General features: G+C 43.3%; 4 protein-coding genes and 2 long non-coding RNA genes across 7 annotated transcripts; 1 reads left to right on the plus strand and 5 right to left on the minus strand.

Moving 5' to 3' along the window:
* The first annotated feature begins 7,871 nt into the window (after positions 1-7,871).
* On the plus strand, positions 7,872-11,097 carry LOC121569321 (zinc-binding protein A33). The gene is made up of 6 exons (XM_041880179.2): positions 7,872-8,338; positions 8,713-8,808; positions 8,931-9,161; positions 9,254-9,276; positions 9,362-9,480; positions 9,695-11,097. The coding sequence occupies exons 1-6, from the start codon at positions 7,931-7,933 to the stop codon at positions 10,228-10,230; spliced, it is 1,413 nt and encodes a 470-aa protein (XP_041736113.1). The 5' UTR covers positions 7,872-7,930; the 3' UTR covers positions 10,231-11,097.
* Positions 11,098-17,172: 6,075 nt separating this feature from the next.
* Positions 17,173-30,321, minus strand: LOC121569320 (histone-lysine N-methyltransferase EZH2). Of its 2 annotated transcripts, none has more exons than XM_041880178.1 (20): positions 29,921-30,321; positions 27,727-27,850; positions 26,121-26,249; positions 25,841-25,960; positions 23,876-23,996; positions 23,605-23,781; positions 23,296-23,401; positions 23,028-23,191; positions 22,820-22,917; positions 22,521-22,743; positions 22,276-22,442; positions 22,008-22,105; positions 21,828-21,868; positions 21,521-21,646; positions 21,251-21,429; positions 21,043-21,138; positions 20,498-20,579; positions 20,336-20,416; positions 18,591-18,675; positions 17,173-17,515 (listed from the first exon to the last, which is right to left on the minus strand). In XM_041880178.1, the coding sequence occupies exons 2-20, from the start codon at positions 27,841-27,843 to the stop codon at positions 17,455-17,457; spliced, it is 2,271 nt and encodes a 756-aa protein (XP_041736112.1). In that variant the 5' UTR covers positions 27,844-27,850; positions 29,921-30,321; the 3' UTR covers positions 17,173-17,454. The 2 variants fall into 2 exon arrangements, with proteins under 2 accessions (XP_041736112.1, XP_041736111.1); XM_041880177.1 differs by having other exon boundaries at positions 23,022-23,191.
* Positions 30,322-33,995: 3,674 nt separating this feature from the next.
* LOC121569319 (protein disulfide-isomerase A4) lies at positions 33,996-43,210 on the minus strand. The gene is made up of 10 exons (XM_041880176.1): positions 42,915-43,210; positions 42,427-42,595; positions 42,000-42,205; positions 41,631-41,769; positions 39,352-39,557; positions 39,058-39,216; positions 38,719-38,870; positions 37,631-37,787; positions 35,055-35,288; positions 33,996-34,801 (listed from the first exon to the last, which is right to left on the minus strand). The coding sequence occupies exons 1-10, from the start codon at positions 42,991-42,993 to the stop codon at positions 34,386-34,388; spliced, it is 1,917 nt and encodes a 638-aa protein (XP_041736110.1). The 5' UTR covers positions 42,994-43,210; the 3' UTR covers positions 33,996-34,385.
* Positions 43,211-46,773: 3,563 nt separating this feature from the next.
* LOC121570482 lies at positions 46,774-47,502 on the minus strand. Its single transcript, XR_006001468.1, has 3 exons — positions 47,443-47,502; positions 47,243-47,312; positions 46,774-47,040 (listed from the first exon to the last, which is right to left on the minus strand). It is a non-coding gene; the product is annotated as an uncharacterized LOC121570482 (long non-coding RNA).
* Positions 47,503-48,040: 538 nt separating this feature from the next.
* LOC121570481 lies at positions 48,041-49,183 on the minus strand. Its single transcript, XR_006001467.2, has 3 exons — positions 49,089-49,183; positions 48,349-48,432; positions 48,041-48,214 (listed from the first exon to the last, which is right to left on the minus strand). It is a non-coding gene; the product is annotated as an uncharacterized LOC121570481 (long non-coding RNA).
* Positions 49,184-62,917: 13,734 nt separating this feature from the next.
* On the minus strand, positions 62,918-68,776 carry LOC121570480 (sperm-associated antigen 6-like). Its single transcript, XM_041881942.2, has 11 exons — positions 68,597-68,776; positions 68,349-68,444; positions 68,030-68,196; positions 67,169-67,352; positions 66,038-66,243; positions 65,693-65,866; positions 65,369-65,521; positions 63,999-64,190; positions 63,724-63,840; positions 63,253-63,398; positions 62,918-63,115 (listed from the first exon to the last, which is right to left on the minus strand). The coding sequence occupies exons 1-11, from the start codon at positions 68,619-68,621 to the stop codon at positions 63,052-63,054; spliced, it is 1,524 nt and encodes a 507-aa protein (XP_041737876.2). The 5' UTR covers positions 68,622-68,776; the 3' UTR covers positions 62,918-63,051.
* Positions 68,777-71,391: the final 2,615 nt, after the last annotated feature.

Genomic DNA, 71,391 nt, shown 5'->3' on the forward strand with positions numbered 1-71,391 from the left:
GTCGCTTTGGATAAAAGCGTCTGCTAAATGGCATATTATTATTATTATTATATATGGCTCTGCAGTTAGCTAGCTAGCTAGCCAACTTCCTATGCTAAATCGTCCAGCAGAATTAATGTATCCCCCCAAACAAACTCAACAAATTGCATGGAAAACGTTTTCTTTCTACTGTCTTGACGTTTTTATTTTGTCTATAACACTTATTCTTATTTTTCTTCGGGATTGGGCATCCAACTTTAAGGTGCACACACAGCCACCTACTGTACTGGAGTGTGAGACCAGTCACGGCCTACCTACATTAAATTATCTTCTAAAATCCCACTACCCCTCGAGGTGCCTTACTGTCAGCCAATCAGCATTCTGGGCTCGAACCACCCAGTTTATAATGAAGCACAAATCACTCGTTGCCCTATCCCTCTGAATTGTGTGTAGATTGATGAGATTATTTTTAGAATAAGGTTGTAACGTAACAAAATGTGGAAAAAGTCAATGGGTCTGAATACTTTCCGAATGCTCTGTATATATGTATATATATATATATATGTATATGTGTGTGTGTATATGTGTATATATATATATATATATATATATATATATATATATACACAGTACCAGTCAAAAGTTTGGACACACCTACTCATTTAAGGGTTTTTCTTTATTTTTACTATTTTTTACATTGTAGAATAATAGTGAAGACATCAAAACTATGAAATAACACACATGGAATCATGTAGTAACCAAAAAACTGTTAAACAAATAAAAATATATTTTATATTTGAGATTCTTCAAAGTAGCCACCCTTTGCCTTGATGACAGCTTTGCACACTGTTGGCATTCTCTCAACCAGCTTCACCTGGAATACTTTTCCAACAGTCTTGACGGAGTTCCCACATATGCTGAGCACTTGTTGGCTGCTTTTCCTTCACTCTGCCGTCCGACTCATCCCAAACCATCTCAATTGGGTTGAGGTCGGGGGATTGTGGAGGCCAGGTCATCTGATGCAGCACTCCATCACTCTCCTTCTTGGTAAAATAGCCCTTACACAGCCTGGAGGTGTGTTGGGTCATTGTCCTGTTGAAAAACAAATGATAGTCCCACTAAGCCCAAACCAGATGGGATGGCGTATCGCTGCAGAATGCTGTAGTAGCCATGCTGGTTAAGTGTGCCTTGAATTCTAAATAAATCACAGACAGTGTCACCAGCAAAGCACCCCCACACCATAACACCTCCTCCTCCATGCTTTACTGTGGGAACTATACATGCAGAGATCATCCATTCACCCACACCGCGTCTCACAAAGACACAGCGGTTTGAACCAAAAATCTCAAATTTGGACTCCAGACCAAAGGACACATTTCCACCGGTCTAATGTCCATTGTTCGTGTTTCTTGGCACAAGCAGGTCTCCTCTTCTTATTGGTGTGCTTTAGTAGTGGTTTCTTTGCAGAAATTCAACCATGAAGGCCTGATTCACATAGTCTCCTCTGAACAGTTGATGTTGAGATGTGTCTGTTACTTGAACTCTGTGAAGCATTTATTTGGGCTGCAATTTCTGAGGCTGGTAACTCTAATGAACTTATCCTCTGCAGCAGAGGTAACTCTGGGTCTTCCATTCCTATGGCGGTCCTCATGAGAGCCAGTTTCATCATAGCGCTTGATGGTTTTTGCGACTGCACTTGAAGAAACTTTCAAAGTTCTTGAAATTTTCCGGATTGACTGACCTTCATGTCTTAAAGTAATGCTGGACTGTTGTTTCTCTTTACTTATTTGAGCTGTTCTTGCCATAATATGGACTTGGTCTTTTACCAAATAGGGCTATCTTCTGTATACCCCCCCTACCTTGTCACAACACAACTGATTGGCTCAAACGCATTAATAAATAAATAAATTCCACAAATTAACAGAGCATCTGGTCAGAGGGGTGGTGGCACAGGAATCCTCATCTCTCCCAAGTGGACATTCTCAATTTTTCCCCTAACCCATCTGTCTATCTCCTCATTTGAATTCCATGCTGTCACAGTCACTAGCCCATTTAAGCTTAATATCCTTGTCATCTATCGCCCTCCAGGTTCCCTTGGAGAGTTCATCAATGAGCTTGACGCCTTGATAAGTTCCTTTCCTGAGGATGGCTCACCCCTCACAGTTTTGGGGGATTTCAACCTCCCTACGTCTACATTTGACTCATTTCTCTCTGCCTCCTTCTTTCCACTCCTCTCCTCTTTTGACCTCACCCTCTCACCGTCCCCCCTACTCACAAGGCAGGCAATACGCTTGACCTCATCTTTACTAGATGCTGCTCTTCTACTAATCTCACTGCAACTCCCCTCCATGTCTCCGACCACTACTTTGTATCCTTTTCTCTCTCGCTCTCCTCCAACACTACTCACTCTGCCCCTACACAGATGGTAATGCGCCGCCGCAACCTTCACTCTCTCTCTCCCACTACTCTCTCCTCTTCCACCCTATCATCTCTTCCCTCTGCTCAATCCTTCTCCCTCCAATCTCCTGATTCTGCCTCCTCAACCCTCCTCTCCTCCCTTTCTGCATCCTTTGACTCTCTGTGTCCCCTATCCTCCCGGCCGGCTCGGTCCTCCCCTCCAGCTCCGTGGCTTGATGACTCATTGCGAGCTCACAGAACAGAGCTCCGGGCAGCTGAGCGGAAATGGAAGAAAACTAGACTCCCTGTGGACCTGGCATCTTTTCACTCCCTCCTCTCTACATTTTCTTCATCTGTTTCTGCTGCTAAGGCCACTTTCTACCACTATAAATTCCAAGCATCTGCCTCTAACCCTAGGAAGCTCTTTGCCACATTCTCCTCCCTGCTGAATCCCCCCCCTCCTCCCTCTCTGTGGATGACTTCGTCAACCACTTTGAAAAGAAGGTTGACGACATCCGATCCTCGTTTGTTAAGTCTAATGACACTGCTGGTCCTGCTCACACTGCCCTACCATATGCTTTGACTTCTTTCTCCCTCTCTCTCCAGACAAAATCTTGCGACTTGTGACTACAGGCCGCCCAACAACCTGCCCGCTTGACCCCATCCCCTCCTCTCTTCTCCAGACCATCTCCGGTGACCTTCTCCCCTACCTCACCTCGCTGATCAACTCATCCTTGACCGCTGGCTATGTCCCTTCCGTCTTCAAGAGAGCGAGAGTTGCACCCCTTTTTAAAAAAACCAACACTTGATCCCTCTGATGTCAACAACTACAGACCAGTATCCCTTCTTTCTTTTCTTTCCAAAACTATTGAGCGTGCCGTCTTTAGCCAACTCTCTTGCTATCTCTCTCAGAATGACCTTCTTGATCCAAACCAGTCAGGTTTCAGGACTGGTCATTCAACTGAGACTGCTCTTTTCTGTGTCACGGAGGCTCTCCGCACTGCTAAAGCTAACTCTCTCTCCTCTGCTCTTGTCCTTCTAGACCTGTCTGCTGCCTTTGATACTGTGAACCATCAGATCCTCCTCTCCACCCTCTCCGAGCTGGGCATCTCCGGCGCGGCTCACTCTTGGATTGCGTCCTACCTGACCGGTCGCTCCTACCAAGTGGCGTGGCGAGAAGCTGTCTCCGCTCCACGTGCTCTCACCACTGGTGTCCCCCAGGGCTCAGTTCTAGGCCCTCTCCTATTCTCGCTATACACCAAGTCACTTGGCTCTGTCATATCCTCACATGGCCTCTCCTATCATTGCTACGCTGACGACACACAACTAATCTTCTCCTTTCCCCCTTCTGATAACCAGGTGGCGAATCGCATCTCTGCATGTCTGGCAGACATATCAGTATGGATGACGGATCACCACCTCAAGCTGAACCTTGGCAAGACGGAGCTGCTCTTCCTCCCGGGGAAGGACTGCCCGTTCCATGATCTCGCCATCACGGTTGACAACTCCGTTGTGTCCTCCTCCCAGAGTGCGAAGAGCCTTGGCGTGACCCTGGACAACACCCTGTCGTTCTCCGCTAACATCAAGGCGGTGACCCGATCCTGCAGGTTCATGCTCTACAACATTCGGAGAGTACGACCCTGCCTTACACAGGAAGCGGCACAGGTCCTAATCCAGGCACTTGTCATCTCCCGTCTGGATTACTGCAACTCTCTGTTGGCTGGGCTCCCTGCCTGTGCCATTAAACCCCTACAACTCATCCAGAATGCCGCAGCCCGTCTGGTGTTCAACCTTCCCAAGTTCTCTCCACGTCACCCCGCTCCTCCGCACACTCCACTGGCTTCCAGTTGAAGCTCGCATCTGTTACAAGTCCATGGTGCTTGCCTATGGAGCTGTGAGGGGAACGGCACCTCCGTACCTTCAGGCTCTGATCAGTCCCTACACCCAAACGAGGGCATTGCGTTCATCCACCTCTGGCCTGCTGGCTCCCCTTCCTCTGCGGAAGCATAGTTCCCGCTCAGCCCAGTCAAAACTGTTCGCTGCTCTGGCACCCCAATGGTGGAACAAGCTCCCTCACGACGCCAGGACAGCGGAGTCACTCACCACCTTCCGGAGACATCTGAAACCCCACCTCTTTAAGGAATACCTGGGATAGGATAAACTAATCCTTCCCCCCCCCCCTAAAAATTTTAAAAAATAAAAATAAAAATAAATAAATAAATTGTAAAGTGGTTATCCCACTGGCTATAGGGTGAATGCACCAATTTGTAAGTCGCTCTGGATAAGAGCGTCTGCTAAATGACGTAAATGTAATGTAAATGTAAGAAGGCACACCTGTTAATTGAAATGCATTCCAGGTGATTACCTCATGAAGCTGGTTGAGAGAATGACAAGAGTGTGCAAAGCTGTCATCAAGGCTATTTGAAAAATCTCAAATATATTTTGATTTATTTAACACTCTTTTGGTTACTACATGATTTCATATGTGTTTTTTCATAGTTTTGATGTCTTCACTATTATTCTACAATGTAAAATATTGTCAAAATAAAGAAAAACCCTTGAATGTGTAGGTGTTTCCAAACTTTTGACTGGTAGTGTATATACTTCTACTTTTCATACTTAAGTATATTTAAAACCAAATACTTTGACTTTTACTTAAGAATAATTTTACTGGGTGACTTTTACTTCCATCATTTTCTATTAAGGTATGTTTACTTTCAAGTATGACAATTGGGTACCTTTTCCATCACTGGCTATCAGTACACTATAACTACAAGTCAGTACCCCTCAAGATACACTTCATTTTAACTAGATAAATCCTGTGTAACAGCTAGTAATTACATTGTACTTATGTGAACATTACATGTACTCTATGGTGTACTAGTGTGTTTATTCTCCCACTTGGATGGCGCTTCCAGAAGCTTTAAAATGAGGGCCAGCTTGTCAAGATGGGTAATGTACTGTATAAGTACCCTTTCGTTACAAATAAGTACTCCTCAAGATACACTTCATTTTAACTAGCTAAATCTTGTATAACAACTAGGAATTACATTGTACTTAGGCAAATAATACGTGCTTTAAAATAGTGTCTTATTCCTCATCTGGGATGACACTCGTATTAGATCTGTTTTCGTAAGCTTAACCCAGATGGTACGCTTTATTTTGGGAGCAAGTGCTAGCAACAACATTGACTGGAGATATATTTTGAACAGTGCACATTCATGGTTAAGTAATTAGAGCCTATTGAGCGTAGGCTATAATCTCTGACACCCAGCGCATCCACAAGGGATCCCAACCTTTGTCACAGTTGTTAATCAATCAGATGCAGCTGAGGAGAAGTGAAACACTAAGTTGGTGAATTTAGTGGAAACCTGCCCATTTGTAGCAAGCATGGTAACAAGCATTCCTTCTTACACTTCTGTAATTACAGACCGCAATGTTATTACATTGTAACTGTGAGTCGTTACAGTTAACTACAATACTTGTTACAGTATATTTACACATGTAATTACACAGTAATAAGGACACCTTGAAAGGAAGCGTTACCCTCGGTTTTTATTGATTGACAGATTGTTATTGATTGTTTGATTGTTAAATACATTTAATCTGGCCTTTTGTTCCTCTGCAGAACTTTAATAGCCTCACGAGCCGCCTGATCCCCGAGCTTACATGAACGGTTCACTGCAGCTGGAATCAGTCTGGTAATTACTTTAAGGCCTTGAGGGAAAGTTAAGTGACCTGCCTCCTCTCTCTCTTTTCTTTCACTCTGAACCTAACCTAATGTAGCAGGCGTAGGAGAAGATAAAAAAAAACTGTTGGGGGAGGTTCTCTTCTGCACTGTTGAACCAATCTAGTAAATGTGGAGGAGTTAAGATGGACTGTCGCCTTGTTAACGTCCAAAAGCGGAAGTGGTGTCACAGGCTCTCTTTCCATTTCCCCTGAAAACCGGATGCATCCGATTGTTTTCCGACCCTGCAGAGGGTGGTCTGAACCCAACCACATAGTAGCACTGACTCCTGAATGTTATTCCAATACCCAGTGCGCACTGACGGATCCACAGCTGATCTCAGAAGCACTGCTAGACTACTTAAGTAGTTTTTGGGGTATCTGTACTTTACTTTACAATTTATATTGTTGACAACTTTTACTTTAACTCCACTACATTCCTAAATCAAATAATGTACTGTTTACTCCATACATTTGCCCTGGCACCCAAAAGTACTTGTTACATTTCGAATGCTTAGCAGGACAAGAAAAAGTCAAATTCACACACTTATCAAGAGAACATCCCTGGTCATCCCTACTGCCTCTGATCTGGTGGACTCACTAAACACAAATGCTTTGTTTATAAATTAATGTCTGATTGTTGGAGTGTGCCCCTGGGTATCTGTAAATAAAATAAACAAGAAAATGGTGCCGTCTGGTTTGCTTATTATAATGATTTATACTTTTACTTTTACTTTTGATACTGAAGTATATTTTAGCAATTACATTTACTTTCGATACTTAAGTATATTTAAAGCAAATACTTTCAGACTTTTACCCAAGTCAACACAGAGAGGTTTGATAGATATGTATGGCTCCTGGACTCAGAGGGTTTTAACTCAGGGACACACAGCTATCATTCAAGGCCTCTGTAACAGTGGAAAAGTACATCTCCACTGCCTGCTGCAGCTATGGGGAGATGCGTGTTACTATGGTTTGGGTTGCATACTCATTACTGATTAGTCCCTACCCAAAATCACTAACCATAACCATGATTGTTAGGCCTACAGATCATTGTTTTGTATAGGCCTGCATATCATTATTTTGTAAAAGACTACGGATTATTATTTTGTATTGGCCTACAGATAAGTGGTTTATAAAGGCCTTGATTGACAATAGTTTGTAAATCTGTAATAAATAGTGATAAACATTGATTGAAATTGTGAGCTTGTCCTTTAGCTGCTTGCGAAATTACTTCCTTGTTCCTCATGTTCAGCTGTTGGCAAAAAAAGGGACAGTGTGGTGGGGTTTGTTCCTGGTTGACTGTAGCTCTATCTCTCAGACAGTCTAGCCACTCCCCCTCGCCCCTAAATGCTTCCTGAAGCTCCCTCATCATTCCTGATTTCTCTATGTGCACTCACTGAGGTATAATAAGAACGGGTGCACTGCCGTGCCAAATAAGTTTCCTGGTCTCAGAAAGCTCCACCCCTTTGGAATACAGGGAACAAGCTCAGTTACTCCCAGTGACTAGAGACTGCCTTTACACAGCAAGGATTACAAGCCAAACACTGACCTCAAGCTGCTGCTGGCTGAATCACAGTTACATTTCTACAGCCTTGAAAGTTAACTTCCGTACTAGGCAGAATCTCAATTTCATACTCCTTGCGTCCTCTCTCCTCGCCTCCTTCTCAAAACCCATTGGATGAGAAATCCAGAGGTCCCGCCCCTCTGACTTTCTCCTCCAATAGGTTTTGAGAAGGAGGCGAGGACAGAGGAGAGAGGATACAAGGAGTATGCAATTGAGATTCTCTCTGAGTCATTCCAGAGGAGGGAGTGTCTCAAGAACAGAATGGCTTCCAGATCATTTTCTCCGAAGGAGGATCTCTCCTGTCCTATTTGCCGTGAGATCTTCAAGGATCCTGTGGTCCTGTCGTGTAGCCACAGCGTCTGTAAAGCCTGTCTGCAGGAATACTGGAAACAGAGGCGATCTCGGGAATGTCCAGTGTGCAGGAAGAGAAGCAATTCAAAAGGCAATCCTCCCTGTAACCTGGTCTTAAAGAACCTGTGTGAGGCATTCTTACAGGAGAGGAGTCGGAGAGATTCAGGGGAGTCTGAGGAGCGCTGCAATCTGCACAACGAGAAACTCAAGCTCTTCTGTCTGGATGATAAACAGCCCATCTGTGTGGTGTGCCAGGCCTCCAGAAAACACAAAAACCACAACTGCTGCCCTATAGATGAAACTGCACAGTGTCAAAAGGTACAGTAGCATGAACATGTGAATTTAAAATGCAGTACATATCAATCATATCTAAAATATAATGTACAGTTAATGTCCATTTGTTGTTGTATTTATGGAGGTACTTCTGTGTGTGATTTTGTAAAAGTGTGAAACCAGTGTTAAATACATATTTTCCAAGTATTTTTCTCATTGGAGAATATTGATGCAAATAATTTCCTCATTCCTGTAAAAACAGATCTATCCGGATTGAAGAGTACCTAAGTACAACCGCCTAACCACACACATATGATGTGACACCTAACTACTATACTCACATAACCTGACTTGTACACAGAGGTGTAATGAAAAAACAAAGTACCAATTCTCTTCAATAAAATAACCCCTCATTGCAGGAGGAACTCCAGACTTTCCTGAAGCCCTTACAGGAGAAGCTGGATGTCTTTAATAAAGTTAAACAAACCTGTGACCAAACAGTAAAACACATTAAGGTGAGGATGCTGAGTGGGTAGAGAACATAGAATTGTATGGATTCTACTCAAAGTATTTTGTGGGTAAACTGTGAAAATTAACATTTAAATAATGTAATACCTTTCTTCTCTCTTGTCTACAGAACCAGGCCCAGCACACAGAGATGATGATTAAAAAAGATTTTCAGAAGCTCCACCAGTTTCTACGAGAGGAAGAGGAGGTGAGGATAGCTGTTCTGAGGGAGGAAGAGGAGCAGAAGGGTCAGATGATGAAGGAGAAAATTGAGGAGATGACCAGAGAGATATCATCACTTTCAGACACAGTCAGAACCATAGAGGAGGAGCTGAAAGCTGAAGACATCTCGTTTCTGCAGGTCAGGACTGCTCTCTCTAAATTTTAGGGTACGATTATCGGTTGACTAGTTAATATCGATTGACGGACTCAATCTGTTCTTTTGTTCTGTAGAACTACGAGGCCATAGTGAAAAGGTAAGTCATCTGTCTGCTGTCTCTCTCTGTTCTTTGGTTCTGAACCCAACCCTACAGCAACACTGACTCCCTAATGTTCTTCCAGAACCCAGTGCACACTGCCGGATCCACAGCTGGTCTCAGGAGCGCTGATAGACGTGGCCAAACACCTGGGAAACCTGCAGTTCAGAGTCTGGGAGAAGATGCAGGGGATTGTGAAATACAGTAAATAAATATCAATTTATGATGATACTAAAATGCATTTATCTGCCTGACCGTCAACTGTGCAGTACAAGTAACCAGTATCATTGACAGTGGTCCACAACTATTATACATTTGACTTGTTCTTCCAGGCATCCAAAAATATATATATTTTTAAACAGCATCAACTTGAAATCACCCACATTTCTAATCTAGTAAATCTGCTCTTTGCACTCAGGTCCTGTCACTCTGGACCCTAACACTGCCCACCCAGGTCTCATCCTATCTGAGAATCTGACCAGTGTGAAATGCAGCAATGAGAAACAGAAGCTTCCTGATAACCCAGAGAGGTTTGATTACTATGTATGGATCTTGGGTTCTGAGGGCTTTAACTCAGGGACACACAGCTGGGACATTGAGGTTGGGAACAATACATTCTGGTCACTGGGTGTGATACAAAAGTCTGTCCAGAGGAAGGCAGCAGTTAAGACTGGACACTGGCGATTCTGGCACTTCAAAGATAAATATGGTGCATTTTCCCCGCCAGAATCAACCAGTGTACTCCCAGTGGCACAGAAACCACAGAGGATCAGAGTGCAGCTGGACTGGGATAAAGGAAAACTGTCATTCTCTGACCCTGATAATAACACATGTTTATACACTATTACACATACTTTCACTGAGAGAGTCTTTCCATTCTTGGGTAGTTACTGCAAGCTCTCCCCTCTGAGAATCGTACCAGTGAAGGCCTCTGTAAAAGTACAGCATAGTTAGAATCTCTGTCTAGTGCAACAGCACTTCTGATGACATTTATTGATTATGATACGTGTGTCACTATAGGTTTATAGGTCAAAATTCATCTTACAAATCAACTCAATTATATTTTATAATGAACATAAATTGTTGTTTGACAGTGAAATGAATTGAATGTTAAAGGTAATTGAGCTGTATGAGTGTAAACCCCTTTTTCTTGATCAACCATGTCACAGTACACTACCATCGCCCTTCCCCTCCATGTTTCTGCTCATCTTTAAAGTCTACTTGACAGTCAGTCACACTTAACCGTATATTCATTTTAACATTATTTGGGAAGTTTAACCATTAGACGCTTTTGTTCTGGAGGATGCCAGATGGGCTGGAAAACTGATGGCTGCTGGGAAGGATAATGATTCCTATCTGGCTCAAAGAACCATGAAAAAGAGTGCAATCTAGTGGTGTGTTGTCTCAGAGAGAGGTGTTGATTTATTTTAGAACAACCAACCCAGGTCCTTGGTGCTGCTGCCTGCCTATTGGTGAGTGGGACGAGTACAGAGAGTGTTCATACTGTAGGGATGTGAGCTGACCGATGCCTGGTCAGTGAGGACTAGGTATATATGAAGTGTCTTGGCAGTTGCATCCCTATGGTTGGCGCGGCTCCAGGTGGTTTGACCTGTTTGGAGACAACGGGAGCCCACACCCACCCTGACCAGCGCTGTAGGGTTTGAACCTCAGCAGAGCAGGCCGACTCTGGCTGAGAGAGAAGGAGCTGTTAAACTAAACGTGAGGTATTCTACCCACCCTGTGTATTGTAAATTATTTGTAAGGCCTATTGTATGTATTTTTATTACCAGTAATTCTCTATAATAAAATTTGACAAAAACATGTTTTCTCAGTGTGAGGTTTTAGAACAGCCTAAGTGCCAGGCTGTTTGTGTACTATCATGCCAATGGCTTGACAATGAGCAATGGAGTTGGCAAGAGCACACACAGATCTGGGACCAGGCTAGGTTCAGAACAGGGCTGTTCAATGTTATTCCTGGAGGGTCCAAACACTTCTGGTTTTCATCCTCTCCTTCTAATAAGGGACTAATTTAGACCTGGGACACCAGGTGAGCGCTATTCTACCAGGTAGAAACCAAAAACACAAGTGTTTTGGCCCTCCAGGACCAGAATTGAATAGCCCTGGTTTAGAACACTGAGGAGAACAGTAACAGAATGTACAGAGTTCCAGTTGACTCAAAGTTCAACCCCTCATTCATATTCTCATCCAGACATGCACCTGCACAAGCTAATATACTGCACAACCCTGTAAAACTCAGCTCTCTCAGGTACAGGTGATCATTTACCTGTTCCGTCGGAAAAGTATTTAAAAACAGGACTTAAACTCACTAAAAACAGACAGATTCAGAGTTCAAACAGAACAAAATAATATTCCACCTAAACTGTGACTTTCAGAAACTGCTAACCAAACAAGGGTGAGTCTTGGAAGTGACCTGTTGCCTCCAGAAGCCATTCTGGAGGAGGGAGTGTGACCGTGAGAGATAATGGCTTCCAGATCATGTCTCCCAGAGGGAGGATCTCTCCTGTCCTGTGTGCTATGACATCTTCAGGGATCATGTCATCCTGTTGTGTAGCCACAGCATCTGTAAAGACGGTCTGCAGACATGCTGGTGGGAGAAGGAAGGAAAGTAATGTCCAGTTAGTGAGTCTTTCTGGGTAAATCGCTAAGAGCTTTGCACACATGGATTGTACAATATTTGCCCATTACTCTTGAAAGAATTCTGCAAGCTCTGTCAAGTTGGTTGTTGATCATTGGTAGACAGCCATAGATTTTCAAGCCTATTTATGTCAAAACTTTAACTAGGCTACTCAGAAACATTCACTGTATTCTTGGTAAGCAACTCCAGTGTAGATTTGGCCTTGCGTTTTAGGTTATTGTCCTGCTGAAAGGTGAATTCATTTCCCAGTGTCTGGTGGAAAGCAGACTGAACCAGGTCTTCCTCTAGGATGTTTAGCTCAATTCCGTTTCTTTTTTATCCTGAAAAGAATTCCCAGTCCTTAACGATTATAAGCATAACCATAACATGATGCAGCCACCACCATGCTTGAAAGTATGAAGAGTGGTACTCAGTGATGCGTTGTGTTGGATTTGCCCCAAACATAACGTTTTGTATTCAGGACAAAAAGTGAATTTCTTAGCCAAATTTTTTGCTGTATTTAGTGCCTTGTTGAAAACAGGATGCATGTTTTGGAATATTTGTATTACGTACAGACTTCCTTCTTTTCACTCTATCAATTAGGTTAGTATTGTGGAATAACTACAATGTTGTTGATCCATCCTCAGCTTTCTCCTATCACAACCAATAAACTCTGAAACAGTTTTAAAGTCACCATTGACCTCATGGTGAAATCCCTGAGCGGTTTCCTTCCTCTCCGGAAACTGAGTTAGGAAGATGCCTGTATCTTTGTAGTGACTGGGTTTATTGATACACCATCCAAAGTGTAATTAATAACTTCATCATGCTCAAAGGGATATTCAATGTCTGCTTTATTTTATTTTTACCCATCTACCAATAGGTGCCCTTCTTTGCAAGGCATTGGAAAACCTCCCTGGTCTTTGTGGTTGAATCTGTGTTTGAAATTCACTGCTCGACTGAGGGACCTTACAGATGTGTATGTGTGGGGACAGATATGAGGTATTCATTCAAAAATCATGTTAAAACATTATTATTGCACACAGAGTGAGTCCATGCAACTTATGTGACTTATTAAGCAAATCTTTACGCCTGAATGTATTTAGGCTTTCAGCTTTTCATTTTTTATTTATTTGTAAACATTTCTAAAAACATAATTCCACTTTGACATTATGGGGTATTGTGTGTAGGCCAGTGACACAAAATCTCAATTTAATCCATTTTAAATTCAGGCTGTAACACAACAAAATGTTGAAAAAGTCAAGGGGTGTGAATAGTTTCTGAAGGCACTGTATATGGGGCAATTAGGATTTGTTATCTGTAATGATTATGATAAATTAGGCAATGTTGCCCACTGTTGGTATATAGAAAAATGCGCACATCATGCGAGTACTGGAACAGTAAAAAAATAAGTCAAAAACCCATCCCTAGTTGCAGTTGTGGTGACGTAGTAGTCACTAGATGGCTATGCTGGAGAGGACAACAACTCATGAACACCTACAGTACATGAGTTTTATGTTCAGTTCAGCTTTTTGTTCTTTATTGAGGGTTAGGTTAGTAACCACTGTTTTCGTCTCGCTTATTCATCAAGGTCTCGTGGATAGATGCTGCCACATGAGGCTGTAAGGAGGAATAACAGCAGACAGCGCCACCTAGGCCTGTGGAGTGGGACTGCAGACTGAGCCAAACTTACTCACACACACACACACACACCAGCCTCCTATGGACGACACACCTGAGAGGAGAGAAAGGACAGGACAGGAGAGAGAACAGCTCCGAGCGAGAAGAGAACTTGACAATGTCTTCCAACAGGAACCAGAGCCCTCATGGGCTGAAGCAGATCAGGCTGGAGCAGTTGTACGCAAGACAGAGCATGTCCCAAGTATGGCTACATGGAGCTCTACACGTATCCCACACTCTAAGGGGGAGGGGAGCAAATGAAAGGGTTAAATTGGGAATAAGGCCTTCACTTGCCTGTTAGGGATGGGCACAGTTATTCGAATATCCAAATGGACTTTAGTATTCGATTAGGGCCTACTTGTGAGAGTATTCTTTTTTTTTGTGTGAAGAAAAACAAATATTAGTCTATTTTAACAATGAAAAGGCTTTGTCTAAAATTACATAAAATAATGTATGTATTCCTGGGATACAAGAAGTCCTCCACTGTCTGTCTCCTTCTGTCTTCATCTCGCTGTCTATCAAAGCATGGATGTAATCCTAAAACTATTTGTTGTTCATAACTCCAGTAAGAAGCTGCGTGTGAACATTAACGTTCCTATGGAGACTGAACAGGAGCAGGAGACCACACACAAGAACATCAAGGAGGACCACAAACTCCTTACAGGTGTGGTCATACATATTCCATACTGCAAAATGACATGTTTTACTGAATGTGTCTGTACATGCTGAAACACTGTGTGTGCAGGCTGCCATAGGGAGAATAATGAATATCAGGAAGGTTCTGAAACACCAGCAGCTACTGGCTGAAGTCCTCAACTAGCTCTCCTCTCACTTCAAACCCAGAGTCCCCGTCATCAAGGTAACACACACATACACACTCTTACCTGTCACAGTACATTCTCATTGCACTCACACACATTGCACAAACTGTAATATTTCAACAAATGTAATAGTTCTTTAAGACATACAGCTACCTGGCCTAAACACCTTCTCCCCTCTCCATCCCTTCTTTTATTTATTTTATTTTATTTTTTATCTGAGTAATAAAGTGTAGGGCCTCTGACTGGCAGACATGTTGTGAGGAGTACTCTGTAGGGGACACACTCTTATTTTGATATGTAAATATGAACACAGACCCCTAAACCCTCTCCCCGTGGCGTAGCTCAGTCACACCAGAGAGCTGTGTCCACGGTTCACATCCGGAGGTAGTCAGGGACCCATTGGATATTTTACAAGTGTAAACAGATCTGGATGGTCAAACCATTTAAATCATTATACCACCCTGTAAAATGATTGACAGATAATGACAAAATACAAATAATTTGCATACAGGGAGCCACCAGGAAATCTGGTCACAATGTGGACGGATAAGAAACATTTTAATACCATGTGTAGATGCGACAAACCTTGATCAGATAGTGATTGAATCATAATTGATAATATCACAAAACCCACATTAAAGCACAAGGCGTGAACAAACTTCTGACTGCAGGTTCTATAGCAGCTAATTCTATCCATCATGCCAGACATGTTAAATACCGTACATATAGTTTGGTGTAACACTTGAACTCAGAAGAGTTGGCTGAAGCACACAGAACTGGACCAGCCGGCTACCTCCCTACAGCCAGGCAAGAGGAGGAGTGGCGATAGAGACTACATGGAGGACTGTTCTTACCACCAGAGTAAGGAAATCAGCTGTCTGGCTACTTGGAGACACCCAACAGTCAGAGAGAGGAGCCATTGGGAGGAGAGGAATGGAGATGCCCTTGTAATTTGTCTGAGACTGACCCAGCACTTCTGAAGTGTGTTGGACCAACTGGACTGATGCCATTGGTGCATAGTTGACTGCATTTACATAGGCAGCCCAAATCCTATATTTTTTCCACTAATTGGTCTTTTGACCAATCACATCAGATATTTTTCAGAGCTGATCTGATTGGTCAAAAGATCAATTAAATATATATATGAATTGGGCTGCCTGTGTAAACGCAGCCTATAAGAACAATACTTTGGTGGCTCAAAGAACAATTGACACCTTTATTTGCTCGTATTTTATTATGCATCACTTTGAACAATATTCCCTGTAAACACAGTAAAAATCAGCACCTTGGTAATCAGAGAGGAGTGGTCACGGATAGACAACTGGAGGAAACCAGGGCTACGTTCAGGAGGGAACGTTAGACATTTCTTGTATAGAGCAGTTTCACTATTCTATGACAGAGAAGCATAGCTGTTCTATACAGTAGGCCTGAATTTCTATCTGAACATTCTATGTTGAATCCCACTGGACACCAGCCCGCTCTACAACTCAGGAAATATACATCCTAACAGATCGGTGGGATACTAGCTAAGATCGTGGATAAATTAAGATGTCTTACTCAGGCTGTTTACCATTGAAGAAATTGGTCACAGTTCTGGTCTATTTAAGGGGTGGCTCTCCCATAGACACCAAAGGGATAGCAACTGGGTCTGGTCTACTTAGTTCATTGACTGTATATGAACCAGAAAAATACAAGGGAGTGGGATGTCTCTTTTCCTCCTCCATCTCTGATACTAATCTTCAGGAGCTGCTGTGTCTGCTGGTTTTCCAGTCAGACTGATTTAGACCGGGGCAACCAGGTGTGTGTCTAAGCAATCTGTGACATCATTGGATGAATGATTTCCCCACCCCTATCCTAACGTGAGCAACATAAACTACTTAAGACAAAGGAGAGCCTCCTGACTTCACCCATCCACTAAACACAACCGTCAGTCATCTATATCTGTCCATAGGCCTGGACAGAGCCCTCCCAGTTGACACAATAAGTTAGTAGTACAAATAGGAGCAGTCCGTCTCACTAAACATGATTCAAGCCTGGTCGTATTGCTTCAAACCTGCAGCACCAGGCGTCGCTAGATTACAGTAGCAGCGAGTTCTTCCCCAGACTACAAACATGGAACCTTCATCATGCATTAATCAGATTGAGGATACATCTTTATCAATAATCAGCACTTAAGGACTCTAATCAAGTGGCTATTCAGTGTTCTAACAAGATTCAAGGCACAGCATAAGTGGATACCTGGGGGCGTTTACAAAACGTCAATCAAGGTTCAATATGTGAGAAAACGTCACATTGTCTTAGCAGTAGCACCATCTAGAACAGAGATCGCATCAAAGCATGCCTCAGGTGGACATCCAAACATTCAAAGTGAAACAGACAGATGATTTTTGGAATAAACCATGTAGTCACTGAGAAGAAAACACAGGCAGTACTGATGGTCAACATGCAGCATACATCCTTTCACCTCAGATATCAGGCTATAGTCTCAAAACAGTGTTCTACGCACTCCAGTGTGTCTGTGGGGTCTGAGACCAAGGTTTGGACACTGGCTAAGGGAGTGGGGAAATCACCAGTCACTGAGATATTTTTAACCCACATTTAGTCTAGCTGGTGGTCAGGGGCTAATGCCAAGCCCTAAAAAAAAAAAAAAACACAGAGTTTTGGTCCCAGTAAAATATTTTTCAACAACCAGTTGTGATTTCACAGAGTCAATAATGTGTCCATGAATTTGGATCACCCTCAAGTATAAAAAGTATCACAGAGCTAAAGAGAACCAGTCAGTGGATTTATTAACACCGGTTTATGTGTGTTTGTTTGTTAGCTGTAAACAGAGGAAGGACGTTCTGGTGACCATAGTTACCAAGTCCTACATATCCCAGAGAACTGGAAGATTTGTTGGTAGAAAAACAATTCAAAGTGAGAAAAATAAGACTTTCCAGAATTTTTGAAGCGTCCCAGGATTCCGACAGTCGTTTGGGTTTCCTGAAGAGAGAGTGTGTGTGTGTGTGTGTGTGTATGTTGATCCAGAGGAGGTAGAAGAGGGGATCATGGCATCTCTGACTCCCGCTCGATGCCGACGTACTTCAGAGCATCAGCCTGACTGTACCTGAGAGAAAAACATGAGCAGTTAGCTAGAGATGTCAAACCAACCACAAAGTGTATGAGTGTATGCGTACGTATAAAAGCCAGTTTACACTTAGTCTAACGACATGTCTGTAGACAATTAGAATGTGACAAGTGTTGCTGGTGAAAACACTTCATTTATAATCCGGTGGAATGCCTGTAGACCGTCGCTGCGACTGTCGGTTTCCTTGTCTCACAGGCATGAAAAAAGTGAATGTCTCTGCGACTGTCGCAACCCCCGTTTTTGTGGTTACTGGGCTGCTACAGCAACAAGACCAAATCCATCTGTACCGAGACTGTGCTGGAGTTCTAAAATGATCCAGTAGAACGACCTACTAGAGTCACACAACCGTAAGCCGTTTTCTGGAAGCTCGCCAATACCTTGTAAATAATGTTGTTGTGGGTTTATGTTCCTCTTGAATAAAAAGTTGCTAAAGTTAAGACCCTGTCAACTATACTCTGGTCATTAACTAGCTAACGACGAACCAAAACATTGTTTAGAAAGTTGCTTTTATTTGCCTGGCTTGCTAGGTTGACATTTAACTAATTGAATTTTTAAACAGATGGGTTTATTGGCGTTCAAATAGAGCCTTCAAACTCAACTCTGGACCTCTAATCCGGGACTGATTTAGACCTGGGACACAAGGTGTGTGCAATTAATTATCAGGTAGAACAGAAAGCCAGCAGGCTCCGGACCTCGTAGGGTAAGAGTTGAATACCCCTGAAATAGAGCAAAGTATGCCATTTGGAACACCAGGCTGCTGATGCCATGCAGAGACTGCGGTTTTGCGTTTGTACTTCTTCATAACGACAAGTTTGATGTCCGACGACAATAGAATGTTCATGATGTCGCTGCGACAAAATGTCTACAGTCATGTCGATAGACCAACTGGAAACCTACTGTACCTTAAGTAGGGGTGTCAGAGAAACCAAACGGGGAGGGAGTTCTAGACGCCCTCCTCACAGAGTATTCAGACGGAGATGCGCTGATTAATACGATCCTAGTTGACCGGCTGCCAGGCTGCAGGCTGGCTGGTTAGTAAACCTGATATACTGACCTGTAGTCAAAGAAGAGCTCCTCTCCAGTCTGAATGGTTCTCTTTGCAAAGATCCCTATCCTGTGGTCACCATTCACCATCATCACTGCAGAGAGAGGAGGAGAGAGACTGTTAACACAACAGATGTCTTATCAGTGAAACGCTACGTCAGAGTGTTACGTCTGTTGGTCCCATCTGCTGCTGTATTAGGTTATACACCAGACTGGTTGGATCAGCTGACATACATCTGGTGGTTTAAACACTGCTGCTGTATTAGGTTATACACCAGACTGGTTGGATCAGCTGACATACATCTGGTGGTTTAAACACTGCTGCTGTATTAGGTTATACACCAGACTGGTTGGATCAGCTGACATACATCTGGTGGTTTAAACACTGCTGCTGTATTAGGTTATACACCAGACTGGTTGGATCAGCTGACATACATCTGGTGGTTTAAACACTGCTGCTGTATTAGGTTATACACCAGACTGGTTGGATCAGCTGACATACATCTGGTGGTTTAAACACTGCTGCTGTATTAGGTTATACACCAGACTGGTTGGATCAGCTGACATACATCTGGTGGTTTAAGCACTGCTGCTGTATTAGGTTATACACCAGACTGGTTGGATCAGCTGACATACATCTGGTGGTTTAAACACTGCTGCTGTATTAGGTTATACACCAGACTGGTTGGATCAGCTGACATACATCTGGTGGTTTAAACACTGCTGCTGTATTAGGTTATACACCAGACTGGTTGGATCAGCTGACATACATCTGGTGGTTTAAACACTGCTGCTGTATTAGGTTATACACCAGACTGGTTGGATCAGCTGACATACATCTGGTGGTTTAAACACTGCTGCTGTATTAGGTTATACACCAGACTGGTTGGATCAGCTGACATACATCTGGTGGTTTAAACACTGCTGCTGTATTAGGTTATACACCAGACTGGTTGGATCAGCTGACATACATCTGGTGGTTTAAACACTGCTGCTGTATTAGGTTATACACCAGACTGGTTGGATCAGCTGACATACATCTGGTGGTTTAAACACTGCTGCTGTATTAGGTTATACACCAGACTGGTTGGATCAGCTGACATACATCTGGTGGTTTAAACACTGCTGCTGTATTAGGTTATACACCAGACTGGTTGGATCAGCTGACATACATCTGGTGGTTTAAACACTGCTGCTGTATTAGGTTATACACCAGACTGGTTGGATCAGCTGACATACATCTGGTGGTTTAAACACTGCTGCTGTATTAGGTTATACACCAGACTGGTTGGATCAGCTGACATACATCTGGTGGTTTAAACACTGCTGCTGTATTAGGTTATACACCAGACTGGTTGGATCAGCTGACATACATCTGGTGGTTTAAGCACTGCTGCTGTATTAGGTTATACACCAGACTGGTTGGATCAGCTGACATACATCTGGTGGTTTAAACACTGCTGCTGTATTAGGTTATACACCAGACTGGTTGGATCAGCTGACATACATCTGGTGGTTTAAACACTGCTGCTGTATTAGGTTATACACCAGACTGGTTGGATCAGCTGACATACATCTGGTGGTTTAAACACTGCTGCTGTATTAGGTTATACACCAGACTGGTTGGATCAGCTGACATACATCTGGTGGTTTAAACACTGCTGAAGCACAGTTTCTAGTCTTGACCCCTGGGGGAAACATTCACCCCAAATCAACTGATCAACTAATGAAATAGTGTTTTAGGGGTTGTCTGACCTTTTGCATAGCAGTTGGGGTGGACGGAATGGTTGGCGAAACGAATCTTGTTTCCTTTCCTAGTGGCATCCACTACAAAGTCTGGGGGAGGGAGAGAGAGTTAGCTTTCCCTCCCACTTAACAAAAACATGATTTCAATCCTTTTGTATGCGTGTGTGTTACCGTTGTTGAGGTTGAAGAGGAAGCTACACATGTATTTGTCATAGACCTTCCCTCTGCGATCAGCCTCATCTTGGGAGATTATCTACAAGGAGGGGAGAGAAACACACAGAGGATCAACACACACACACAGAGGATCAAACACACACACACACAGAGGATCAACACACACACACACACACACACACACACAGAGGATCAAACACACACACACACACACAGAGGATCAACACACACACACACAGAGGATCAACACACACACACACAGAGGATCAACACACACACACAGAGGATCAACACACACACACACAGAGGATCAACACACACACACACAGAGGATCAACACACACACACACACAGAGGATCAACACACACACACACACACACACACACAGAGGATCAACACACACACACACACACAGAGGATCAACACACACACACACACACACACACACACAGAGGATCAACACACAATTATTTTCCACAGGCTTGTACATTACACACAAGCAGACAAAACCATCACCCAGACAGACAGAGTTGAGCCTCACCTCTCCACAGTACTCAGAGATGAACTCATTCTTCTGAACTGGCTCTTTGATGAAGATGCCCCAGCCTGCGACATCAGACGGAGCTAGGAGCAGGTGCTGAGAGGGAGGGAGGGAGGGAGGGGGGGGGCTAAATAGTGAGCTACAGATACCAAACAAAGGAAAAACCCTGTACAGCTGCACAATGTGATCAATACTGTGTGTGTTTTACCTTCTTGGCTCCCCTCTGTATGGAGCAGTTTTTACAGGAGACATTCTTGCTGTCCCAGTGTTCAGCGGCTCCGCAGGTTAGACAGAGGTCAGGGTCACACTCTCTGACCGCCAGGTAACACGGACACTGCTTGGTGTTACACTGGGCCTTACACCTGCAGCCTGGGAAACGGTTCTGACCTACAGACAGACAGAGAGAAGGTTAGAGTGAGTGTAACACTGGTCATCTGTAATGTAATAATGAAAATAAAGTATTTAAAAATGTCCTCACACTCTGAGCTGCACTGGCAGAATTTCTCACAGAAATTCTGAGCGGTGACGCAGGGACAGGAGGAGTCACAGGGCTGGCGGGGGTGGTCACATGGCTGGTAGTTATACACATGGTTGGACGAGCCATCTGCAGGGGGAGGGGTCAAGCACATGTCAGCACCGTCACACAACAAAGATTTGCATTGGTCATAAATTCGTCACATTGATCACAACAACACTTTCAATCACATTCGAAGATTGCGTGGGGCCGCAAGCTAACTGAGTATTCTGAAGGATCCAATGAGGAGAGATGTAGAGACAATAGTCACCTTTCTTCAGTTGGATCTTCCTGCAGTAAGTGGCCCACAACCTGAAACGACACCACCCTTAAGTTAGTATGTCTTTTCAATGAAAGTTGACAACCAGATCCTCCGACTGTACCCTGCTCAGTCACCCCATTAGTGCAGCCTCAAGCAGTCGGTATATATATATATTTGGGCGTGGCGTACCTGTGGTGTTTCCGCTTCTTCTTGCGAGGGGGCGTGTCTTCGTTCTCGGCTGGAGCGCGAGCGATGATACTAGACTCCTTTACTCTGAACTCGTACACCTAGAGACACACACATATTACCAGACAATATACTACACGTCTTTCCATAAAACCTGACTAGTTAGCCCACAACGTTATGAGTCCAAAACTGGGAGAGAAAAAAATTGCAATGTGAGTGAAATACAGAAACTGATTTTCAGCGTAGGTGTTGTTGCAACAGAAACACACACCTGTCTGCAGGTCTTTGTTCCTATGAGCCTTGCTATAGCGCAGTAGTTGTCATAGTAGGTTCCGATGAGAACCCTAAAGAGTGAAGCCTCGGCTCCTCTCCAATCAACAACTTCAGGATCACACCTCAGCTTCAACTTCACTGGAGTCTGGCACCGTGAGTTACCCTCTAGAATACACACAAGGTAATGGTTAGTGTGTGTGTGTGTTGGTATATGTGTGTGTGTGTGTGTGTGTGTGTGTGTACCTGAGCTGCTGGTGGTCTCCTCCTTCTTATCATCATTATCATCATCATCGTCGTCTTTCCCCTCCCGCTCGCTGTCCGTGTCTTTGGTATCCGTGGAGACTGTCGGTGTGCTGGGCCGGCTGTTGCCGCTGGGTCGTCCCCGGCGACGGCCCATGGGGCGTTTTGAAGGAGTCTTGGACCTCTCGGTTGCCATGCCATCAGGGTACTCCCTCACCAAACCATCCTAGATAACCACCACAGAACAGTCAGACCTGTAGGTGCCTCTCTCTCTCTCTGTGTCTGTGTCTTTACACACTTGCCTGCACCAGGTACATGTAGCACTCGTCGCCACAGGGTTTACTGTCCACCAGATTCTCCATGTTCTTACGTTTATAGGTGTTAGGAGTCGCATGGAAGGCTGGAGAGAGAGATACAAAGAGGAGAGAGATGAGTGGTCATAGTGAAGTCAGAGAGGGGTAGTGTAGAACAGTCCAAATGTGGTGAGAGAGAGTGTGTCCGTACACTCACGGTGCAGGAAGCAGTCGTATTTGAAGCAGCGTCGGCAGAAGAGTGTGTGGAAGGAGTGTAGACTCTGTTCTCTCTGAACGGAGCGAGCGTTGGGACCGTCCATGTTAGGAGTACACTCTGGAGGCAATGCACCGGGCAACTGTGGCTCTGTCAGCTCCTTGTACCTGATAACACACACACACACACACACACAACCTCATTATAGTAGAGACAAAACAGAAATATGCACTACTGACACACAAAAACACACACTCAAAGGAGTACTTACTTCTCTTTGAGTTCCTCTGTGGAGCCCTTATCAGGGAACATGGAGGAAATGGCCTCAAAGATCTTATCAGACGGAAAGTTCTTAGAGCTGTCACTGCTGCCTTGGCCTGCAAGCAGAGGACACACAGGGGTTACACACACACACACACACACAACGTCTTACCACAGTCACTGCGTCAGCCCAGGAGAGATCAAGAGCTGAGAGGACCTAGGGAAGGGAACTAGGTGAGATAAAGGGTTGAGGGAATGGTTTTGGGATAAGGCTCATTTCTATTCTTTGTTGGATAATAGCAGTGGCCGTCTGCCTTACTTTCAGTGTTGATCAGGGGTTCCTCGACCAGGTGGTCCTTCCCCTCACACAGCTCCATCTTCTCCAGCTTAAACTCCTGCTCTTCTTCATCAAAATCATCATCATCATCGTTGTCACTGTACTGGGTCAGTGCACCCACCAGCTCCACAAAGATCTCATCATTAATGAAGCCGCACTCTGGAAACACACACAGTCATTTAACATGACACAGACAGACACACCACATCAAATCAAAACAAGATGTGATAATATAAAATAGCGTGTGTCGTACCCCTGTCTCCGTGAACTTTGCCGTCGTAGTTCTTGATGAGTTCCTCTATGAAGGTTCCGTCTTGGTCCAGAATCTCATCTCCCATGTAGGGGATGTTGTGGAGAACCGTCTCATCTTCTACCTACAAGGCAGGCCAGGTGTGTCAGTAGGCCAGGTGTATCCGATGGCCAGGTGTGTCAGTAGGCCAGGTTTGGTAGGCCAGGTGTGTCAGTAGGCCAGGTGTATCAATAGAGTGTCAGTAGGCCAGGTGTATCAATAGAGTGTCAGTAGGCCAGGTGTATCAGTAGAGTGTATGTAGGCCAGGTGCATCAGTAGAGTGTATGTAGGCCAGGTGTTTCAGTAGAGTGTCAGTAGGCCAGGTGTATCAGTAGAATGTCAGTAGGCCAGGTGCATCAGTAGAGTGTCAGTAGGCCAGGTGCATCAGTAGAGTGTATGTAGGCCAGGTGTATCAGTAGAGTGTCAGTAGGCCAGGTGCATCAGTAGAGTGTCAGTAGGCCAGGTGCATCAGTAGAGTGTCAGTAGGCCAGGTGTATCAGTAGAGTGTCAGTAGGCCAGGTGCATCAGTAGAGTGTATGTAGGCCAGGTGTTTCAGTAGGCCAGGTGTATCAGTAGAGTGTCAGTAGGCCAGGTGTATCAGTAGAGTGTCAGTAGGCCAGGTGCATCAGTAGAGTGTATGTAGGCCAGGTGTTTCAGTAGGCCAGGTGTATCAGTAGAGTGTCAGTAGGCCAGGTGCATCAGTAGAGTGTCAGTAGGCCAGGTGTATCAGTAGAGTGTCAGTAGGCCAGGTGCATCAGTAGAGTGTATGTAGGCCAGGTGTTTCAGTAGGCCAGGTGTATCAGTAGAGTGTCAGTAGGCCAGGTGTATCAGTAGAGTGTCAGTAGGCCAGGTGCATCAGTAGAGTGTCAGTAGGCCAGGTGTATCAGTAGAGTGTCAGTAGGCCAGGTGAATCAGTAGAGTGTCAGTAGGCCAGGTGTATCAGTAGAGTGTCAGTAGGCCAGGTGCATCAGTAGAGTGTATGTAGGCCAGGTGTTTCAGTAGGCCAGGTGTATCAGTAGAGTGTATGTAGGCCAGGTGCATCAGTAGAGTGTCAGTAGGCCAGGTGCATCAGTAGAGTGTATGTAGGCCAGGTGCATCAGTAGAGTGTATGTAGGCCAGGTGCATCAGTAGAGTGTATGTAGGCCAGGTGCATCAGTAGAGTGTATGTAGGCCAGGTGTATCAGTAGAGTGTATGTAGGCCAGGTGTGTCAGAAGAATGTCAGTAGGCCAGGTGTTTTAGTAGAATGTCAGTAGGCCATGTGTATCAATAGAGTGTATGTAGGCCAGGTGTATTAGTAGAATGTCAGTAGGCCAGGTGTATCAGTAGGCCAGGTGTATCAGTAGAGTGTCAGTAGGCCAGGTGTGTCAGAAGAATGTCAGTAGGCCAGGTGTTTTAGTAGAATGTCAGTAGGCCATGTGTATCAATAGAGTGTATGTAGGCCAGGTGTATTAGTAGAATGTCAGTAGGCCAGGTGTATCAGTAGGCAAGGTGTATCAGCAAAATGTCAGTAGGCCAGGTGTATCAGTAGGCCAGGTGTATCAGTAGTGTCAGTAGGCCAGGTGCATCAGTAGAGTGTCAGTAGGCCAGGTGCATCAGTAGGCCAGGTGTGTCAGAAGAATATCAGTAGGCCAGGTGTATCAATAGAGTGTCAGTAGGCCAGGTGTATCAGTAGAGTGTCAGTAGGCCAGGTGTATCAGTAGGCCAGGTGTGTCAGAAGAATATCAGTAGGCCAGGTGTATCAATAGAGTGTCAGTAGGCCAGGTGTATCAGTAGAGTGTCAGTAGGCCAGGTGTATCAGGACAATTCCATTAAAGTTTAAGACATCACTATCATCAAGTTGGGACTAGACTACTGCATCGGATAACTACAGTTCCAGTGCACATGTCAGAACAAGCTTAGTATCGCTCAGTTTGTGTGTGTGTGTTTACCATGAAGTTCTGCTGTAGCGGGGACCAGGAGTACATGACAGGTACAGAGGCTACAGCGTTGAGCGTCTTCAGCGGGATCACCTGTTTGGAGAACTCTGAGAAACCACTGGCCACCGTACACTGGAGGAGACAATATACACATTAGAGAACTCAGACTCACTTGTGAAGAACTGTAAAAGGTCAAACATGGTGAAAAACAGTAAACTGATGTTATTGTAAATCCATATTTATTTATTTTAATCTCTGGATAGGTGTGCGTGTGTGTGTAGTGCGCGTTAACCTCTCTGGTCCCTCGTAAGGAGCTAACAGATGTCATGATGTGAACGGGCTGGATCCTCCTGGTCTTCCACTCAGCATTCAGGATGTCTGTCCGCTCCAAGATCTTCTGACGGTTAGAGTTAAACATACTCTAGGGAGGAGAAAACACACTGTCAGAAACCTCTCTATGTATGTATGCATGTATGTATGTGTGTGTGTGTGTCTGTGTGTGTGTGTGTGTGAACAGAGTGTGGGAACATGCAAATGTGCTGAAATGAAAGGACCTCTCCAGTGTTCTGTTAAAGCCCTTATTGGATACATACAGTGGGCTCCAACATTACTGGCACCCCTGACACAAACAATAAATATATACAATATAATTATAGAGATAAACTCAAAATACTAACATGTGAGAAATACTGTACTATATTAATGTTCCAATGGAACCCACCAAAATCATTTATTGATTTAATAAAAAATAAGTCCTCCAAATCAAGGTTTCACAATTAATGGCACCCTTAAAGATTATTGTAAATAAAATCTACCTATATTAAACCAGGAATTGAATTCCACTTATTTAAGTGCATCTAAGTCTTAAGGAACTATATTGAGCCACTACATCACTTCCTGTTTCACTAGGGTATAAAAATGAGGTAAAACGCATGCAATATCCCTTTGTCATCTAACACCATGAAGAAAACAAAAGAACTGGCAGTTCAAAAGAGACAGATGGTTGTAGACCTTCATAAATCTGGTAATGGCTACAAGAAGATCCTCAAACGATTGAATATACCACTGAGCACTGTCAGGGCAATTATTTAAAAATGTAAACAATATGGAACAGTTGAAAACCTCACGGGTAGAGGACGCAAACGCATTTTGCCCCCCCAGGATAGGGAGGAGGATGGTGAAAGAAGCAAGAAAATCACTGTGAAAGAATTGCAGGTCTTGGTGGCGTCTTGGGGTCACCAGGTTTCAAAAAGCACCAACCACAGGCTCTTTGGAAGGGTTGCCAGAAGAAAGCCCTTTCTGACCCCAAGACACAGACGCAAGCGCTTGGAGTTTGCCGTCATTAAATTATGACTGGAAGAAGGTGCTCTGGTCAGATGAGACCAAAATTGAACGTTTTGGTCAGATATAGCATCGGCATGTTTGGCGTCGAAACAGAGATGCATACAAGGAGAGGCACCTCATACACACGGTGGAATATGGTGGTGGGTTGAAGAGGGCAGTTGATAAGCGCAAACCCAAGAATGTGAAGGATCTTGAAAGGATCTGCATAGAGGAATGGTCCAAAATCCCTCCAAATGTGTTCCTTAACCTTGTCAAACATTACAGGAAAAGACTCCATGCTGTTATCCCTGCCAGAGGTGGTTGCACTAAGTACTAAACGAGGAGTGCCAATAATTATGAAACCTTGATTTTGGTGACATTTATTTTGTATTAAATAATTGTATGATTTTGGTTGGTTCCATTGAAACATTAATAAAGTCCATTATCTCTCACATGTTGGTATTTTGAGTTTCTTTATAATTATATTGTTTCTATTTTTTAAAAGTATTGATTGTGCATTGCCAGTCAGGGGTGGCAGTAATTTTGGAGCCCAGTGTACATATGTGTGTGTGTACCTTGACCTCGTCGGCCCGTCTGAAGCGTTTGAGTTGGCGTAGCCTCATGTACTCAGACTTCACCCTCCTCCTCCAACCCACTGGTCCCTTCACAGACCGCTTCCCTGTCAGCACCATGGTCAACCTGGAACACACGGTTTTAGAATCATGCACAGTTAAAGAGAAAAGGCAAAGAGCTATGCTTTCGCACAAAGGGCTGAGATTTGACATTAAAACACACAACGGAGCGTTGGACACCATTGCATTTACATTTACGTCATTTAGCAGACGCTCTTATCCAGAGCGACTTACAAATTGGTGCATTCACCTTATAGCCAGTGGGATAACCACTTACTGTACATTGTACATGTTGATAAGGTCATACAGTCTCTTTCCAGAGTCATGAATGGTTGTTCTAGTTTACATTCCCATCTCTACTCCCTTTCTACTGATGCACTGAGACATTCATGCCAGGCCAGTTCAAAGACATGCAAATAAGGGGATTCACCCTAAACTAACTTCTTGTCTCTAATTCAATTCAAAAGCTTTATTGTCCATTTACATGGGGTAAAACAGAAACCACAAAATCATTATTTGGCTTCCATCACAGGCTCAGTCCCAAACACAGTACTGCTGCCTCCATAATAGCATCTGCTGTAGTAGAGAAGTACTGGAGAAACAGATGTTGGAGATGGCCCGAGTTCACAAGCAGCAGAAATCAAATCAGAGTTGTGTCTGTTTTTTTGACTGCCTCCTAGAAAGAATACTGCCTATAGCTCTGGGTAGAGTAACCAGTCTCCTTTTGTTCATCTGCACTGACATTATTGTATTTGACCAGCCTGGATGGGTCTAATCCAATCAGATCCCCTTCCTTGAGGACACACACTATCCGGGCTGCCATGGAAACCTGTCATCACACACTACCAGGCACTACACTGGATACTGATGTCTAGGGTTTCTCCAAGCAGATTATGACTTACAGTAGGTTTACACAATACAACTTTACTTTGTCCATAGTTACAGGGAACACAAAAAAACGTGTCTTCTGCTGTCATTTCTCAACCCAGACAGCACACCTCATACAGACATGCAGTTGAGAGGAACACTGGGTCAAGCTGCAGTGCAGAACCCCTGGATGGAGAGCAACGGTTGGGGATTGTTCTGAGGAGGATGTGAACCAAGCAGCCCTCCAGTTGCCAGATCAATTTCCCAACACCCGGCCCGGATTCGAACAGGCGACCTTTAGGCTATAGGTACAACTCTTTAGCCGCTGGGCTCCCTACTGTCTACGGCGCTACACATCACTAACATGTTTTTCAAATCTTTCTGTGTTTAACAGTTCAATACAAACATGTTCACATGTTCGATGAGGGGCCCAATATTAAGACGAAGACGGAGGGTTCAATTAACAATCTTATAAGTAAAGGTAATACTGTACTACACTAGTACAAAATTACTCACTCTTACTAATTTAGTAACCTGCTGCGTAAATTCTCCTAACCTGCTACGAAAAAGTAACTTCCGGTCGTAGTTGTATAACCTAGTCAAAGCCCTCTTGTTTTTAATCAATCCGCTTTGATGTCATTGCCGTCGCCAAATCAATCGCTGTCATGTCACGTGACAATTTGACAGAATTGTTGCTAACAGTGGTTTTCAACTTAGCTAGTACATTTTACATTTTAGTCATTTAGCAGACGCTCTTATCCAGAGCGACTATCAAGCAAACTTCCCAATTCATATGAAGTTAGCTAAATGTCTCCATTTCAATCCATCCTACCAAATAATTATCTGATTCTTGTGAATGTATGCCTTGACATGACGGAAACTGAGTAAGGCTTGAAAGTTCAATAAAGTTCAACAAAGTTAAACGTTGCCAGGCTTGAGTCAATGCGGAAACATTGATGAAGAAAGGAAATCCCGTCCACAGCAGACAAAAACACTCGAGTTCACGTTAATTGGCACAACTAAGGTCAATTCACAACTGTCATCTTTCCATATTGGCTGGCTAACCGTTTTGTTTTGTGTCTGATAGATAACTGCCAGATCATGCATGTCCAGAGCGGTGTCTACGAACAGTATCCTTCCACATCTAGCTGGTTAGCCAGCAAGCTAACTAGCGACCAAGACAGAGGAAACTAATGTTAGCTATGTGGTTGGCTATTATTTGTTTTTCACCGAGGAAAGAACAATTTTATATTTTGACAGCGTTTCCTACCTGCAGAGAGGGGTCGGTCCTCATTCAATGAAGTGACTCGGGATCGACTGTACACACACCGAGAAAGAATATTTCGTTGATCGGGATTACTACTGTTTTGTTGGCTAGCTCGTTAGCAGCGAGAGAGAAGGGGTGGTGATCAATTGAACTCGCGCATCCGCGGAGTCGACTACCAGCTAGCTAGCTAGCGAACAACACCGGCTCGCTACACAAAACCGGGCACTTCTCTCTGGTCTGCACTTCCCAATGGAAATAACATGGATAGTTTGAGGCTGTTAAATGAATTATTGTAAATATACTGTTTTACTGGAGAAAAAAAATCTCAATTTCAATGTTTTCCGCCTAAGTACCTGGCTCGCTATTCAAACATCTCTCTATCACTCAACATTCGCCGCCCACTCCGACAACCGTAGCTTCAACGCGCGCCAAACATATGGACCAATCACCGCAGCCAATATTCAAGCTTCTCACTGCGATGCATCGCGATAGGTCTGATTGAATCAGGGAGCTGGCCAATAATAGGCAGCGCTACGTCGGGGGCCCCGGAATGGGGGACATGTGGACAAGTTCCTTTTGTTCTCACGGTTTTCTTTTATAGCTCAATGTTTTCAATGATACAAATCCCCAGCAAATATGTATATTATGCGAGGTGTTTACACTATTCCCTGATACCAAGTTAATGTGCAACTATTTACAGTTACGACTCCCCATTACATCATGGTAATAATACCATATTTAATAATCAATGAGAAAATTAGCCATGTACAATTTCAGTAGATATGAATAGCCTAAATATTGGTAGCTAAACCGTTATATACAAATCAAAGCAATTTACTAAACGGTGGATCCAATTTGTAAGTCGCTGTGGATAAGAACGTCTGCTAAATGATATAAATGTAAATGTAAATGTGATGTTTTATATTGTAGACAACCGTTTATATAGTAAATACCCGCTTTGCAGTCACGTTGCGCTTTTGACAAGATATATATCATAAGGATGTGGTACTGGTGATGTTAAACACATCTCCAATCGTTGTTTAGATCTGATATTCTACGCAGCAGCACAAGGCGAGACGTAGGCCAGTGTAATATCGTCAACCAATCACGTTTGTCAAATCCTTTCGGTCGAAATGTACATTTCATATTCTAACTATATGGACATATTATAAAGTATGAAAAGGCTTATTCATTCACAATAGAAAAAATGTATCATACCATCATATTTCTATATGTTTTATTATACTTTTGTGTACTAGATCATATGGGTTGAAAATTGTTTTTTTCTCAGACAAATTAACAATTCCAGGTGAAAGCCGAATGTCATAGCTTTCTAGGGGGGGAAACACTACAACATTAATAAAATATTGCCCTCTTGCTAGATTGATGACTAAAACCATAGTGAAACAGTGCAAAACGGCTGTCAGCTCAACTTTATACAACGACCTTTTTTGCCAAAGCAGAGATACTGAATATTTGTTTTGCCCGAGCTACAGAAGTCTATATAGGTCCGCTAATACTAGTAAAGGCCCAGTGCACTACTTTTGGGAAACAATATCTACACTACCAGTCAAAAATTTGGACACACCTACTCATTCCAAGGTTTTTCTTTATTTTTTAACAATTTTCTACATTGTAGAATAATAGTGAATACATCAAAACTATGAATGAACACATATGGAATCTTGTAGTAACCAAAAAAAGTGTTAAACAAATCAAAATATATTTTATATTTGAGATTCTTCAAATAGCCACCCTTTGCCTTGATGACAGCTTTGCACACTCTTGGCATTCTCTCAACCAGCTTCACCTGGAATGCTTTTCCAACAGTCTTGAAGGACTTCCCACATTTGCTGAGCACTTGTTGGCTGCTTTTCCTTCACTCTGCGGGTCCGACTCATCCCAAACCATATCAATTTGGTTGAGGTCGGGGGATTATGGAGGCCAGGTCATCTGATGCAGCACTCCATCACTCTCCTTCGTGGTAAAATAGCCCTTACACAGCCTGGAGATGTGTTGGGTCATTGTCCTGTTGAAAAACAAATGATAGTCCCACTAAGCCCAAACCAGATTTGATGGTGTATCGCTGCAGAATGCTGTGGTAGCTATGCTGGTTAAGTGTGCCTTGAATTCTAAATAAATCACAGACAGTATCACCAGCAAAGCACCACCACACCATAACACCTCCTCCATTCTTTACGGTGGGAAATACACATGCAGAGATCATCCGTTCACCCACACCGCGGTTGGAACCAGACCAAAGGACACATTTCCACCGGTCTAATGTCCATTGCTCGTGTTTCTTGGCCCAAGCAAGTCTCTTCTTCTTATTGGTGTCCATTAGTAGTGGTTTCTTTGCAGCAATTCGACCATGAATGCCTGATTCACACAGTCTCCTCTGAACAGTTGATGTTGATATGTGTCTGTTACTTGAACTCTGTGAAGCATTTATTTGGGCTGCAATTTCTGAGGCTGGTAACTCTAATGAACTTATCCTCTGCAGCAGAGGTAACTCTGGGTCTTCCTTTCCTGTGGCGGTCCTCATGAGAGCCAGTTTCATCATAGTGCTTGATGGTTTTTGCAACTGCACTTGAAGAAACTTTCAAAGTTCTTGAAATTCATGGACTGTCGTTTCTCTTTGCTTATTTGAGCTGTTCTTGCCATAATATGGACTTGGTCTTTTAGGGCTATCTTCTGTATACCACCCCTACCTTGTCACAACACAACTGATTGCCTCAAACGCATTAAGGAAAGAATATCCACAAATTAACTTTTAAGGCACACCTGTTAATTGAAATGCATTCCTGGTGACTACCTCATAAAGCTGGTTGAGAGAATGCCATGAGTGTGCAAAGCTGTCATCAAGGCAAAGTGTGGCTAAATGTAAATGTAATGTACTTTGAAGAATCTCAAATATAAAATTGTTTAACACTTATGGTTATTACTACATGATTCCATGTGTTATGTCATTGTTTTGATGTCTTCACTATTATTCTACAATGTAGAAAATAGTTTTAAAAAATAAAGAAAAACTCTGGAATTAGTAGGTGTGTCCAAACGTTTGACTGGTACTGTATATATATATATATATATATATATATATATATATATTATATTCTAGAAGACAGTCGCACCAGTCGAGTCTTCAGTTCCACATTACAACAGTAGAGGTCACTCAACTGACAGCAAAAACATGCTTTTGGACAAATTGCAGTACCATGGGTTAGTTATAAAAACTATTTGGTAGTAGTGTTGATAGTTGACTTGGCTTTACCACTAATCAATATAGCATTTATTTGCAGTTCTGCCATTTACTTTCTATTAAATATTTGCTCCAGCAGAGGCGCTACCATTGGTAGTTATAAGCTAGCTAGTTGTGGACACAAGCTAGTTGTGCTAGCTAGCTAGTGTATCACGTGATGCACGGAATGGCAGATAGCTAGCGCAGCACATTTGGTTATCAAAATAACATTTAAACAATGTCAAAGTAACTAGTGGAGATGTGAAACTGTTTTTTGAACTTTGGCTAAAACCTAGCTTTTATATTCGTTTGTTTAGCTATACAAACAAGCTAAGACGTCACACATCTGAGAACAAGCCATCTCGACCAGCTGACAGCCAATTATGCTAGCTAGCTAAATCAAGGGTGTGGGAAGGTGTGCTACATCCACACGAACTCAGCCATCCACATAAAGAGACACACGTGCAATTATTGAACTGGGAACATTTTCACACAGAGAAATTTTACAACATGACATCACAACACAATCAGAAGGATTGGAACTATTTCACACTGGGAAGAGTTGTACATGACCCTTACAAAAAAAGATTGCAGTTTTGAAACTGCAGTAAAAGTGCAGTAACTGTAGTTGACTGTTGTATTTTGGAAGCAGTAATTGCAATGTTACTGTAGTTAAAAAAGTTTTATTTTGGACACAGTATTCGCAGCATACTGCAGTTATACTGCATTGTACTGCAATCTTTTTCTTAAGGGGACAGCTGAGGTGCTGGGAAGAGGAATTATGCAGCCCACCACTCAGTACATAACAGTATACACAACTACCACCACAAAACCACATCCGTTTTCACAACATTTTATTTAAAAAGACTTAGAAATCTGGAACACAGTGCTTACATGCTTTTAGACATGGAAAACAAAAGCTGAATCTGTGGATCACAGCAACTCACTAAGAGCCCTCTTTGGGGAAACAAATTCCTAGCCCCTAACCACTAGGCCCTAACCACTAGGCCCTAGTGGAGATCTGAGAGGGTTGAATACATCTAAACAATACGGTGGTAGCTCCATCTTGCTCTCTGATCCAACCCTCTAAGGTCTATGCATAAGTGGCTAGGGTGTAGGGGCTAGGAGGGGTTGATTTGAGATTGACAGCCTCTGCCCTCGGCTCCCCCAGGGCACCTGGGACTGCAGAGGCATAGTTGGAGTTTAGGTACTCAGAGCGAGATATTCTCAAAGTTCATCTCTGCTCTGTGATAACTTTGTGGCGTGCTGTTCCAAGAACTTACTTAATCCTTCTATGGTTCTGTCCCCGCCCTCGAATTTGATTGGGCTCTGCTTGCTGTTGCTAGGCGCAAAGTAGATGGTGGGGAAGCCCTCCGTTTTGTAGCTGTCGTGAGGCACATCGTTGGCTGTGGCGTCCATTTTGGCGATGACCAGGTTCTTCTCGCTCTTGTATTTCTTCCCCAGGGCTGTGTAGTCGGGTTCCAGCTTCTTACAGTGGCCACACCACGGGGCGTAGAACTCTATCAGAACGTCTTTTTTGGTATCCATGACGATGTCGTCAAAAGTTTTCCCAACCACTACCTTCACGGGGCCTTGGTTGTTCTTGGGCACTGGCTGGGATTTGATGATGGGCTTCAGTTTGCCTGTAGAGGGGAACAGACAAAACCAGACATGCTGACCACTAATAGTCTATTACACAATCTTGGCAATTCTGACAGTTTCAATGGTCAACCCTGTAAACTCAATAGGACCATCAAGACCTGTCACATACTGATAATATTTTGCTGGCAGCAGACAAGGCACTCAACTCAGAATAACCTGTAACTCAATACAACATGCTGTGGTGTGAAGTCCTCTGACATACTTTCAATTGACAACAATTGCTGTAAAACTCACCTTTCTTGAAGGCCATGATGAAGTCCCTCAGCACCTCAGAGTCTAACTCCTCAGGCTCCATGGCAAACTTCTTGCCTCCATCTCCCAGGATCCCCACGTTGACTTCCTCCCCGCTGTCACTGAGCCCCAGGCTCTTCAACTCATCTGAGTAGTCCTCCTCATCAGCGATGGCAAAGGTGTATTCTGGGAAATCCTTGGCCACCTCCAAAACCTTGCTCCTCCAGAACTGGGTCGCTGGAACAGAGATAGAGGGGGTAATCAGACATGAGCTGCAGGCTCCAATTAACAGCCAAGGTTCTCCAAACCTCGGTCAGGGAGGAGATCTACTTGAAGTGCAGCACTGAGCTAAAGGGTAGAGCTGCCGCTTTCAAGGAACGGGACTCTAACCCGGACGCTTATAAGAAATCCCGCTATGACCTCCGACGAACCATCAAACAGGCAAAGAGTCAATACAGGTCTAAGATTGAATCATACTACACTGGCTCTGACGCTCGTCGGATGTGGCAGGGCTTGAAAACTATTACAGACTACAAAGGGAAGCACAGCCGCGAGCTGCCCAGTGACACAAGCCTACCAGACGAGCTAAACCACTTCTATGCTCGCTTCGAGGCAAGCAACACTGAAGCATGCATGAGAGCACCAGCTGTTCCGGATGACTATGTGATCACGCTCTCCGTAGCCGATGTGAGTAAGACTTTTAAGCAGGTCAACATTCACAAGGCCGCAGGGCCAGACGGATTACCAGGACGTGTACTCCGAGCATGTGCTGACCAACTGGCAAGTGTCTTCACTGACATTTTCAACATGTCCCTGACTGAGTCTGTAATACCAACATGTTTCAAGCAGACCACCATAGTCCCCGTGCCCAAGAACTCTAAGATAACCTGCCTAAATGACTACCGACCCGTAGCACTGACGTCTGTAGCCATGAAGTGCTTTGAAAGACTGGTCATGGCTCATATCAACAGCATAATCCCAGAAACCCTAGACCCACTCCAATTTGCATACCGCCCCAACAGATCCACAGATGATGCAATCTCTATCGCACTCCACACTGCCCTTTCCCACCTGGACAAGAGGAACACCTACATGAGAATGCTATTCATTGACTACAGCTCAGCATTCAACACCATAGTGCCCTCTAAGCTCATCACTAAGCTAAGGATCCTGGGACTAAACACCTCCCTCTGCAACTGGATCCTGGACTTCCTGACGGGCCGCCCCCAGGTGGTAAGGGTAAGTAACAACACATCTGCCACACTGATCCTCAACACGGGGGGCCCCTCAGGGGTGCGTGCTCAGTCCCCCTCCTGTACTCTCTGTTCACCCATGACTGCATGGCCAGGCACGACTCCAACACCATCATTAAGTTTGCCGACGACACAACAGTGGTAGGCCTGATCACCGACAACGATGAGACAGCCTATAGGGAGGAGGTCAGAGATCTGGCCGTGTGGTGCCAGGACAACAACCTCTCCCTCAACGTGACCAAGACAAAGGAGATGATTGTGGACTACAGGAAAAAAAAGAGGACTGAGCACGCCCCCATTCTCATCAACGGGGCTGTAGTGGAACAGGTTGAGAGCTTCAAGTTCCTTGGTGTCCACATCACCAACGAACTATCATGGTCCAAACACACCAAGACAGTCGTGAAGAGGGCACGACAAAGCCTATTCCCCCTCAGGAGACTAAAAAGATTTGGCATGGGTCCTCAGATCCTCAAAAATTCTACAGCTGCACCATCGAGAGCATCCTGACTGGTTGCATCACCGCCTGGTATGGCAACTGCTTGGCCTCTGACCGCAAGGCACTACAGAGGGTAGTGCGTACGGCCCAGTACATCACTGGGGCAAAGCTCCCTGCCATTCAGGACCTCTATACCAGGCGGTGTCAGAGGAAGGCCCTCAAAATTGTCAAAGACTCCAGCCACCCTAGTCATAGACTGTTCTCTCTGCTACCGCACGGCAAGCGGTACCGGAGTGCCAAGTCTAGGTCCAAAAGACTTCTCAACAGCTTCTACCCCCAAGCCATAAGACTCCTGAACAGCTAATCATGGCTACCCGGACTATTTGCACTGTCCCCCACCCCATCCTTTTACGCTGCTGCTACTCTGTTAAGTATTTATGCATAGTCACTTTAACTCTACCCACATGTACATATTACCTCAACTACCTCAACTAGCCGGTGCCCCCGCACATTGACTCTGCAACGGTACCCCCCTGTATATATAGCCTCCCTACTGTCACTTTATTTTACTGTATATATAGCCTCCCTACTGTCACTTTATTTTACTTCTGCTCTTTTTTTCTCAACACTTTTTTTGTTGTTGTTTTATTCTTACTTTTTTTGTTTAAAATAAATGCACTGTTGGTTAAGGGCTGTAAGTAAGCATTTCACTGTAATGTCTGCACCTGTTGTATTCGGCGCATGTGACCAATAAAATTTGATTTGATTTGATTTGATATATTGTTCCAGCCCTTCAGCCTGACAAAAAAGGTATTATGGAAGCTATGCTGCTTAAGACTTTCACCTTAAGATATTCACCTAATATAGGAAATAAGGGGTTGAGGACACACCTTTCCTGTAGTCAAAGCTGAAGTCCACTCCGTAGTAAACGACGACCAGTGGTCTCTTGGTGTAACGTTTAGCATCATTGCTTTGTTTCCTGTGACCCACCAGCGGCAGGATGTGTTTCTTAAAGAAGTCCTGCACCTCCGACACCTCTGTGGAGTCCTGGGGGGAGAGGAGGCAGGACATTATACATACATGAATCATTTCAGTATTCTATTTAAGTTAGGAAAGCATGCTTCATTGAAGTCTGCTAGTTTCAGATATCCCTGCATATTGCAGTGAGATGGATAAATGGCATCCATCCAGTGAATCAGGCTGGGAATTGCCAGGGACCTCACGATACGATATTATCAAGATACATAGGTGCCGATACGATATGTTTTGCAATTCCCACGATTCTATATGTATTGCGATTCGATACTGCGATTTTATTGTGATTTGATGTTCCAAACATATTGCTCACCATATGTCTGCTGCAGACAGACAAAAGAACATGAGGAAACAAGTTTTGATCAGTCATGGAAATAAGTGCTGAAAACATGTTGGCTCACTATTAAAAAAAGAAGATGGAGCACATGCTTTAGGATGAAAAATGCAGGAGTTTTGCCGCAGGTACAGCCGACTAGCGCTAGCTAACGCTACCTAGCAAAACATTTATAATAACAATAATGTAAAAAAAATTTACAAATCGATACTTGGAAGTCAAAGTATTGATTTAATATTGCCCAAAATAATATTGTGATATGTAACTGTTTAGATTTTTTCCCTCCATCACAAGGCTTACTGTCACATACATATTACCTCAACTAACCGGTGCCCCTGCACATTGACTCTGTACCGGTACCCCCTGTATATAGCCTCCCTACTGTTATTTTATTTTACTGCTGCTCTTTAATTATTAGCTATTTTTTAACTTATCTACTTTTTATTTAACACTTTTCTTAAAACTGCATTGTTGGTCAAGGGCTTGTAAGTAAGTAAGCATTTCACTGTAAGGTCTACACCGGTTGTATTCGGTGCATGTGGCATTGATTTGAGTGTGTAAGAAGCTGACTAGCGTAACGCACACACACACACCAGTTGTCAGACTTACTTTGATGGTGAGTATATATGAGGCTTTCTCGTACTTGGACCTGAACTTCTCAGGATGCACCATGACGACCTGGCTTGGGGAGGCCTTGAGGAGCTTGGCCACGTCTGAACTGAAGGTGTGGAGGAACTTGAAGTCCTCTCTAAGAGCGTTACCTGGGAGGAGTGAGAGGAGGGGAACACAACAATAACTATCTCCTTTAGAATTAGAAGGCCGCACTGGGAGTACAGGAGCACGGATTAAATATATCCTCTGTATACTACACATCATATGCAATATTCTATGTATCATGAACACTGACAAATGCATTCTCAATGTCAATGTAATTAATTATGTACTCACAGGCCTCTAGGTAGAGGTCATAGGTTGTATCCTGCTCTGAGGAGAACACGCCCACTATGACAGCATCATCGCCATCTTTGATTAACTCCTGCACCTGTTTCACCGTCTGCACCTGCTTGGAGGGTGGCCCCGCCTGGTCGCTCATATAGTCAACGATACCTACAGAGAGAACACACACAGAATAGTTAGTACCCTCGGCTATATCATTAACATGGGACGGGTCCTAAAGTCCATAATGTTAGCAGATATATTTAGTCATGGGGTAGTGTCTGAAACAGTGAAGCGTGGACGTACCATTCTTCTCTCTGGGTCCGTTGTAGTCAAAGGCCTTCCCCTTCCTAAAGATCTTGAGGGTGGGGTACCCCGACACCCCGAAGCGGATGGCGATGTCGTTCTCCTGGGTGGCGTCTACCTTGGCCAGGGGGATGGGAGGAGAGCGCTGGCTCAGGTCCTTGGCTGCCTTCTCGTACTCTGGAGCCAGCCGCTTACAGTGGCCACACCTGGAATAGGGATGGGCATGGTTATTCAAATATCCCAACGGACGTTAGTGTTCATTTTTGGAGAAAAAAATGTATTGTTTGTTGCGCACTGTAAATGTACTAGCTAGGGATGTAAATGTAGGTACATTATGCTGCTGACTAACTGACCCTTATTAACCGTTTAACAAATGGTAAGAACAAATTAATGTGACCAACAGAAAATACTATCAGAGATCTGTATATAATCATGAGATGCTTATGTTTCCGCCCTAACAATGGGAGTCGTCCCAAGGCGGGAAGGCAGGCGACAAGCTTAGGCCCAAAATAAGCCCATAGAAACACATTGGACTTATTTGGACAGATTTTGTCGAGAGTGAAACCTTGCGCTTTGCCTTCTTTTCTCCAATACTATGCATGCATACAAGGACCAGACATTTTTCATTAAGAGCTTAAATGGAAACATGCAACAATAGTAAGCTTATCATCTTACAGTCAAAAGGCTATAGCCTATTATTGAACATGCAACTCCTGTAATGAAGTAGCTAATAAAATGTCATTTTCAAACATTTGTCCAAATGCAATTCACGGAAAACACAGTTCTAAACTGCACCTAAGGTAAGCAGCTCCATATGGTGACAGATATACATCTCAGTTAGACATTTAGAAAGAGGAGGAACAAATAGCAACTACTATGATGGTTTGCTAATATGACTAGGATTGTGCCTTTGGCTTCTGGACAACGAAAGAAAGTTGATATGAAACCAATAGAACAGGAGAGAAATGCTGGTTAATGGCATCAGGAAGTCTTTATAAAATTGTCTCCACGTTTCTATGGATGGATTTTCACATGTCTACTTTGAAGCAAGGTATGACATCTCTCATTATTTGAAGTTAAGTAAAACGTTCAGGTTTCAAATAGTTATACTGCCTCAAGCTCACATTGCAAAGTGTTGGGCCTACCGCTGATAGTCAATGGTAGGCAGGCTATAGCCTATGCATCCGAATGGGAGGCACGCTTTACGAGTTGAGACAGAAATAAAAAGAGCTCCTTTTTAATCGTGGCCACCAAAGTTAACGCGATTGCATTTAGAATTGTTATTTGTTGCGCAATGACTGGGCTTACAAAAGCAGGTTTTACTCCAGTAGCCTTCAGGCCTTTTGAGGAGCTACTCTCACGCTGTCTGTGTGGTAGGCTATTCCGCTCCTCAAACTAGGCTCTGTATGCTGTGAGCGCGATAAATAAAATGCATGACCACTAACAAAAATACACACGTGCCAATTTAATTCCACAAAATTATGCAAATTAACCTATAGACCAATAAGCATGACCGGTCAAATGCGGCAGCTAACCGATTAACGGTTAACCGCGAACATCCCTAGTACTAGCCTACAGATCTGAGGATGCGCAAAGTAATTATTTTATTTTCAAGAACATATACAACTCTCGTTGCATTTTACATGAAAGGGCATTTTATTTTCCTAGCGCATTAGCTCTCCAGTCAGCCCTAACAACGGTAACCTTCTGTATTTCCCCCCCACACACTTTCAATAGCCTAGTGATAACAGGTGCGCACCTAAGGGAGATTCTACAAGACATGACACAGATCAATGCAAAACACTCACCAGAAAAGTTTTTGAAACAGAATCAGTTCTATCATAGGGAACATCAGATTTTTCTTTCACTGTTGCTGACTGTTAACCAACATCTACCGGAGAATAGTAGTCAAAAACACAACCGTACACTGTCAGCTGTTGTGGTACCGGCATTTACGGCATTCTGATTGGACCCAAGAGCAACTTGTTTTGGGGGGGGGGTTATCAACTATCCGAATATCTGCAAAAATGCCATGATATTATTAGAATAGTGAAATAGGGGAGGGAAAGTTATAACAGCACTATGAAGCTTCAGAAGGCAAGAATAACATAATTCATGAAGCATCACAGTAAAATGGCTTCAACTTCATCTCCTCCTTCACCAGTTAGAAAACACAAAGGCCATGATAGATTTAATTTCATAACTCAGTGCAGGTGAAGCAGAGGAGACTCTAGACTATTGAGATGCATCCTAAACGTTGTCTGGGGGTACTGACTGACCATGGGGCATAGAACTCCACCAGGATGATGTCAGCGCTGTTGACCACCTCGTCAAAGTTGTCCTTGGTCAGCACCAGGGTGGCCTCTGGAGGGGGCTTCCAGTCCGGCTGGGCCACTTCCATCACTCGAGCCACAATGGCTGAAACACAACCACAGTTACTGCGTTACTAATGTTACTGTAGTGAAACTGAAAGTGGGTTCCAATCCACTCGAGCCACAAGACAAACACAACCACAGTTACTACGTTATAGTAACCTGTTTAATACTCTGTTTCTGCTTGAACTAAACAAGCTGGCAATGTAGCGTTGTCAAAGGCTGAAAAAGACAGTCAGGTCCTGACTGGATAAGTCTTCTTAGTAGACGTCTTACCCTGCTCATTCCTGGCTCCATCATACTCCACAGCCTCCCCCTTCTTCATGATCTTGAAGGTGGGATATCCCGACACCTCGAACCTGCTCCCTAAGGAACTGGACTTGGTCGCGTCCACCTTGGCCACAGGGATAGGGGGGTCATTCTCCTTCAGAGTCAGGGCAATCTTCTCATACTCTGAAGCAAACTGCTTACAGTGGCCACACCTGGGAGAGCGGAGGGTAACTGATTAGAGAAGTGTCAATCAATGGGAAATGAATTAAATGGTGCAGATATCCCATGCATATTTGAGATTAAGGTCTGCCTGTTTTTCAAACTACATATCGGCTACCAGGAACTGCACAATAGACAATGCGGATGGACACGTCTCCAATGACTGCCAAATATTGACTTTATTATTGTGAACTATCCCTTTATGCAAACTTACCATGGTGCATAGAACTCAACCAGTACGATGTCCTTCCCCTCCATGAACATGTCGAAGTTGTCATCATTCAGGACCAACACTCCATTCTCATTCTTCACCTCTGTTCCATCAGCTTTATCCTCATCTTCATCATCATCCTCCTCCTCCTTCTCTACTTCTTCCGCTACATCTGCGAACACCATGGATAACACACAGTGTGAAATAAACATAATGTCTAGCAACGATAGTCTGACTGGACAACACAGTTGGGTTTACATTGCAACATAACAAAACCACGCTGCAACATACAGAGTACGCGCGTGTACGCACAACATTCTACAAAAACTAGCCAGCAGTCAAGTTAGCAATTAGCTAGCTAACTAGCCAGCCAACTACCTAGTTAATAAGAGCTGCCTGGCTGTTATAATTACAGGATAAGCCAACTACCTAACTAGCCTAGTAAACATTCCTGGCTAACTTAATTCATTACAAATTAGCTAGCTCCTTACCATCAGCTTCACATCGGATGACAGCGGCAAAGTGGGCAACGCCAAGTAACACAATCAGTAGCAGCGCTATCTTTCTCATTGTCAGGTTTTCCAATGGAATGCTATCCGTGCAACGAGTGAGACTTCTCCCTTTTAACTCGTAACGTTAGCAGATGAATGTCACAAAAATTGTGTTTTTAATAACAATCTCTGTAGATCTTTATGAATCCTGAAGTGGGGTTACAAAATGATCTTTGGCTTGTGATTTCTAGCTAAAGAATTCGGAAATCACGCTCCTTCACTGACTTGCCACATTCTAATTGGCTGTCATCATCAGCTTTCCTCCAATTGCGTACCGCCACTTAATTCCTGGATCCAGTACGTTCGAGGTTGCCATTGGATAGTTGACCAGTTGTTGTAATGTCATTGGACTGAATGGACTACTGTATTTTCAACAGTGAACATAGAACAACCAAAAGTTTAACGTGTACTTTTGATATCAAGGACGTCTGTCTCTAGATTTCAACAATGTAAACATTCGACTGATAGTGAGCGAGCCCTGTTTACATTCTTTCAGTGTGCTCCCCTCACCTTAACCTGCACTGCACACCATTTATTTGAGCATTTTGAACCAGGGAACATTGTTTATTGAATGTTTGCGTAAATATACATGATGACACAAGCAGTAGCCTACTGAATACTCATAATTAAGCCTGATTCACTCCACACAGAGTATTTAAACATACAACCTTTTAAAACATTTCCCTCTTGAATAGTATATTCATTCATTCATTAATTTGACTCGTAGTATATTCATTCATTCATTAATTTGACTCGCAGTCTCAGCCTCAGCACTGTCTGGCTGTCCCTGACTGTTGAGCTTGAAAAATCCAGCAGCGTTGCAGTTCTTGACACACTCAAGCCGGTGCGCCTGGCACCTACTACCATACCCCCTTCAAAGGCACTTAAATCTTTTGTCTTGCCCATTCACCCTCTGAATGGCACACATACACAATCCATGTCTCAAGGCTTAAAAACCCTTCTTTATCCCTTCTCCTCCCCTTCATCTACACTGATTGAAGTGGATTTAACAAGTGACATCGATAAGTGATTATAGCTTTCATCTGGTCAGTCTAGGTCATTGAAAGAATAGGTGTTCTTTATATAGTATGTATAAGCTGGAAGTAGAAGCCTAAGTGTCGTTGTCCATTAGTTTACTCCAATTAGGGGTGGGATGGTAGGGTTAGGGGAAAATATATTTAAAAATATAGATACTTTATATATATATATATATATATACAGTGGGGAGAACAAGTATTTGATACACTGCCGATTTTGCAGGTTTTCCTACTTACAAAGCATGTAGAGGTCTGTAATTTTTATCATAGGTACACTTCAACTGTGAGAGACGGAATCTAAAACAAAAATCCAGAAAATCACATTGAATGATTTTAAAGTAATTCATTTGCATTTTATTGCATGACATAAGTATTTGATCACCTACCAACCAGTAAGAATTCCGGCTCTCACAGACCTATTAGTTTTTCTTTAAGAAGCCCCCCTGTTCTCCACTCATTACCTGTATTAACTGCACCTGTTTGAACTCGTTACCTGTATAAAAGTCACCTGTCCACACACTCAATCAAACAGACTCCAACCTCTCCACAATGGCCAAGACCAGAGAGCAGTGTAAGGACATCAGGGATAAAATTGTAGACCTGCACAAGGCTGGGATGGGCTACAGGACAATAGGCAAGTAGCTTGGTGAGAAGGCAACAACTGTTGGCGCAATTATTAGAAAATGGAAGAAGTTCAAGATGATGGTCAATCACCCTCGGTCTGGGGCTCCATACAAGATCTCACCTCGTGGGGCATCAATGATCATGAGGAAGGTGAGGGATCAGCCCAGAACTACACGGCAGGACCTGGTCAATGACCTGAAGAGAGCTGGGACCACAGTCTCAAAGAAAACCATTAGTAACACACTACGCCGTCATGGATTAAAATCCTGCAGCGCACGCAAGGTCCCCCTGCTCAAGCCAGCGCATGTCCAGGCCCGTCTGACGTTTGCCAATGACCATCTGGATGATCCAGAGGAGGAATGGGAGAAGGTCATGTGGTCTGATGAGACAAAAATAGAGCTTTTTGGTCTAAACTCCACTGTTTGGAGGAAGAAGAAGGATGAGTACAACCCCAAGAACACCATCCCAACTGTGAAGCATGGAGGTGGAAACATCATTCTTTGGGGATGCTTTTCTGCAAAGGGGACAGGACGACTGCACCGTATTGAGGGGAGGATGGATGGGGCCATGTATCGCGAGATCTTGGCCAACAACCTCCTTCCCTCAGTAAGAGCATTGAAGATGGGTCGTGGCTGGGTCTTCCAGCATGACAACGACCCGAAACACACAGCCAGGGCAACTAAGGAGTGGCTCCGTAAGAAACATCTCAAGGTCCTGGAGTGGCCTAGCCAGTCTCCAGACCTCTGAACCCAATAGAAAATCTTTTGAGGGAGCTGAAAGTTCATATTGCCCAGCGACAGCCCCGAAACCTGAAGGATCTGGAGAAGGTCTGTATGTAGTGGGCCAAAATCCCTGCTGCAGTGTGTGCAAACCTGGTCAAGACCTACAGGAAACGTATGATCTCTGTAATTGCAAACAAAGGTTTCTGTACCAAATATTAAGTTCTGCTTTTCTGATGTATCAAATACTTATGTCATGCAATAAAATGCAAATTAATTACTTAAAAATCATACAATGTGATTTTCTGGATTTTTGTTTTAGATTCCGTCTCTCACAGTTGAAGTGTACCTATGATAAAAAAGTACAGACCTCTACATGCTTTGTAAGTAGGAAAACCTGTAAAATCGGCAGTGTATCAAATACTTCTTCTCCCCACTGTATATATTTACAAAAAATATGGGGGATTGGTAATGATGCAGACAATTACATTGGTGGAAGCCACAGTCTAACTGCAGTGTTAAAGCTGATCTTAATGTTTTATACACTCAGTGTATAGTGTGGCCACACAGATCTATGGTCCCAGCAGGTCCAGTTATTCAGGAAAGCTTAACGTGCATTCTGCCTCCTTTCCGATCGAGTGGCCCCAGAAGTGTCTGTCCTATATCTAGGCGATATAAGAAAGGTCAATATATATTATTATTTTTTGGACACATTTGTTTTTTATGTTGGCACAAAACTACCTCCATACTTCCATTCATTTTTTAAACTGGTACCAGGTTACATTCAGAAGAGTCCCATGACACTTGTGGGGGTTAGTAGGCCAGAATGATTTCCCGGATGCTACAGACAGAAGGTTCGGACGCTACAGACAGAAGTTGGCACATCGGCGGTACAGACTTCAGACGAGTTCCATGGGGCTTGTCCCCCATAAGCCCCATGGAACTCGTCTGAAGTCTGTACCGCCGATGTGCCAACTCTTCGTAGAGCAAAACGGAGAGTCTCATCTTTTCATAAAGTCATCATTAGTTAGTAGGCCAAACTGTTCGGACGCTACAGACGTTTTCGTGAGAAGACTGATTTTCAGGATGTCTCCTGGTCTGACTAACAGCGCTGTAGCTCTGCCACTTTCCACCACAGATGCTGAATGCCAACATAAGCGGATGCGGTGGATTGAGACACAGCCCATACAAAAAAACAGATAGCTTAAACTGACGGATTTTGATGGGGATTTTTGTATTATGTTAATTAGATTTACACATAGGTGTGTCAATAGACATAAAGATTTTAACCACTTTCCTACCCCAATCTCAACCTCAACCTGTTCTCTAGTTTCATTGACAGTCAAAGCAAAGCAATCCTATATTGGACAATATTTATATGTGAGATTAGCACGGAGGTCAAAGGTCACTTACTCTCCTGTGGGCATAAACAGTTGAATGTGTACCAGTGCTGTCCAGGCCACATTGAGGGTGAGACATAGAGCTCAGTGGTAGAGAGAGACAGACAGGCTGTTGGAGCTGTGGAGCTGATGGGGCTGAGAGGAGAGAGACATGGACAGGGAGGGGGTCCAGGAGCCCAGTTGGCCCCTGTAGAGGGACAGGAGGGTGAGGAGGGAGCGGGCCAGGGAGCTGAACCCCCAGGTTCTCCACAGAGCACAGAGCCACCAACAGGACAGCTCCTGACACCTGGGGACCGAGTAAAAAGGGTACAAACATCAGGACACACCCTAGAAATATAATGTACATTTTGACTTTCACTTGAAGTACTGAACTGTCACTTGAAATTTGTTCAACATTTTCTAAATTGATTATTATAGATAGTCCCCATGTGGAGTGTGTGTGGGTAAAGGTTAAAGGTGAAAGGTCGCCCTGTCTGTGGGTTGTTTACCATTGGCCAGAGGAGCCTGGAGAAGGTGTGTCTGAGTAGAGTCACTGAGGCGGCCATGGTTCTGGAAACCCTGGAAACACACACACACACAAACACCACCAGGAGGAAGAGCAGTATATTCTCTGTAAACCAAAAGAGGTTTAAAGAGAATGTATTACTTTATATATGAGAGAAGGGGGGCGGGGGGGGTTCTCTCTCACCTGGAGCCAGCTCTGGGTCTCTCCAGTATCCCAGCATGCCTTTCACCCCGGCAGAACAGATCTGGAGGAAGAGCTGGACCAGAGAGATGAGGAGGAAATAGGAGTTGAAGAGGAGAGATGAAGGTTAACACAGGATTTAAACTATGAGGCTGTCCAGGACTGATAATCACTTTAATGATGAATCAGGAAAAGCCCATGAGGAGAGGAAGAGTAGACCATGTCTGCAATTTCATTGTCAGACATGGTCAGGCTACAGCTCAAATATGATATTTTGGGTTTAAAAAAACACTCCAGGCCATAATGGACCTATATATTTACAAATAACTAGCCTTTTTCTGGCCCGCAAATAGAATATGATGGACAAATCGCAAAAAAAATACAAAACTTGGGTGTTACCTGGCATAATAATAATATGCCATTTAGCAGACGCTTTTATCCAAAGCGACTTACAGTCATGCGTGCATACATTTTTGTGTATGGGTGGTCCCGGGGATCGAACCCACTACCCTGGCGTTACAAGCGCCGTGCTCTACCAGCTGAGCTACAGAGGACCACAATGCCATACTCAAGTAGTCCCATGCAGTAGGTGAATGGTAGACTCTAGCTGACTGGACACGGGCTGAGGTGTGAATGGTAGACCCAGGTTGCTGGGGGGGCTGTAGAGAATTAACTGGGTTGCCAAGGCTACTGTCCGTCTGTCCAGCCAGTCAGCGGACCGCAGGGACTCCTATACCTATAGCCTATACTACCCTCTGCTGGTGGACAAGTGAACCTGCAGTTTAACAGAAGATCGAAAACGACACTTTCTGTTCATTTTGAACATCAACTAACAGTCTCCATTCTGTCCCATGTAAGTGTTTTTTACTGGTCAGTTAAATTAGGTGTGTCCATTCTCCCCTGGTTTACCTGGCATTGGGATGAGTTGGAAACATCAATCTTCCTCAAGATGGGCTCTCCTATCAGAATACGTGTTCCCTGGACAGCACCTGCCTGTCATGATGGGAGATAGAGAGAGTGTTAAACATACACAGGCACACACACACACACAACCACATAGACACACAACCACACAGACACACTAACACACTCTCTCACACACACTTACCTGCCTAGTTGCTGATGCATCGTTGTACCAGGTGTTTCAGTACAGACCATCCAATAGAATGGTCAGGGTCCAGTTCACAGGAGGCTGTTGAGGGGAGGACGGCTCATAATAATGGCTGGAATGGAGTCAATGGAATGGTATCAACCACATGGAAACGATGTGTTTGATGAGTCCGATACCATTCCATTGATTCCGTTCCTATGAGCCCGTCCTCCCCAATGAAGGTGCTACCAGCCTCCTGTGGACCAGTTCCACCACTCCTCACACTATCATCATCATTAGTGTTAGCATCGGATGACAATCACTAACCAAAAAGGAAAACATGACATTCTTTCAATTATACTGTAAGTATATGTTTCAACCTTATAAAGCCTAAACAATGAAATATGTGATATGACAAATAAGAAAGGGATAGAGGAGGTAGGGGTAGAAAATGAGAGAGAGAGAGAGAGAGAGAGAGAGAGAGAGAGAGAGAGAGAGAGAGAGAGAGAGAGGGTGAAAGAGAGACAGAGAGAGAGAGAGAGAGAGATAAGAGACTAACCATTGAGGTATGATGGAGGCAGGGTGATGTGAGTGGTGTTTCTGTCCCAGTGATAGATGTTGTGGATGTTATACAAGCTGGGGGTCGGCCTCTCAAACATCCTGAGAACACACACACAAAAGACTGACTGTTTGAAGCTGTACTTAAAAGGCCTGTACACACCTGAAGAGGAACATGATTGGAAAGTTATTTTTGGGTGGCCTTGTGAACTCCACGCTGACCTGTATGGCCTCCTGCAAGGCCTGCTGAGTAATATTGAAGCTGTGGTAGTTTACCTGGCTACGCAAAACAGTGATATGGATACAAAACTCACCTGGTGAGAGGGGAGATGAAAGGTCACACACACACACATAAACTGTCCATCAACTCAACCAGGAAGTGAATGCATACGTTTCTAGGTGTTCTGGAGAACTCGATGTTGATTGGTTTTGAGAGCGAGCGTACTGGAATCTCTCTCCTTGTGCTGTAGTTGTACAGATTCAGGTCAACCACCGGCCCACTCAACTGAAAGACTCACACCCATCAAAAGGATAGCTGTATAATTAGTGGACAGGAAGAGCCGAGTCCGCCACCGCACCGCACTCTTAGAAAAAAGGGTTCCAAAGGGGTTCTTCCGCTGTCCCCATAGGAGAACCCTTTTCGGTTCCTGGTAGAACTCTTTTGGGTTCCATGTAGAACCCTCTGTGGAAATGGTTCTACATGTAACCCAAAAGGCTTGTACCTGGAACCGGAAGGGTTGTACATGAACTGGAAGGGTTGTACCTGGAACCAAAAAAATTTATTCAAAGGGTTCTCAGCCGAAGAACCCTTTTAGGTTTTAGATAGCACCTTTTTTTCTAAGAGTGTGTGTGCATCATGGGAGTCTGAGTTTATAACAGGAAACAAGGACACACATTTATCAACAGATAAAGGGAGTGACAATTGTATTAAAAAACAATCAGTAAATCAAAACATTAGTCAATTGATCTATCCATCTGTAGTCATACAGCATCTGAGATTCAGAGGGCAGAACACTACCCGTGACCAACATGTATCTGCTGCCTTCTCTGAGACTGAAGGGTTTGATCCTCCAACATGTATTATAGCTGCTGCCTGCTCTCAGACTGAAGGGTCTGATCCTCCAACATGTATTATAGCTGCTGCCTGCTCTCAGACTGAAGGGTCTGATCCTCCAACATGTATTATAGCTGCTGCCTGCTCTCAGACTGAAGGGTCTGATCCTCCAACATGTATTATAGCTGCTGCCTGCTCTCAGACTGAAGGGTCTGATCCTCCAACATGTATTATAGCTGCTGCCTGCTCTCAGACTGAAGGGTCTGATCCTCCAACATGTATTATAGCTGCTGCCTGCTCTCAGACTGAAGGGTCTGATCGTGATGAGAGCAGAGCAGATTCCTGGAGAGGCAACAGCATGTATTCTATTTAATTGAGATCAAATTTAGTTGAATTTAGATTTAATTTGAGTGTACCTATATGTAATTGGATGTATTGAGTGCTGATGGATGTTTACCTGGGACTCAAACAGCTCCTGCTCTACCAATCCTCTGGGCAGGTCTTGTAGTGTGGGTTCAAGGACCATCAGGGAGGGGCTGGCCTCCACCAGGTTACTCCCCTCATCCTCACCTGATCCTGGGAAAGCAGGACAAGAGTTTCCCCCTGAGCTACCGAAGCTCTCATCGCCCACACCTGAGGGTACACACGCATTAATGCATATAGTATACAGAAACATATACAGCATAAACACAGTGACAAACTGGGTCTGATGATGTCATATTTGAGGACGCCTCGCTGACTGTCTGGCTCTGAAGCTGTTGTGTGGGTGTGTGGAGGAGTGGAGTAGTGGAGGAGTGGAGGAGTGGAGGGGTGGGGAGAGAATAGTTGAGCGAGGGTGTGTGGGGGGTTGTAGGGGTTACATTCAGGGCTGGGGACATGGGAAAGGCAGGGCCAGCAATGATGTTGGACGGAACACTCAGTTCCACACTGTGACAGAGTGGGGACTGGAGATAGGATTATGTTGAAATACAGGTTTGGTTGGACAGCAATCAAGAATGCAGGGATCAGTGGAGTGTGAAAGCCAAATAATCAACTTTGTAATGTTACTCTGCCCGTCTTGGCAGTTGGCATTGTCCAGCAATCAAGAATGCAGGGATCAGTGGAGTGTGAAAGCCAAATAATCAACTTTGTAATGTTACTCTGCCCGTCTTGGCAGTTGGCATTGTCCTTCTTTTCAGGCACATGCTATGCCATCTTAAAACAATTCAAAAGCTTTCAACATTCACACAAACCTATACATATTGGGTTGAATCAGGCTAGGCTAAAGCACATGAGAACGACATTATTCCTTACCATTGACCTTGGTACTGAGGTCTAGGCTCAGCCCAGTGACCGCTGGTAGAGTTATATCCATAGTGACCGTGTGACCACTGGTGTCTCTGACCAGCTGGTGTTACGAAACCAATAACTAGCCTGCTAATACTGTTGAAGTCACTAAGTCTAGGGGTCTTAGGACTAGTTAACTGGTCTGTAACCTGATTTAAGATTAATCTATGTGAGAAATCAGCGTATGCGCCAAGGTGTTGTACATGTGCACATGCCCAGGGAGACAGCAACCTTTCCTTGGTCCAGGGCCAGCTCTCTCTCTCTTGACCTCTTGGTCGACCAGTCAAAGCGGATTATTGTTGGTTCCGATGGTGACGAAACTAATATGTACAAAATGGAAAAATACAAAAATATATATTGGGTTACAACAGGAGTATAGCCGACCTGGCTGGCATGAAAATGAACCAGTGGAAAAGCATCCTCCATTTGCTATTTAAGTGCATAGATGACATGTATTTTTTCCCGCTGCCCCTGTTTCGAGACAGGTGCATGATAATGGTCCATTCTAAATCAAAACAAATTTCACACAGTGAGGGAAAAAAGTATTTGATCCCCTGCTGATTTTGTACGTTTGCCCACTGACAAAGACATGATCAGTCTATAATTTTAATGGATTGTTTATTTGAACAGTGAGAGACAGAATAACAACAAAAAAATCCAGAAAAACGCATGTCAAAAATGTTATAAATTGATTTGCATTTTAATGAGGGAAATAAGTATTTGACCCCTCTGCAAAACATTACTTAGTACTTGGTGGCAAAACCCTTGTTGGCAATCACAGAGGTCAAACGTTTCTTGTAGTTGGCCACCAGGTTTGCACACATCTCAGGAGGGATTTTGTCCCACTCCTCTTTGCAGATCTTCTCCAAGTCATTAAGGTTTTGAGGCTGATGTTTGGCAACTCGAACCTTCAGCTCCCTCCACAGATTTTCTATGGGATTAAGGTCTGGAGACTGGCTAGGCCACTCCAGGACCGTAATGTGCTTCTTCTTGAGCCACTCCTTTGTTGCCTTGGCCGTGTGTTTTGGGTCATTGTCATGCTGGAATACCCATCCACAACCCATTTTCAATGCCCTGGCTGAGGGAAGGAGGTTCTCACCCAAGATTTGATGGTACATGGCCCCGTCCATCGTCCCTTTGATGCTGTGAAGTTGTCCTGTCCCCTTAGCAGAAAAACACCCCCAAAGCATAATGTTTCCACCTCCATGTTTGACGGTGGGGATGGTGTTCTTGGGGTCATAGGCAGCATTCCTCCTCCTCCAAACACGGCGAGTTGAGTTGATGCCAAAGAGCTCGATTTTGGTCTCATCTGACCACAACACTTTCACCCAGTTCTCCTCTGAATCATTCAGATGTTCATTGGCAAACTTCAGACGGGCCTGTATATGTGCTTTCTTGAGCAGGGGGACCTTGCGGGCGCTGCAGGATTTCAGTCCTTCACGGCGTAGTGTGTTACCAATTGTTTTCTTGGTGACTATGGTCCCAGCTGCCTTGAGATCATTGACAAGATCCTCCCGTGTAGTTCTCGGCTGATTCCTCACCGTTCTCATGATCATTGCAACTCCACGAGGTGAGATCTTGCATGGAGCCCCAGGCAGAGGGAGATTAACAGTTATTTTGTGTTTCTTCCATTTGCGAATAATCTCACCAACTGTTGTCACCTTCTCACCAAGCTGCTTGGCAATGGTCTTGTAGCCCATTCCAGCCTTGTGTAGGTCTACAATCTTGTCCCTGACATCCTTGGAGAGCTCTTTGGTCTTGGCCATGGTGGAGAGTTTGGAATCTGATTGATTGATTGCTTCTGTGGACAGGTGTCTTTTATACAGGTAACAAGCTGAGATTAGGAGCACTCCCTTTAAGAGTGTGCTCCTAATCTCAGCTCGTTACCTGTATAAAAGAAACCTGGGAGCCAGAAATCTTTCTGCTTGAGAAGGGGTCAAATACTTATTTCCCTCATTAAAATGCAAATCAATTTATAACATTTTTGACATGCGTTTTTCTGGATTTTGTTGTTGTTATTCTGTCTCTCACTGTTCAAATAAACCTACCATTAAAATTATAGACTGATCATTTCTTTGTCAGTGGGCAAACGTACAAAATCAGCAGGGGATCAAATACTTTTTTCCCTCACTGTATGTAAAGACAAGATTAAATCAAGAATAGTCTGATGGGTGACAACAATAGTCTATCACTTGTGAATTATATATTATCACTTGTGAATCATGCCCAGCGTAAGGCAAGAAACAATGCATACCTTTTTTTTGCAACTTTTTCAAATCATAGTCCCACACTTCATGTAGCCTAGCCCATAGGCCTATATGTTTTGATAAGGTTTGTATCACAACTAAAGTGGCCAAATAACTTCTTAAAATTAAGCACATTAATCCGCTTTACAATGGGTGTAGAGCCTAACTGGCATACATATGCAGCTCGTGAGTTTCAAGTTTGGGGAACATAATTTTCACCATAAAAATGCACCTTTATAATAAAAGCATTACATGCATAATCACATATGCGGTCACTTTTGATAATGGTGTTTTCCCGCTAATGGAACATTCGCGCTTATAGCCTACTGCCATGAGCACATTGCTGTGCTTATAATGTGAAGAAATAGACTAACAGTTTATCAACATGTTAAGCTAAATGTTCTGATCTGTTGCGTCAGCCTCATTGCGTAAACATTTTTTTTCGATGCTAGTGGTTGTATTAATTGGGGATCTATCGCATCCCACAACTGTCCCAGACTATGTTTGGAGTATTTATTTCTCGCACAGAATAGAATAGGTCAACTTTTGTACTATGGAGCGCAGTAGATTGATATAGGCTAGTGCTTTTGCTGTTCGTTAGGCCTACTCATCTTGTTAGCTGACGAAAAGTAAATGTGGACAGTTCTTCCAATATCTTCAATATGCGCCTCAGAATTGGATAAGGACACGCGCAGTTGCGTCCCCGATGTGTCTGTCTTCACTTGTAGCCTGTGAGAAAGATCTGATCACGTGACAGAGAGCCACGTGAGTGAGAGGTGCTTGGGAGCACGCAGCATGCAGGGAGAAGGGTATTACAATTATTATATTCAGCCCAAGGGCACAACGGCCACTGGCCGCAAAAGGCATGGATTTCTTTAGGGGGCATTACGGCCACACAAAGGGTATGCAGCCAGGAAATTCGAGGCATTATCAAGTGCTTGTCAAATTGTGAATGAGAGACTGATGAAGTGTGTACAGCCAGCGCAAAAAACAAAGCAGAGCTCATGCCTTTCATGCAACGTTTTTCAAATCATCATTAGTCACATCATGCAGCCTTAGAATGTATTAAAATTCAAAACATACAGCCCAACGTTTGTATCACAACTAAAGTTACATAAATAACTCTAAATTAAGCATATAGGACTACCTGTTTCTTTGTTAACCGCTCAACACAGAATAGCCGCATGTGCGCACTCCCTCAAATCGTTTGGAGAAAATATCCTTTCTTTTTTATTCAGCTATGTTCAATTGTACTCTTCATACTATAAAATAATATAAAATAATGTAACGGAATTCTAAGCAAATCTTGCCTGCTAAATTAACTAGTGTAGCCCACAGCCATATGGCATAGCCAGATCAGGACCTAACATAAGGACAACTCAGAGTATGCTATTCTGTTCTTCTGAAATAGACAACATTTTCTTAATATCATGTTTCTTTAGACCTGTTGAAAATAAATAATGGATTTATTGTGAAGCTGTAGGCTATATTACATGGATTTATTAGACTTTTTAAAATGTAGATGTTCCAAAGGTCTGCATCAGTGGCTTGTAGGCTATGTGTGGAAGCCAGGAGATACTAAATGTGTTTATGTTAATTAATGGTCAATTTCCGTGAGACCGGCAGTTATTATCTTGACAATCACCGGCTGACGAAATGTTGTGACTGCCACAGCCCTAATTGTATGTGTGCCATTCAGAGGGTGAATGGGCAAGACAAAATATTGAAGTGCCTTTGAACGGGGTATGGTAGTAGGATGGTGTTCCTAATATTTGGTATACTCAGTGTATGTAGAATATTGACCGGTTGGAAACTACAACTCTCTACTACATCGCACAGTTCATGCTTGATCTGATATATCTCTAGAGAAACTGCGCATGGAGCTCACAGAAGAAGAAAAAAACTGAACCGACGTCGGTCAATAAGCACTAGTTCTCCCTGGTCTGACCTCAGAGCCTACTACTCAACCACAGACTGTCTCTGTGTGGTGTTGAGCTGCAGGTCCACAGACACATTCTGACAAGAAGCCAGATGGTACCCAGACCGACCCTTCAGGGTCAGATCACGCACACAACACGCCTCACCACTGCCTGCACACAGAGACATTCAGTCACTAAAACAGCACCACTATTACAAGTGGAGTTTGACAAATCATGTAGAGCTAACGAACTGAATGTGTTACTGAATCAACCTGTAAAATGTTAACAGACTGTTTATATGGTAGTGCGTGACTGAAAGTAACATAGTAGCAAAGTACTCACAAGGTGGATGGTTTCCTCACTCTACTCTGAGTCCGGCTCCTACGTACACCACTTTTTGACATTTTCCATTTGTTGTTGACGGATTGATTTGGTACGGCCCGGGGTTTTGCAGTGTCCAATCAAAAAGCCGTCGTCCTGGACGATGACGCTGTGTGAATTTTGACCTTCATGGCCCCTCCCACTGAACTGAACGTCCACGGATGATAGGTTCTCTCCTCCCAGGCCTTGTATCCCTGACAACCACACAACAGTCCAATCACAACCAACAATCACCACATCAATCAATCAGTCAATTATGAGGTTATTCATAGATAATTACCATTTTACACTGTTACTTCTATAAAACCAGGTAAATAGTGGATGGATATAAAGTTTAACTAACCTGTTGGCTGAGTGGGAGGAGCTGCTAGGTACCCAGAAACCTCCAGGAGGAAAGCCCAGCATGCACTGTGTCAGTCAGCATGGCCAGGCTGATGTTACGGATGTAAGGCCCCAGAGTTCTGTACACAGCCAAGAGGTCCTTCCCATCTCCACATGGCAGACACACAGAGACACAACACCTGCAGACAGACACAGTACACATACAGCAGGTATGAGAAATGTTTGAATTAACATACCCAGCAGTCTACTCAATTATTTTGAACAGTATTTAAAAATTGGAGAAAATTAATCTACAGATGTAGGATCTTAATTTGATTACTATTTTGTTGCTGAGAATGCAGGAAATGCAGATTAGTTTAGTGTTTTACATAAATTCACTGAAAACATGCACTAACAGACGGTTATATTAAAAGCATTGTACTTTTCATGTAGCCTACTTTTGTCCAGCTAATACTCTAACCACCGCTCAAGCAACATTATGGACTAAATGTTCAAATCCTGTTGCTGCAGGATTCTTTTGCTACGACAATACTGGTCAAATTAAGATCGTACACCTGTAAAGTCCTCCTGGGTATATTCAAGATTCAAGTTTCAAGTTTAATTGACAAAATGTAATACAAATCTTACTCATTAGAGTAGGGGTTCCACTCAGACCCCCCTTCCAGCATTTGGGAACATATTTCTATGGGCACAAGACATTGTTCATGACACAAACTGTTCACACCCCTCTTGTTAGCTGAGAGAAAATTTTACAGGTTTAAATCTTATTTCCTGCAATTCTACACATTTTGTCATGGTGTGCAGAGAATTTTTTTTCAGTTTTAAAGCTAATTTTCTTGCGATTCAAATACATTTTGCCATGTCTAATGTGTATTCATGTGATATTTGAGTGACTCAAACATTACAACAAAATCTATGGGCTCAAAAACCTAGCTAAAAAACATTAGCTGACATGGGCTAGTTGATCTGGACATTTATAGTTATAAATAGCTCTCTAAGGTTTGCAATGACTGATATGACAAGAGGAAAACTGATGATGCACTACCCAATTTCAAAATGGCACCTTGTGTGTTCTACTATTACAACTTTCAAGAGTAAGTTGAAAGCTGGGACCCCCTCGGCCCCCCTGCTTACCCCTCAGTTTGGGAACCACTGCATGTCCCCGTGTAGCTCAGTTGGTAGAGCATGGCGTTTGCAACACCGGGGTTGTGGGTTCGATTCCCACGGGGGGCCAGTATGACATTTTTTTTTACAAAATATATGCACTCACTAACTGTAAGTCGCTCTGGATAAGAGCGTCTGCTAAATGACTAAAATGTACAAATGTAGAGCTGTCACAATAAAAACTGCATTAAAACATGATATCTCACCACCCTGTAGAGCTGTGTGTGTGTCTGACTCCCCATCAGTAAAGCTGTCTGGACACACCCTTGTCACTAGTCCTTCCATCCCATAATGACCACAGTAACACGTCTCCCCCGACAACGCTGCCACATCTTACCTACAGCATACAAGAAAAATTTAATAATTTAATTATAGGTTTGGTTGTCTGATTACTTTTAAATGTCTCTCTCCCTCTCTCTCTCTCTCTCTCTCTCCCCCTTCTCTCTCTCTCTCTCCCCTTCTCTCTCTCTCTCTCCCCTTCTCTCTCTCTCTCTCTCTCTCTCTCTCCCCTTCTCTCTCTCTCTCCTCTTCTCTCTCTCGCTCTCTCCTTTTTTCTCTCTCTCGCGCTTTCTCACTCTCTCTCGCTCCCTTTGGCTGTGGTTTTGGAATGTGTAGTGGTGTTGCCTTCCAGATTCTGACTCAGCTGTGTGTGACTGTCTTTGTATTCCCTTCATACAGGGCTAAAGGCTGCTTAATGGAAAGGTAACTCAACCCACATCTTACTCACTGACAGTCTCCTATCCTGTCCTACCACTCAGCATTGGTGGGGGCTGTTTATATGTACAGTATCTATGCATATCAAGATACTGAAAGTCAAACCCTTTGTATTTGTTATATTTCTATCAAATATTATACCGTTGGGGGTTAGGGTAAGAGAGGGTTTTGAATTAAAAAATACAAATACAAATATTTGTTTTATTTTCTGTGGTGATATAAAAAGAAGAGTTGACTCTCTCTTACTGGCCATCCTGACAGCCCTGTAAGCAGGTAACGGGGACGAAGCCTCGTCTTACTGGCCATCCTGACAGCCCTGTAAGCAGGTAACGGGGACGAAGCCTCGACCATCCGGGGCTTTACACAGACTACTGGCAGAACTTCTGTTGGTGTAACACCCCACGAGTCACTGTGACGCTGTAGAATAAACCACATAAGATAACATTTTGTGTTTGATAAAATCGGTTTACTTTAATTTAAGCGGTTGCATAGCCTATTCAATTATATTAACATTATTTACATAAATTAATGTGATTTAAAACAACCTAGGCCTGTAACAACTGGTCGTTCATTGGTTGACAGTTTAGTTTAGAAAAACACCGTTAATAATAAACAGGCGTTAATAAGAAATTAACTATGTGATTTAATTAAGCTACTTTTTTCCCCCGTGTAGTAACCTGTCATTTATATTAATTATTGCCTCTATAGCCTATACAAAGGGTTCCCAACACTGGTCCTCAAGACTTAGTCGCTATATTTAGTGAGTTTTCAGACCCCTCTAGCGACACATTTTCAAAAAAGCGACTAGCGACTTTTTCTGGTGTTATTGGAAACTTTTGGAGACTCTTGATGTGAAAGCACATATCGTTCTTACTCTTCTCAACGAGCAGCGGGTGCTGTCGTGGGCCCCATCCCCGTCCCAAAGCACTCACAGGCGGCCCAGTTCTCGCGCATCAGTCCCTCCCAGCTGCAGTCAGAGCAGGAGATGTTCACCACTCCGCATCCAGACTGCAAATGAATAGCGCATGCGGGAAGCCGCTGGCTGATCCCGCCCTGGCTTACATTCAGTGCGGGATGTAAATGTAGGGTGTTTTTTACTCACTTTTTGTCTCTCCCACGACATTACTCCTCTCTACTACAGCGTCCATCACAATTACATGCACATGGCCGATTATGCAAATTATGCGATTACGTCATTTAGCGACTTCTAGCGACTTTTAGGACAGCCAATAGCTACTTTCCTTACTGAGGAGTTGGCAACACTGCCCCCAACAGTACACATTTGTATTGTAACCCTGGATAAGCACACCTGAATCAACTAATCATAAAGCCCTCGATGAGTTGAATGAGGCGTGTTTGTCCAGGGCTACAACAAGAACGTGAACTGTTGGGGATACTGGAGGACCAGAGTTGGGAAACACTGGCCTATACAACAGTTCAGTTGACCTGTTTTTTTTTTTATTGTCTTAATGAAAGCTTCCAAAAATATCTACCTTTTCCTGAAATGGTTTCGATAACTCCGTTGACAAAAACGGCGAATACGCAAACGATAACTGTTTGTGTGGGTGCATAAAAAGTGCATTTTCCATTTACCTGCTTTCATGGGGTTAAGTCAGGCGGCCGGAATGCAGTTAAAGAAATACAGATGGCTTGGAGATGCTTGGAGATGATGGATTGAAGAGGCTGTGTAGCTCAAGTGAAAGGTTATAGTGTTTTCAAACTAACAACCGATGAAGACAGGTAACAGGTGCAACAACCAACCCATGAGTGAGAAACAGAATACACACTGGCGTGAGAGAAAAAAAAGAGGAAGAACTGAAACAAAACGATTTCAAGAGGAAGACCGAAAGCATCGCTTTGTAAGATTAAACAATTATCTTCAACCGGGAGCAGATTGCATAGCACACACACTTACACACACACACTTTTGTAATTAGCATATGGCTGTCAGTCAACTTTCACACAAGCGTCTAGACATAATTAAACGATATTGCCGACAGACATCTGCATGCCACACCTGGGTAGCAGGTTTGTTAAGGTCATTATGGTATTAATAAACCTATGAAGGATATTGGCTTTTAAGTTGCTATAACTGTTCTGTGTAAAAAATAAAATAAAAAATAGGTTCAAATCAAATCAAATGAAATTGTATTGGTCACATGCGCCGAATACAACAGGTGTAGACATTACAGTGAAATGCTTACTTACAGCCCTTAACCAACAGTGCATTTATTTTTAACAAAAAAAGTAAAAATAAAACAACAACAAAAAAAGTGTTGAGAAAAAAAGAGCAGAAGTAAAATAAAATAACAGTAGGGAGGCTATATATACAGGGGGTTACCGGTGCAGAGTCAATGTGCGGGGGCACCGGCTAGTTGAGAAGGCACCATGCAAAACACTGTGAAATGCAGATTGTAGGTGTTGTCCTCATGCACTCTGTTGCATGACGGGCTGTGCTTGTTGAGTACAGTAATTTTGTAAAAGTAACATGGTACATTCTTATGCACAGGCCAGAATCCGATGTAATGCCTTAAGCATATCATTCTGCAGCCTTTAACCCTGGCGAAGCGAGGCCTGAATAATAGAGGCCTACCTCTCCTGGGTTTTTATGAACTGCGAAGAACAAATCAAGTGAGGGTGATTGGCACACTCCTAGACACACACACCTGCCAAGATGCCGTGTGTGTATGTGTGTGTGTGTTTAATGAAGTGCTCGTGTGAATATTACATTATTTTTAGTTTTTATCAAACGCTAAGATTAATGGAAATAAATAAATAGACCATTAATACATGTACTCACACGCCCTGTATCGAATGTTTGAACAAAATGTATAATAAACAAATTGTCCTTCGATGTGGACAATCGTTCCAACACCCTCTTGAAAATCATGAAATGCGAAGTTGTTTTTTGTATCTTAAATAAATGTTAAGATTTGTAAATTAGTAGACAACCAGCCTATAAGTCTAAAAGAGAAGATGAATGACATGAGATCCATGTTGCATCCGCAGAATTGTAGCCTAACGTAGGCATGTAGTCCTCTGTTGCTCAGTTGGTAGATCGTTTGCAACGCCAGGATAGTGGGTTCAAATCCCGGGACTACCCATCCGTAAAATTTATGCACGGATGACTGTAAATGCTTTGGATAATTGGCATTTATTATTATTAGTATTATTATTAATCCAGAGTGTATAAGGGCTTTGGTTATTTTTGCAAAAAAAAAAATCTCTCCCATAAATGTTCTTAAAAATGCAACCATTATGTTAATTAACATTAGCCTGTCAAAATCAAAACTCCCATCACCAAAACAGATTGTTTCCAATTGGCCTGTATATTAATATAATATTATTTATTAATTAGCCTACATTATTTAGTGAGATTGTAAAATAAAAAATAAATATGTTACTGTTCATTTGGACAGACTTTATTCATTCTTAATAAAGGCCCCGTGTAGCTCAGTTGGAAGAGCATGGCGCTTACAACGCCAGGGTTGTGGGTTCGTTTCCCACTGGGGGCCAGTATGAAAATGTATGCACTCACTAACTGTAAGTAGCTCTGGATAAGAGCGTCTGCTAAAATGTAAAATGTGTGCTTCATAGAGCTGGCATTGCGTTCTCTCTCTTGTCTGAGGGTCATGACTGCAGTGAACCTCTAAACCATTCCTGATTATACAGCCTTGTCGCACTCCACGGGCCATTTCATTTCTGCACGTGTTTGTCCAAATTTACATGGCATCCAACACAGCTGAGATCTCTTCATTCTATTCTATACCCAAGCGCAATAAAAAAGTAAGGACAAATATTATGGTGGTCCTGTGGCTTATAGGCTAATAAGGCTCTTCGCCCATATGTGTCAATAGCATCACATCGGCCCATACAGTGGTTAGAAACACTCGCACACACACCAATCATATTTTTACCGTCAATGCAATCCCTAATTAAAGCTTGCCGTGGCCAGTAAACAAAGAGGGGAGGGTCGCAATGTGCGGCACAGCTGTTGGAGAAAGGAAACGTGAGACGGGAGGCGAGAGCGGCCGCCAGGTGGTAGCAGAGTGCTGGTTACAACTGAAAGGGGTCTGTGCGATAGACTACAACAACCGCACAAAATACACCTAAAGACAGCTCTCAACAACATTCCGTCTGTACGATCGAAAATGGCAAGAATATTTCTTAATAATAATCAGAATTAATTTGTTGACATCCAACTGAGTAGGCCTACAGGTTTATAAAGTGATATCCCGTAAATTAATCGAACGGAAGACATTCTATGAACGAAGAAGATGCATCTACAGGTCATCCTTCGCCCTCCTAGGAAACATTATTTTAAGGTGGAAATAAAACAGCAGAGTTCGTATCTAATATTGGGTTAATCTTTAATTTCGCTGACCTGTTTGAACGATTTTTTTCATGGTATTATCTTTATTTTATTTTTTATTATACCTGCATGCTGGATGATTGTGTTTCTATCACCATAAACGTGCAATCATATAACCTTTAAATATAAAACCCTCTGAATATTAACATAAAACACAAAACTAGGTGCATATACAATGGTTCAATGGTACTAGTAAATTACTTGTTTAACAAATTAATGATGAAGTTTTGTCATTCCTCTTCAAATGCTCACATAGGTCTACTCAGCTATGATCAATGCATATACACATTGAAACAAAGACAGAAAACATAATCAGTGCGATAATAAACGATAGTTTTATATAGTCTTCAGTCCTCATATTCATGGATGAGGGTGAAACGGTAAAATCGTAATCTCACATTTAGTGTCAGTAACGAGGGGATGCGAGCCCATATCTCCCCAGACCCTCAGACAGGCTGGTACCTCTCTACCTGCTCCAGCAGGGTCTCTGAGTAGCCGGGGGAGTAGTATCTACAGCATGAGGACAGAGGACACAACAAAGGGGTTGGGTTGGGGGTGAGGGAATGCCTGGTAGTAGAAACACACTAGATTCATCTGATGTTATAGCCAGTAAATTAGTAAATGACGTGGCTTGTGTGTGTGTGTACCTGACTATCTCCTCAGGGTAACAGCTGTTGATAGAGTTGATGTACTCCTGCAGGGCAGATCCAGGATCAGCCTTAATCTCCTGAACCTTCTTCAGGCCTCCGCTGGTCACAAACAGACGACGAGCGTTGCTGTCACGGGGCAGCACCTGGAGAGGGGGAGGGGAGAGGAGAGGGAGGGGAGAGGAGGGATACAGGGAATACAAGGCATTGGATTTCCTGGATTGTCTGAACTTCCGGGACTGTCTGAACCAAACCTTTGAGGCAGGTTTTCCGGACAGAGATTAAGCCTAATCTTGGATTTAATTGCACTTTTAAAACGAACTAATGAAAATATAATTTCTCAAAAACGGTTTAAATTGTCCTAGACTGGATTTAAACAGTCTGATTTCCAGAACTAAAACAGTATTAGGCTGTGATACCTAGTAGTGTGAAGAGGCTTATGTAAATAAGAGTTGACAAACACGCCCCCACCTTGCTGAACTGGCAGACGACGTGTTTGAGGATGTTGCTGGGAGCTTCGTAGAGCAGGGGCTCCAGAGCAGGCAGGTAGTTGCACTTCTGTAGGATACTCTTCAGAGCCTTCTTAGCCTGGGGGTGGGGTCAGGATTTAGGATGATACAGGATATGTTATGGTCCGTTTACTGTCTGCTGCACTTATAACCCTCAGAAATGTTCAGTAAGAGCTTCAGTAGCATCCTGTGCCTACTACACAGGCTTCTGGTAATAACAATGACCTATGACCCTACCTTGACCTGCAGGTCCTCGGAGCTGTCTGTGTCCATGTAGAGGGCCAGCAACTTGGGCAGGACGTTAGCCGTGGCAACGGCCCTGGCGTGCTCCGGGGTGTGGTGGCCAATCTGGCCAAACGCCCACGCTGTTGCCGCCTTGATATGTTCCTCTGGCTCCTCAGACAGACAGATGGCCAGCTGGGGCACCCCCTACAGGGCCGGAGGAGCAACAACAACCAGGGAGGACAGGAGAGAGGTTATGAAGGAGAGAGAGGTAGAAAAGGAGAGCACACAGCTTGGAGACAGTGGACACACAAACGCACACAGCTTGGAGACAGTGGACACACAAACGCACACAGCTTGGAGACAGTAAACACACAAACGCACACAGCTTGGAGACAGTCAACACACAAACACACACAGCTTGGAGACAGTAAACACACAAACGCACACAGCTTGGAGACAGTAAACACACAAACGCACACAGCTTGGAGACAGTGCACACACAAACGCACACAGCTTGGAGACAGTCAACACACAAACGCACACAGCTTGGAGACAGTGGACACACAAACGCACACAGCTTGGAAACATTTCGTTTTTTTAAAGCTCATTCTCCTAAAACTATTTTTAAATAATTACAGTGGTCTTAAAATGTGCTAAGATCATGTTATGGGTTGTCTATAATAATTCATAATTCCCTTAATTTTAAAATATCAGAAAGAAAAAAAATCCCCAGAATGCATTAGATCAAACACTGCAGTATGAAAAGGAACATTTCACCTGTTGTATTCGGCGCATGTGACAAATACAATTTGATTTGAACAATCTAACAAGATTCCCTAAAAACACGCCACTTCGATACAACTACGACCGGAAGTGACTTTTTCATAGCTGGTTAGGAGAACTTACGCAGCAGGTTAGGAGAATTAACGTAGCTGGTTAGGAGAATTAGGTTAAGGTTAGGAAAAGAGTTAAGGTTAGCGAAAATGCTCTCCTAACCAGCTACGAAAAGTCACTTCCGGTCGTAGCAGTATTGAAGAGGGTTGTTTTTAGGGAGTCCCCAATCTAACATCTCATGACAAAGAAAAGCACTGTTTGACATCTTATAGTTATAATCAAACTAATATTTGAAATGGTATGTGTATTCTTTGCGTTAATGAGTGGCATATCCTTTTGATAAAATATTTGTCAAATTAATGAGACTTTCATGTTTCACATCTCAGTTGAATTGCTTTGAATTCAATTATACTTCCTTCAATTCAAATTCGATTCAAATTCTGCTTCCTGTGGGGTGTGGCCAATTCAAATTTAATTCAAATTCATTGTTTGAATTTAATTAAATTCCGAAATTCTGAATTGACCCCAACCCTGGCACACACACATACCTTAGAGACGATGACGGCCATGGCAAGGTTTTCAGAGTGAGCAGCCACATATCCAAGCATCATGATCCCTGGCAACCGCACATTACCACGGCAATCACTCAGGTAGTCAATCACCGCCGCCACACCACCTGTGTTCACGATCATCTGAGACAGCTGTACACATACACACACATTCAGGCGAGGGTAGGGGCACATGTGAGAATATGGTAGGGAGTTAGGGAGTTTGGTACCCCTAGTGTGTGTTTGGTGTAGGTGAGTGTGTGTTCTGATGTGTGGTGTGTGTAGTGTCTGTGTACCTCTGATGTTTGGTGTGTGTGGGTGTACCTCAGGTGTGTGTTTGGTGATCTCTCTCATCAGCGTGGTGACGTTCTTCCTGACGTACTCGTCGGGGTCTCGGAGGCAGGCCAGGACAGCAGGGAAGATCTCTGCCTCCACCACCATCTCGGCCAGGTCCACTGAGTGCTTACTGATCTGACTCAGGGCAGAGAACACCTGCCTCTGAATGGAAGGAGGGGGGAACAGGGGAGAGGAAGTGAAGAAGGGGAGTGAGGAAAGAGAGTGGACTGTAATGTCTAATCTAACCTCATCTATGTGTGTTTATATTGACAACATAATGACTGTGTCAACCTGGGTAAGCCTTATTTTGTTTCAATGTTCCTGCCCCCTCACCTTCAGCTTGGCGTCGGGGTTGAGGATCATCTGGGCCAGGTGTGCGATGGCGCCAGTGTCGACCACAGTCTGAGCCAGCTCAGGTGAGTGCTTGGCGATGTCGCTGAGGGCCGAGGCAGCGATGCGTTTCAGGGCCACCTCTGGTTCCTGGATACACAGCACCAGCAGAGGAACGGCTCCTGCATCCACTACCTCCTGAGACAGGTCTACATACAGAGAAGAGAGGGGTGTTAGTGTGTATGTGTGGTGTGTGTGTCCGTACGTGAGTTGCTTGTGTGTGTGTGTCAGGGGTTGGAACCAAAATGATTTTCCAATCGTTTCGTTCTGAACAGAACCAATATTTTTTTTGTTCCGTTCAACTGTTCCGACCAGCAAAATAAAGTTCTGAACCGGGTCGAACCCCAAAAAAGTACTGGTTTATATTGTTCCTTTCTGTTCCTTTTTTATCCTGTAAAATCAAGTTTTTTACATTTAGCTCTTTACTTCACCAATCAGTGTGGATAGAGCAGGCAAGCTAGTTGTTTACATGCGTGATGGACAGACAAGTGTAGCCTATGGCGCAAGATGCGACTGACATTTTGCGGGTTGGGAGAGAGCGAGAGAGGGTTGAGGAGGAGGCTTGAAGCTCTGGGCATCTTGTTATGACATACATGATCTGAATTAGGTCCACAGAATTATACCTTGGAGGAGTGGCTTCTATGGAGGAACTTTAAATGTCCTTTGAGCTAGCTAGCTAACAAGCTTGAGCTAGCTAGATAACAAGTTTGTGTGTGCAGAGTGGCACCAGAATTAAAAACACATCTTACCTTTTTGTAGTTAATAAATCCAACATTAAATGTTATTAATAAGTCTATAGTATCCTTAACTAGCATTGAAAAAGTTAATCCATTCTTCTCTAGCTAATAAAAATCTCTCACCCTATCTTCTGAATCACGATTGTAACGTCAGTACAGTAGCCTATGGGGGGAGGGGCAGGTAGCCTAAACACGCACACACACTGGTAAAGATTTTCAGCTTGCAGGCAGACACTGGAATAAGTTTCTAAGTGTCAGGGTGAAGGATTTGCATAGGTGCTTTGTTCTGTTCCCTGAACCGGTTCAAACCCCTGGTCTGTGTATACTATGTCCTTACGTGCGTTGTGGCGTGCAATGTATCCCAGAGCCCAGGCGGCAGCCTCCTTGACGTCAGGGTCAAACTCCTCCAGAGAGATGACCAGAGCGTCCAACGCTCCACAGTCCACCACGGCCTGGGCCAGAGCAGGGCTGTGCTTGGCCACCGCACGCAGGACAAACGCAGCTGCCTTCTTATAGAACCTCTACACATGCACACACGCAGATGGGAGGAAAAAACGTTTAATACACATTTAGCAGATGCTCTTAAAGCTGCAATATGTAACTTTTTGGGAGACCTGACCAAATTCACATAGAAATGTGAGTTGTAGATTTGTCACGCATTGAAAGCTGGTCTAAGAAGCGATAGAGCTGCTCTATATGCACTATTTCTATGCTTCTCTTTCTTAAAGATGCACTATGCAGAAATAGCTGTGGCATTTCCTGGTTGCTAAAATTCTTATAGTTCGCCTTTTTTTTGGTTATTGAAAATATATTTCACAGCAGTTTAGATGGTACAATGATTCTCTGCTTGTTTTGTCACATAAACTGAAATTAGGCGAACTATTAGAATTTTAGCAATCAGAAAATGGCGGAGCGATTTCTGCATATTGCACCTTTAAGCGAGTTTCCATTCAGAGCATTGACTATGCATGCAGACCCCTGTGAGAAGGCAGATAGAGATAGAGAGGCCCTGCTGTGGTGTGAAGGGTGCTTTAGCCTTTGGAGTGGCCCCCTGCCCAGGGTACAATGCCAACACACTCTCAGGGTCAGGGACACCATTCAGCAGGGTGAATGAGGGAGTGTATGTTGGTGTACACACACACACACACACACACACACACACACACACACAGAGACAAACAGACACACACAGACATACGTTCTGCTCGGCCAGGGAGTAGACGAGCTGTGGGAGGATGTCTCCCTTGACGACGGCCTCTGCCAGGTCGTCATTGTAGTTGGCCAGTTTTCCCAGAGCCAGAGCAGCTGTCTGCTGGATGGTAGGAACCACATCTAGCAGTAATGGCCGCAGCAGGGACATCACACCTAGAGAGGGGGGACATGTAGGAATGGAATTCTGTCTTGTTATAAGTTATCGATAGAAATGTGATCAGCACATAAATGAAAGTCAGCTAAAATATAATATTGATTTGAAAAAATACATATATACAGAAATGGGTACCCAAGTCCCAATTTACCAGCATTTTGTAAAGTTTCAATGTTTTGCGGTCTTGTTGCAAGCTCAGCAATAGTCTGCACAAACTGTGTCCTTGATTTCTGATACTGCTCAAACACTAAAAGAGAGAAATGAACGATTCATTAGTATTAAAAAATGTCAACTGATGTTCTTTAGCTAAGTTTTGTCTGGCACTAACTTTACTCTTGAGGTTAATTCAAAACAGCTTCGAAAACAGTCTTGAAAACGTGCAACTACGAATGATCGTACCTTGTAAAACCTGTCGTTGACTCATGATTACAAATTTGATAAAAAATAAAACGCAACTTTTCTTATGAATATGTAACTGCAACAATAATATTGTTGCTTGTTAGTTTTCCCTAAAACAGCAGCTGTTAACAGTGCGGTGCAGCGTCTGTCTCGGTCTTGCAGCCTCACGTTTAGGTTAGCTTGTTACTGTTGCCCTAGCGACAAACCGGAAGCAAAAGCAGGGGTTGTTCAGCGCTCGTGCCCCTCTAAAATTAGCTTTTTGGTCTTCATTTAATGTTAGTGTTAGGCATAAAGTTATCCGTGTGGTTAAGGTTAATGTTAGGGTTAGGTTTAAAATCACATTTTAAGAAGAGAATTGTTGAAATGGGAGAGGTTTATGACTCTGTGGGTATAGAACAATGACTCAATAGAAGCTAGTGATGACCCTTCTGTTTGTGCTTTCCCTTGTGTCGCTCCGGCAAAAATATATTGCCAAGTGAGAGAAGAAGACTTCTTTCTTTCTATATGTTGAAAGATGCAACATAGTGGTAGCTCACATGCGCTCGCACTTTTATGCACATAAAAAAAAGCTAATCATATCATAATTACAATGTTACTTTGAAGATTCGAATGGTTACACTAAAACGTTTGTAACAATGGAGCCACCATGGTGGGATAGCCTATCACCTCGTAGAGCAACATTGTTGCCCAGGTTTCTGCATTGAATAAATAGGCCTACAAGGCTGTACATTTATGCAATCATAGAAAGATAGGCTACATTTATTTTTCCTTTATTTTATAGCCAATCTATATGATGACAGAAAGGGGCTGTGCCGCAACCGACATCAAACATAAGACTATAAGGTTTAAGCGACAGTTATGCTGAAATTAAGCGTTATGCTAATAGGAATGAACGTAAGGAATAATAGATAAGAGAAGGGAAATACTCAACCACATTGATGGTATGCGAAGCCTACATTATTACAGACCTGTCAGGCTAATGTGCACACCTCCAAAGTTTCTCACATATTATTAGACAAGTTAATGAAGCCAATGTTGTATCCTGTCGTCTACAACAGAAACCATACGTTTGAAACTTTTACATATTTATTTTATTTTACCAGGAATTAAAAACAATTTATATATGTAGGCAATATTTAATTGTTTTAATAAAAAGCAACAGATGAAAAAGCAAAGTTGTTTCATGGCGACATATTTTAGCAGAATGTAAAAATAAACAATATTAGGCTAATGCATGGGCCTAATTTATGTCCACTTGGGAAATAATCCTTTGAAATGTAGCATGAATTATATATTATATATATATTTTGAGTAAATCAGTAAATCCAAATCTTGGTCAGATAAGGAATGAGTGGGGAAAGAGATTATAAAGAATTAGCCATGCAATCAATTAATAAATAAAAACAAAATAAAACAATGTTCACAAACACTGTTTTAAAATTGTGCTGTGCATAGGCCTATAATCAAAAAGGAAAATGTTTATAAGTAATTATAATCATTATCAAAATCGCCCTTTCCATTGCACAGATAAATTGTGTTTACATGGAATTTTCATTTATTGATGCTAATTAGATGTAAATAACTCGTAGCAATTTAGGCAATTTCCTAGTAGGGTCTGTATCTAATTATTTGACAAAGTAGGCAATTTTATCTGCAGTTACCATACCTATATGCCTATAGCTGAGTCATTAGGCCTAGACTTACTAAAACATACATTACATTCAGGAGCTCAATATGTAGGCCGGTAGATTTATAAAATAGGTTTATTGCAAACGTCGTATAAAAGGTTAAATTACATCGAAATATTTGTCAGATTTAAATGGAATGTTATCTGATTGAAGACGCTGGTTGAAGAGAAAGATAATTTACCTCAGGATAACATATCTGAGGCCTGTAGTTTAGTTTCATTGAGTTTATCTCAAAATAAAATCTAAGAACATGATCTTATCTTTTTTCGTTGTGGATGAACAGATGAAAATGATGAAAAATGCTTAAAGGGGCTGTGCAGTCAAAAACTGGATTTTCCTGTGTTTTATATATATTTTCACACTTTGAGGTTGGAATAATACTTTGAAATTGTGAAAATTATGATGATACCCTTTTAGTGTAAGAGCTTTTTGAAAAGACCGCCTGATATTTCAGCTTGTTTTGCATGGGTGGAGTTTTGGCCTGCTTGATGACATCACCAGGCGTTATAAGTTATTGTACAATGGGTGGGTCTCATTATGGACGCTGATTGGTTAAAACCGCATTCCAGCCGGTGTCTATTCCACAAGTTACCACCGGCTAAATCTATGATGTGGAAATGCCTATTTACTCTGTTCCATCTCACTGCGTAATCCACTGTCTCATCAGCCCAGCCAGACAATTTATAAACTTGATCTCCACTGTAAAAAGCATCTAGACATCATCTCCCATTTATTTTAGACTAGCAATTGGTTTTCAATAGCAGAGATTTGTATAAAACTTGTGGTCTGTCTCTCTGACATTTGCAACATTGTTTCAATATTGAAATTCAATCTCCAGCTGTCCCATTGTAATGAACGTGTAGGGGTCGGGAGTCGGGACCAGACAGGCAGGCAGATTTTCTCAGCCAGTCGAAATCATGAATCATCATCATTTTTATGGACATACACAAAGACTTGTCAATAGAAAACAGGTAAAACGAAACAAAATACAGCTAGTTTTCAGTCTTTCCAGCTTCAGTTTGAAGTGATTGTGTTAGCTGTGTTGTTGGCTAGCCCCTCTGAACGACAGTGTCCTGATGAGAGCGCACATGTTCTATGCCAGGTGAA

The sequence above is a fragment of the Coregonus clupeaformis genome, chromosome 7, assembly GCF_020615455.1.
Source record: "Coregonus clupeaformis isolate EN_2021a chromosome 7, ASM2061545v1, whole genome shotgun sequence".
Lineage (NCBI taxonomy): Eukaryota > Metazoa > Chordata > Actinopteri > Salmoniformes > Salmonidae > Coregonus > Coregonus clupeaformis.

Coding starts and splice junctions, on each gene's coding strand:
- LOC121570480 (XM_041881942.2), bottom strand. CDS start 68,621: ATGAGTCAACGACAGGTTTTACAAG. Junction 63,841..63,998: donor CCGAGGACCTGCAGGTCAAG/GTAGGGTCATAG, acceptor CCCCACCCCCAG/GCTAAGAAGGCTCTGAAGAG. Junction 63,399..63,723: donor TCGTCTGCCAGTTCAGCAAG/GTGGGGGCGTGT, acceptor CCCCCTCTCCAG/GTGCTGCCCCGTGACAGCAA.
- LOC121569321 (XM_041880179.2), top strand. CDS start 7,931: ATGGCTTCCAGATCATTTTCTCCGAAGGAGGATCTCTCCTGTCCTATT. Junction 8,339..8,712: donor AAACTGCACAGTGTCAAAAG/GTACAGTAGCAT, acceptor CCCTCATTGCAG/GAGGAACTCCAGACTTTCCT. Junction 9,162..9,253: donor AAGACATCTCGTTTCTGCAG/GTCAGGACTGCT, acceptor TTTGTTCTGTAG/AACTACGAGGCCATAGTGAA.
- LOC121569319 (XM_041880176.1), bottom strand. CDS start 42,993: ATGAGAAAGATAGCGCTGCTACTGATTGTGTTACTTGGCGTTGCCCAC. Junction 38,871..39,057: donor TGACCTCTACCTAGAGGCCT/GTGAGTACATAA, acceptor CACTCCTCCCAG/GTAACGCTCTTAGAGAGGAC. Junction 37,788..38,718: donor CATATATACTCACCATCAAA/GTAAGTCTGACA, acceptor CTCTCCCCCCAG/GACTCCACAGAGGTGTCGGA.
- LOC121569320 (XM_041880177.1), bottom strand. CDS start 27,843: ATGGTGCTGACAGGGAAGCGGTCTGTGAAGGGACCAGTGGGTTGGAGG. Junction 23,402..23,604: donor ACCCCTGATCAACACTGAAA/GTAAGGCAGACG, acceptor CTCTGCTTGCAG/GCCAAGGCAGCAGTGACAGC. Junction 21,647..21,827: donor GAAGATCCAACTGAAGAAAG/GTGACTATTGTC, acceptor CTCCCCCTGCAG/ATGGCTCGTCCAACCATGTG.